The sequence below is a fragment of the Manis javanica genome, chromosome 6 (genome assembly GCF_040802235.1).
Source record: "Manis javanica isolate MJ-LG chromosome 6, MJ_LKY, whole genome shotgun sequence".
Classification (NCBI taxonomy): Eukaryota; Metazoa; Chordata; class Mammalia; order Pholidota; family Manidae; genus Manis; species Manis javanica.
In genome coordinates this window covers 126,910,546-126,982,634 of record NC_133161.1, presented here as the reverse complement: position 1 = coordinate 126,982,634, position 72,089 = coordinate 126,910,546, and the positions used below count along the sequence as shown (strand labels likewise).

At 40.2% G+C, this 72,089-nt stretch overlaps 5 pseudogenes; 2 read left to right on the top strand and 3 right to left on the bottom strand.

The window, feature by feature from the left end:
- Positions 1 to 9,496: 9,496 nt before the first annotated feature.
- LOC140850272 (olfactory receptor 4C11-like) lies at positions 9,497 to 10,425 on the bottom strand (annotated as a pseudogene).
- A 14,914-nt stretch (positions 10,426 to 25,339) lies between these two features.
- LOC140850270 (olfactory receptor 4C11-like) lies at positions 25,340 to 26,268 on the bottom strand (annotated as a pseudogene).
- A 5,962-nt stretch (positions 26,269 to 32,230) lies between these two features.
- Positions 32,231 to 32,992, top strand: LOC108408852 (coiled-coil domain-containing protein 152 pseudogene; annotated as a pseudogene).
- An 8,278-nt stretch (positions 32,993 to 41,270) lies between these two features.
- LOC140850146 (olfactory receptor 4C46-like) lies at positions 41,271 to 42,199 on the bottom strand (annotated as a pseudogene).
- Positions 42,200 to 66,864: 24,665 nt separating this feature from the next.
- Positions 66,865 to 67,776, top strand: LOC108404333 (olfactory receptor 4P4-like; annotated as a pseudogene).
- The last annotated feature ends 4,313 nt before the right edge of the window (positions 67,777 to 72,089 follow it).

Sequence of the window (72,089 nt, the reverse complement as noted above, 5' to 3'; positions counted from 1 at the left end):
ATTCAGGTCTTTGATCCATTTTGAGTTTACCTTTGTATATGGGGTTAGACAATGGTCCAGTTTCATTCTCCTACATGTAGCTGTCCAGTTTTGCCAGCACCATCTGTTGAAGAGACTGTCATTTTGCCATTGTATGTCCATGGCTCCTTTATCAAATATTAATTGACCATATATGTTTGGGTTAATTTCTGGGGTCTCTAATCTGTTCCACTGGTCTGTGGCTCTGTTCTTGTGCCAGTACCAAATTGTCTTGATTACTATGGCTTTGTAGTAGAGCTTGAAGTTGGGGAGTGAGATCCCCCCTACTTTATTCTTCTTTTTCAGGATGGCTCTGGCTGTTCGGGGTCTTTGGTGTTTCCATATGAATTTTTGAATTATTTGTTCCAATTCATTGAAGAATGTTGCTGGTAATTTGAGAGGGATTGCATCAAATCTGTATATTGCTTTGGGCAGGATGGCCATTTTGACGATATTAATTCTTCCTAGCCACGAGCATGGGATGAGTTTCCATCTGTTAGTGTCCCCTTTAATATCTCTTAAGAGTGACTTGTAGTTTTCAGAGTATAAGTCTTTCACTTCTTTGGTTAGGTTTATTCCTAGGTATTTTATTCTTTTTGATGCAATGGTGAATGGAATTGTTTTCCTGATTTCTCTTTCTATTGATTTGTTGTTAGTGTATAGGAAAGCTACAGATTTCTGTGTGTTAATTTTGTATCCTGCAACTTTGCTGTATTCCGATATCAGTTCTAGTAGTTTTGGAGTGGAGTCTTTAGGGTTTTTTATGTACAGTATGATATCATCTGCAAATAGTGACAGTTTAACTTCTTCTTTACCAATCTGGATTCCTTGTATTTCTTTGTTTTGTCTGATTGCCGTGGCTAGGACCTCCAGTACTATGTTAAATAACAGTGGGGAGAGTGGGCATCCCTGTCTGGTTCCCGATCTCAGTGGAAATGCTTTCAGCTTCTCGCTGTTCAGTATAATGCTGGCTGTGGGTTTATCATATATGGCCTTTATTATGTTGAGGTACTTGCCCTCTATTCCCATTTTGCTGAGAGTTTTTATCATGAATGGATGTTGAATTTTGTCAAATGCTTTTTCAGCATCTATGGAGATGATCATGTGGTTTTTGTCTTTCTTTTTGTTGATGTGGTGGATGATGTTGATGGATTTTCGAATGTTGTACCATCCTTGCATCCCTGGGATGAACCCCACTTGGTCATGGTGTATGATCCTTTTGATATACTGTTGAATTCTGTTTGCTAATATTTTATTGAGTATTTTTGCATCTACATTCATCAGGGATATTGGTCTGTAATTTTCTTTTTTGGTGGGGTCTTTGCCTGGTTTTGGTATTAGGGTGATGTTGGCCTCATAGAATGAGTTTGGGAGTATTCCCTCTTCTTCTATTTTGTGGAACACTTTAAGGAGAATGGGTATTATGTCTTCTCTGTGTGTCTGATAAAATTCCGAGGTAAATCCGTCCGGCCCCGGGGTTTTGTTCTTGGGTAGTTTTTTGATTACTGTTTCAATTTCTTTGCTTGTAATTGGTTTGTTTAACTTTTGTGTTTCTTCCTTGGTCAGTCTTGGGAGGTTGTATTTTTCTAGGAAGTTGTCCATTTCTTCTAGGTTTTCCAGCTTGTTGGCATATAGGTTTTCATAGTAGTCTTTAATAATTCTTTGTATTACTGTGGAGTCTGTTGTGATTTTTCCATTCTCAATTCTGATTATGTTGATTTGTGTTGACTCTCTTTTTCTCTTAATAAGTTGGGCTAGAGGCTTATCTATTTTGTTTATTTTCTCAAAGAACCAGCTCTTGGTTTCGTTGATTTTTGCTATTGTTTTATTCTTCTCAATTTTGTTTATTTCTTCTCTGATCTTTATTATGTCCCTCCTTCTGCTAACTTTAGGCCTCCTTTGTTCTTCTTTTTCCAGTTTTAATAATTGTGATGTTAGACTATTCATTTGGGATTGTTCTTCCTTCTTCAAGTGTGCCTGGATTGCTATATACTTTCCTCTTAAGACTGCTTTCGCTGCATCCCACAGAAGTTGGGGCTTAGTGTTGTTGTTGTCATTTGTTTCTATATATTCCTTGATCTCTATTTTGATTTGTTCATTGATCCATTGATTATTTAGTAGCATGTTGTTAAGCCTCCATGTGTTTGTGAGCCTTTTTGTTTTCTTTGTAGAATTTATTTCTACTTTCATACCTTTGTGGTCTGAAAAATTGGTTGGTAGAATTTCAATATTTTGGAATTTACTGAGGCTCTTTCTGTGAGCTAGTATGTGGTCTATTCTGGAGAATGTTCCATGTGCACTTGAGAAGAATGTATATCCTGTTTCTTTTGGATGTAGAGTTCTATAGATGTCTATTAGGTCCATCTGTTCTAGTGTGTTGTTCAGTGCCTGTGTGTCTTTACTTATTTTCTGCCTGGTGGATCTATCCTTTGGGGTGAGTGGTGTGCTGAAGTCTCCTACAATGAATGCATTGCAGTCTATTTCCCTCTTTAGTTCTGTTAGTATTTGCTTCACATATGCTGGTGCTACTGTATTGGGTGCATATATATTTAGAATGGTTATATCCTCTTGTTGGACTGAGCCCTTTATCATTATGTAGTGGCCTTCTTTATCTCTTGTTACTTTCTTTGTTTTGAAGTCTATTTTGTCTGATATTAGTACTGCAACCCCTGCTTTCTTCTCACTGTTGTTTGCCTGAAATATGTTTTTCCATCCCTTGACTTTTAGTCTATGCTTATCTTTGGGTTTAAGGTGAGTTTCTTGTAAGCAGCATATAGATGGGTCTTGCTTTTTTATCCATTCTATTACTCTATGTCTTTTGATTGGTGCATTAAGTCCATTTACATTTAGGGTGACTATTGAGAGATATGTACTTATTGCCATTTCAGGCTTTAGATTCGTGGTTACCAAAGGTTCAAGGTTAGCCTCTTTAGTATCTTACTGCCTAACTTAGCTCGCTTATTGAGCTGTTATATACACTGTCTGGAGATTCTTTTCTTCTCTCCCTTCTTATTCCTCCTCCTCCATTCTTCATATGTTGTGTGTTTTGTTCTGTGCTCTTTTTAGGGGTGCTCCCATCTAGAGCAGTCCCTGTAGGATGCCCTGTAGAGGTGGTTTGTGGGAAGCAAATTCCCTCAGCTTTTGCTTGTCTGGGAATTGTTTAATCCCACCATCATATTTAAATGATAGTCGTGCTGGATACAGTATCCTTGGTTCAAGGCCCTTCTGTTTCATTGCATTAAGTATATCATGCCATTCTCTTCTGGCCTATAGGGTTTCTGTTGAGAAGTCTGATGTTAGCCTGATTGGTTTTCCTTTATATGTGACCTTTTTCTCTCTAGCTGCCTTTAAAACTCTTTCCTTGTCCTTGATCCTTGCCATTTTAATTACTATGTGTCTTGGTGTTGTCCTCCTTGGATCCTTTCTGTTGGGGGTTCTGTATAATTCCATGGTCTGTTCGATTATTTCCTCCCCCAGTTTGGGGAAGTTTTCAGCAATTATTTCTTCAAAGACACTTTCTATCCCTTTTCCTCTTTCTTCCTCTTCTGGTATCCCTATAATACGAATGTTATTCCTTTTGTATTGGTCACATATTTCTCTTAGTGTTGTTTCATTCCTGGAGATCCTTTTATCTCTCTCTATGTCAGCTTCTATACGTTCCTGTTCTCTGGCTTCTATTCCTTCAATGGCCTCTTGCATCTTATCCATTCTGCTTATAAATCCTTCCAGGGATTGTTTCACTTCTGTGATCTCTTTCCTGACATCTGTGATCTCCTTCTGGACTTCATCCCACTGCTCTTGCATTTTTCTCTGCATCTCATCCCACTGCTCTTGCATTTTTCTCTGCATCTCATCCCACTGCTCTTGCATTTTTCTCTGCATCTCATCCCATTGCTCTTGCATTTTTCTCTGCATCTCTGTCAGCATGTTCATGATTTTTATTTTGAATTCTTTTTCAGGAAGACTAGTTAGGTCTGTCTCCTTCTCAGGTGTTGTCTCTGTGATCTTTGTCTGCCTGTAGTTTTGTCTTTTCCTGGTGATAGAGATAGTTTGCAGAGCTGGTACAAATGACCACTGGAAAAGCTTCCCTTCTTGTTGGTTTGTAGCCTTTTCCTGGGAGACTAGCAACCTCCAGTTGCTTGTGCTGGGCAGCTGTGCGCAGACAGGGCTTCTGCTTCCTGCCTAGTTGCTTTGGGGTTTATCTCCGCTGTTGCTGTGGGCTTGGCCTGGCTGGCGCTGTTCCTCCAAAATGGTGGAGCCCCGTTGGATGGGGAGCAGCCAGGAGGCTATTTATCTCCATAAGGGGCCTCTGTGCTCCCTGCTGCCCAGGGGGTTAGAGTGCCCAGAGATCCCCAGATTCCCTTCCTCTGGTCTAAGTGACCTGTCCTGCCCCTTTAAGACTTCCAAAAAGCACTCTCCAAACCAAAGCAACAACAGCAACAATGAGAGAGGGAACAGAAAGAAAGAAAAAAAAAAAAAAAAAGGAAAAAACAAGCGATTTTTTTTTTTTTTTTTGTCTTCAGGTGCCGGTCCCAGGCACCCTCTCACTGGTCCTGCTGCCCTGTCTCCCTAGCACCAGGGTCCCTGTCCTTTCAAGGCTTCCAAAAAGCACCCACCCACCGGTCCCGCAGGGAAGGAACGCTCGATATTCTTTGTCCTCAGGCACTGGTCCCAGGCACCCGCTCACCAGTCCCGCCGCCCTGCCTCCCTAGCACCGGGGTCCCTGTCACTTCAAGGCTTCCAAAAAGCACTCACCAAAAAGAGAGAAAAAAAGGGGAAAAAGGCGTGATTTCTTCCGTCCTCAGGTGCCGGTCTCAGGCACCCACCCACCGGTCCCACAGGGAAAAACGCGCGATATTCTTTGTCCTCAGGTGCCGGTCCCAGGCACCCGCTCACCAGTCCCGCCGCCCTGCCTCCCTAGCACCGTTGTCCCTGTCCCTTTTAGGCTTCCAAAAAGCATTCGCAGAAAAGAGAAAAAAAAAAGGGGAAAAACACGCGATTTCCGCTGTCCTCAAGTGCCGGTCTCAGGCACCCGCCCACTGGTCCCTCAGGGAAAAACGTGGGATATTCTTTGTCCTCAGGCGCCGGTCCCAGGCACCCACTCACCAGTCCCGCCACCCTGCCTCCCTAGCACTGGGGTCCCTGTCCCTTTAAGGCTTCCAAAAAGCGCTCGCCAAAAAGAGAAAAAAAGAAAAAAAAAAGGGGAAAAAAGCGCAATTTCCTCCGTCCTCAGGCACTGGTCTCAGGCACCTTCCCGCCGGTCCCGCAGGGAGAAACGCGGGATATTCTTTGTCCTCCGGCACCTTTCCCAGGCACCTGCTCACCGGTCCCGCCACTCTGCCTCTCTAGCAACGGGGGCCCGTCCCTTTAAGGCTTCCAAAAAGCGCTCGCCAAAAAAAAACCGCTCCGGTTTCTTTCCACCCGCCGGGAGCCGGTGGGAGGGGCGCTCGGGTCCCGCCGGGCTGGGGCTTGTATCTTACCCCCTTCGCAAGGCGCTGGGTTCTTGCAGTTGTGGATGTGGTCTGGATGTTGTCCTGTGTCCTGTGGTCTCTATTTTAGGAAGATTTTTCTTTGTTATAGTTTCATAGCTCTATGTGTTTTTGGGAGGAGGTTTCCACTGCTCTACTCACGCCGCCATCCTGGCTCCGCCCCTATAGGTGACCTTTTTCTCTCTAACTGCCTTTAAAACTCTTTCCTTGTCCTTGATCCTTGCCATTTTAATTATTATGTGTCTTGGTGTTGTCCTCCTTGGATCCTTTCTGTTGGAGGTTCTGTGTATTTCTGTGGTCTGTTCGATTATTTCCTCCCTCAGTTTGGGGAAGTTTTCAGCAATTATTTCTTCCAAGATACTTTTCACATCTTTTCCTCTCTCTTCTTCTTCTGGTACCCCTATAATACAGATATTGTTCCTTTTGGATTGGTCACATAGTTCTCTTAATATTGTTTCATTCCTGGAGATCCTTTTTTCTCTCTCTATGTCAGCTTCTATGCATTCCTGTTCTCTTTTTTCAATTCCATCAATGGTCTCTTATATCTTATCCATTCTGCTTATAAATCCTTCCAGATTTTTTTTCATTTGTGTAATCTCCTTCCTGGCATCTGTGATCTCCCTCTGGACTTCATCCCATTTCTCTTGCGTATTTCTCTGCATCTCTGTCAGCATGTTTATGATTTTTATTTTAAATTCTTTGTCAGGAAGACTGGTTAGGTCTGTCTCCTTCTCTGGTGTCTCTGTGATCTTGGTTTGCCTGTAATTTTTCTTTTCATTGTCATAGGAATAGTTTGCAGAGCTGGGACTAGTGACGGTTGAAAGAACTTCCCTTCTTGTTGGTTTGTGGCCTTCCTCTCCTGGGAGAATAGCGACCTCTAGTGGCTTGTGCTGAGTAGCTGCATGCAGACAGGGCTTCTGCTTCCTGCCTGGCTGCTATGGAGTTTATCTCCACTGTTGCTGTGGGCGTGGCCTGGCTCAGGCTGCTGCTCCAAAGTGGTGGAATTGCGTTGGAGGGAGAGCGGCCGGGAGGCTATTTATCTCCGTAAGGGGCCTCCATGCTCCCTGTAGCCCAGGAGATTAGAGTGCCCAGAGATCCCAGTATTCCCTACCTCTGGACTAAGTGTACCGCCCTGCCCCTTTAAAACTTCCAAAAAGCACCCGCCAAAACAAAGCAACGACCACAAAAAAAAAAAAAAATGGCCTCTCATTTTTCTTTATTCTCCAGTGCCAGCCTCGGGCATCCGCTCACCCACCGGTCTTGCTGCCCTGTTTCCCTAATATTGGGGTCCCTTTCCCTATAAGACTTCCAAAGTTCGCTCACCAAAGCAAAACAACATAAAAAAAAAAAAAGGCGGCTGCTTGCGTTTCTTTTGTTCTCTGGTGCCGGTCTCCGATACCCGATCGCCGGTCTTGCTACCCTGTTTCCCTACTATTGGGGTCCCTGTCCCTTTAAGATTTCCAAAAAACACTCACCACAACAAAACAACAACAACAACAACAAAAATAATATGGCCACTCACTTTTCTTTTGTCCTACGGTGCCGGCCTCCGGTACCCACTCACCGTACTTGCTGCCCTGTTTCCCTAGTATCCAGGGCCCCGCACATGCACTGTGTCTGTGCTCTGGTACAGATGGCTGGGGCTGGGTGTTCAGCAGTCCTGGGCTCCTTCTCCCTCCCGCTCAGACATCTCTCCTCCTGCCCAGAGCTGGGGGGAGGGGTGCTCGGGACCCGCCGGGCCAGGGCTTTTATCTTACCCCCTTTGCAAGGCTCTAGTTTCTCTCAGGTGTGGATGTGGTCTGGATGTTGTCCTGTGTCCTCTGGTCTCTATTTTAGGAAGAGTTGTCTTTGGTATATTTTCATAGATATATGTGGTTTTGGGAGGAGATTTCCCTGCTCTATTCATGTCGGCATCCTGGCTCCACCCCCAGCTCTAAAATAAGTGCAGTTTATGATGACTGCATCAATTTCTTAATGCTTCCTGTGTTTTCAACCAGGCATAATAAGGCATATTATAGGACACAGGTGTTAGTTATTGACTTGGGAAACATAAAACCTCATTGAAAAGCTTACTTCTGGTACTCCTTAGCAGAACACCTTTAAAGAATTTGTTGACTTTCCTCAACTTCAATTTTTCATCTGTAAATTTTCAATAGGAATACATAACTTTGTACTATTTTTGTAAGACACTAATATGATGAAAACAAAAAAGTGTTGAACATATATGAGACACTACAGTTCTTAAAATTAAAGGATCATTTGAATTCACAATTTCTCTTTTAGGTGAATCACTTTTGAGATTGGGTCTTCACTTTCATTGGATGGATATAGTATCACACAAATTTTAAAACTTTTATCTCATTTCCCAGTTATAATTTGACTCTAAGCATTGTTGACCCACATAAAACCTTCTGAAATTCTTTCCCTATATAACTTCTTATTCTATCAACTTAATGTTATTTTAGCCTATGTATTAACTTATTTAATTTCTTTTATATCTCTTACCTTTTTTCATTCATTCCTCTGAAAAGCAAACCACCATGAACACCTCGAGTGTATGTGTATGTGTACACGTACTGGTGTAATAGAGATGTAGATTAGATAATTTTATGATGGGTCATGACATTCCCATTCTGTGTTAATTTCATGTCCCTTCTTATGAATGGCATACTAATTTGGGACACCAGCACACACACCGAGCTTCATAATGTCCCAGAAAGCAAGAAATAAGTCAGAACACAGAAAACATGTTATTTTACTGAAATTATCTTAAAATAATCTTTATCAAGAAAATATTGGTAAAGTTTTCCATTTAAATAGGGGCAACAGTCTTGGAAATGAAATGGAACCTTAACAATTACTAAAGACGTGGTACACTTTAATACACTGAAATAATGAATGTCAAATGGTCATGATACGACCTCCGGCATGCACAGCTGAGGTACAGCAGTTAATCTGTTCTGTTGCTCTGGGCACCAAAATTCAATTGGCAAATCTAACATGTCAGTCTATATGACACCTTTATTAGGAAAGCTCAGAGAAAACAAGAGTCAATAATGGGCTAAAATAGTGGGTTCTCTCTAAGTCCACTGACTGAAGACAAGTGTTAGTGATCACTCCCCGGATGCCTATGGTGCTTTCCTTCATTTCACTTACTTACTCCCACTTCACATGGAATAATATCACCATTTTTTCCAACAAACAAGGTAATTTTCAAGTAACTTTAAGTGCTTCAATATCAAAATGTATGCTCTATTTCTAGTGCATTTTTAATTTTTATTTAGTCTTAAAAATATGCATTTATTTACTTTATTTCATAGAGTTGTAGAATTCCATTGTTGTAGTTCCTATACATCAATCATATAAATAGCTGAATATCCCAAGGCTTTTGTAACACTACATTAAAAAAAACTCCATACATAAGTCTCAGCCATCTGAAGAGCCAAAAAAGCAATCAGGACTATAATAGAATATCATTACATTAAAGAGTCTTTGATACAGTAGTACAGAACATTTCAAGGCCAATGAATGATTAAATGAAATGAACTTGATACACAAAGTGAGTTCCTTTGCTTTGCAAGTGTTCAAGGGAAAGCAGGACACCTTATTTCAAATGTGTTCTGGCGGGAATTATAAGTCACAGCAAACTAGATATACTTTATTTATAGATCCTCACATATTGAAACAACTGTGATTATATTTATGTATATATATATATATCTCAAACCAGAGTGTATACTGTGTTGTGAGGTATATTTCACATTCAGCAATGCCAGTATTGAACTCTCAGGAAAGGAGGGAGTGAGGCTGAGGATGTTAGGAAAGCTTCTAGTTTGAGGACAGAAACACAGAAAAAAGTAAGGAGGTCAGGTGCATTGTATTTCAGTGCATTGAAGAGTCAGGATACACACTATGATATTCATCTGTAGAGATTCAGTCATACCATGACTCAGTAAGTGCTCAACCAAGGCCCGCAGTTCATGTTTTGCTTAAATAGAGGTAATCTGGATATGCCACAGCCTTCTCATGGCATTTTTCACTTCTGCATTCCTCAGTGTGTAGATGAGGGGGTTGAGGAAGGGTGTCCCAATAGTATAAAACACAGACACCATCTTGTCCATGGGGAAAGTGGTTGGGGGACATGTATAGATGAATATACATGGACCAAAGAATAAGATGACTACAGTGATGTGGGAAGTGCAAGTGGAGAGAGCTTTTTTCCTCCCTTCTGCACTGTGGTTGCACAGAGAATGTAAGATGACAATGTATAAGATCATCAGAATCACAAAACTGAATAAGCAAAGGGCCCCGCTATTAGACACGAAGAGCAGGTTGATCACATAAATGTCCATGCATGCAAGCTTCAACAAGGGCTGCATATCACAAAAAAAATGATCAATCAAATTGGGTCCACAGAAAGGCAACTTCAAGGCCAGGATAATCTGAGCCATAGAATGTATAAAAGACCCAATCCACGCAAGAACAATCAGAATGATGCAGACCTGCCGTCTCATGAAGGTTGGGTACCGCAAGGGCTTGCAGATGGCCACATAGCGGTCAACGGCCATGAGGATGAGGACAAAGATCTCCATGCAGCCAAACAAATGTTGTGCAAAGACTTGAGTCATGCACTCATTATAAGATATGATTTTCTTTGCAGAGAGAGAGCATCCACAATTAGTCTAGGGGCTGTGGAAGTTGAAAAGCAGGAATCAGCAAAGGACAAATAAAACAGGAAGAAGTACATGGGGCTCCCAAGTGTTTGGCTGAACTTGATGGTCACAATAATAAGCAAATTCCCCACTATTGTTCCTACATAGAATACGAGGAAGATTACAAAGACCATTTTCTGCTTCATAGGATCCTGTGTCAGTCCTAAGAGTATGAATTCTGTTACGCTGCTATTTTGTTGTGTCATTTTAGTTGATGTGGTGAAAGCACAGCTTAGGAATAATATTCAAAGGAGAAATAAAAAAATTTTATGAAACGAATACATATTTGGTGGTCAAATATATATGCTTGGTCACTTATCAATAGATAATCACTTACCTGCTATGAATTGTTTTTATCTCTGATCTCACATCATACACCACCACAATGATAGTGGAATCAGTAATATTTATTGATCCGTTTACCTAACTGTGCATGAAAACATTGAAATAAAAATAGACAAATATGAAATAGTCAATGATTCTTCACACATAATAATCACTAACTGGGGTGATTTGGCATGAGCAAGTAACTTCTTTAGCTGAGTGCTTTCTGTAGTTTTCATCAAGGACTTGTCAATATCAGAGTGCCATCCTGTAAAAGGAAAGAAAACTTTTGCATGATTTACTCAGTATGATTGTACATTCCTTGAACCAAGTCCAGTTACAAAGTACTGTCTGAAAGTATGTAAATATGAAAGAATGGTTGTCTAAACAATTCAGAGTCTTTCATAATAAACCTAAACCACTTGCACATATAGGAGATGGGGTGTGGGTGGAGAGAGACACAATATCATCGCATTTTATCAATGAACACCCAGCCAACTGCCTATCATGAGACTTCCTTAGATGCATTGCCTAGACTAAGTTTATTTCCTCTCATTTTACCTCTCATACCTCTCCAATTGTTTAGATATTCAGTTCTACTAAACTTTGTACTTTTTTACTATATTATGTTGTCAAAAGTTAAATCCTTCCCCATTTCATTGTTTTTCTTGGTCTTTCAATATGTTTCATTAATGCATAAGCGTCACTGAGAATAAAATGAAGAAAAAATACAAGGAGAAAATTTGCTGAAAGTCATAATATTTATTGAAATTTCTGGTTTACTATTGAGCACCAGGTGTTGAGAAATGAGCTCAGAAAGCTCTGAATCATCACTGAAACTTTTCAGTAGAATTCTTGTGATATATATCTTGAGCTTCCTGTACTCTGATTTCAAGTAAGAAAAGATAGACATAAAAAAGATAATTAATAGCCCTTCTACTATGTGAGGACACAGCAAAAAGATGGCCATCTCTGAAACAAAAAGCAGGTTCTCACCGGACAGCAAATCTACTGACACCTTGATCTTGGACTTCCACTGTCCAGATCTGTGAGAAACAGATTTCTGTTGTGTGTAGGACTCCCCGTCTGTTGTTTGCTACAGCAGCCTGAACTGACTGAGACCTTGAGTCAGATGGCAGTGGCAGGGATAAAGGACTGGACTTTGGTGGCCGGCCTTGCAGAGCAGGGGCAGCGGCTCTATCAGTCAAACTAGCATTGTATCCTTATGGGCCAGGTCATGCACTGGCCGCTCCTGGTGATGAGAAGAGGACACAGGGCTTCCCTTGTGCTCAAGGGTCACTGGAAATGCTTCATGGAAGACAAAGTAGGGACATTTCGACACAGACACACCCAGCAGAAAGACCGTGAAAGGGCCCAGGAAGAAGATTGCTGTCTATGGACCAAGGATGGAGGCCTCGGAAGAGGTCAACCCCACCGGCACCCTCATCGTAGATGCCCAGCCTCCAGAATTGTGAGAGAATTCATTTCTGTTGCTCAAGATACTCAGTCTGAGGAACTTTGTTCTGGCAGCCCTGGAAAGCTGATGTGTATATGGAAAATGACTTCCTTTGATGTCTTATAGCACCGCTAGGAGAAGACACTGAAAGTTGGCTTTTGTAAAGTTAGGGAGACAGAAAAGGGACCCAAACTCCCAAACTAAGGTAAAACTAGCTCATCAAGCTTGTAGGAAACGGCTTATTTTTAAAGGTTTTACTGACCTCTCCCATTCCTAAGAGGATCTTTCCAGGGATAGATGCCTTTGGGCCCTCCTTCTCTTGCGTCCAGAGGGGGAGTCCTACAGCCCTCCAGCTTTGTTCCTTTGTCATGGAGCCATGTCTGGGTAGGACTCAGACCACAAAAGGCCTGTGGCTGGAGTGTGGGGCCAAGAAAAGAGCAACAGTACCTGGTGTCACAACCCCCAGGCTGTTCACAAAGCAGGCCAGACACGCCAGGAATCTGTATGGCTGCGGTGTTCGCATGCATGTGCTGGGAGGGCTGTGCGACGAACCAGGTGCTTATAAGCGTTTGATGAAAATGGTGTGTTCCAGCCCCTCTGGGACCCTGCCTGAGACGGGGGCGGAACAGGCAGTTGCTGGCTCCGCACGTACAGAGAAGGGGAGGTGCTTCCCTCTCACTTGAGAGAAACCTTATAGGAACATTCTCTGGCAAAGACTCACCCTTCCAGAGTGCTCCAGGAAAATAGTTTTGAACACGGGAATTGCCAGGTCTGGATAAACATAGTTCAGTCCCTCAGATGTTTTGAACATGACTGAATGTTCATACTGCTCAGCCTTTCATCAGAGTCCTTCAAATAGCTCACATACAATCCTGATCCTGTTCCAGGCGGCGGCCAGTCAAAGTGTTCAGATCCGCTGTTACAGTGACCAAACACGGGAAAGTGTTTATCCTTTAGAGATAAGGTGATACTGTGAGAAATTTAAAGTTTCAGATCAAGCTCATGGCTCAGCCCATGCAGAAGCATCCAATTCTGACCTTGCTAATGGACATGGGAAGATTGTTTATACCAGAAGGAGGCTCTCGTTCCTTATGTTTAAAATGGGAATAATCAGAATACTGTACTTCATATGCATGGCCACTGAGATTTTAATCAGATTGAAACCCAAAAAGCATTTGACTTTACCGTAGGAAACCTCTAAGTCTCTGCACACAATAAGCTTTCAGGAAGCATCAGAGAAGATGGTGGTGAAGTGATAATGATCTGATGGCCCCTCAAAGAGGGTTTACCAGTGTGCTAGACATTCCTGGGACATCTATGATTCTACTGTACCATATAGATATATATTTTAAACTGGTCTTGAAGTCCCAAATGACAGAATGGATGTGAGGTAAACCATCAGGTTGGAAATTGAAGATGTTTGAAGTAAATAAATGAGTTGTAAAGCAGCTAAAAGCAATGTTTGACAGTCATAGTGTGGTGTACATAAACATGGGGTCACCGTCATGTAGACATTTGAGTAATACGTGGAGTTTTGGAGATCTGTACGTTTTTCTAACTATGATTTTATCCGCTAATTTAACAAACTTTAATACAGTGTCTATCTTATTATAGCAACTGTAATTAGGCATACGAGTCAGAAAGTGATAAGACAAGTCCCAGGCTTCCAAGGACTATAGCCTGAAAGGAGGAATCCAGTAAAGAAGTAAATACAATAAAGTATAATTAGATTTGTGACAGCTGGATTTGGTATTGATGGTGTCAGCAGTCTACATGTAGTCACACAGCTCTGTGAACTGCAATGATTTTTCCTAAGACTTTATATTTTTAGAGACGTTTAAGGTTTACAGCAAAATTGAGAGGAAAGTGAGATTTCCTATTTAGTCCCTGCCTCAATACATGCACAGCTTCCCCATTATCAACATTCACCCAACGTCCATAGTTCACGCTTGAAGTCTACTCAGTGTTGCACCTTCTATGGGTTTGGACAAATGTATGAAGACCTAGTATCTTATAGAGTAATTTCACTAAAAATATTCTGTGCTCCATGTATTCATCCCTCACCCCTCTCCAAACACTTGTGAACCGCTGGTCTTTTTACTGTCTCCATAGTTTTGTCTTTCCTAGAATGTCATAGTTGGAATCATACAGTATGTATCCTTTTTCTTAGTAATATGCATTTAAGTTTCCTTCATTTCAAAAAAAAAGATAATTAATATTTATTAATGTATTAATAATTAATAAGGATAACACATAGCACACATAAACACACAATTATATAAATGAATTGCACATGAATACAAAGCATGTATGTGTACTCCCTGTGCAAAGAAACTGCATTCTTTGCCTTAGAAATGTGAGCAATACCTATTGTTAGGAACTGCCCTTTCATAAAATTTGATAATGCGTCACTATCATGATGATTGTGATTCACTAGAAAGTTCAGCTTTTTGAAACTATATCCTAAGAGATGGTTTATTGTTCACACTGGCATATCACTGATCCATCACAACTTTCTTGTGGTATAAGCAGGAAGGACAGCAATATTTTTTTTCTGTTAACCATTTCTTTTAATAAGCACTGCTATGAAAAATTACCTCAAAAACATAAAACTGAAAACCAGGTCCAGTTAGCAATATTTTTAAAGCAAAAATAAGACCCAAATGTTTAAGGTGGTGAGTCCACTATCGAGGTAATTGTGGAACTCGGTGCTTTTCAGTCATATCATAGGCCACCACAATGACATTAACTGCATGTTTGCTGGCTTTCTTGGGTTTCTTGGTTTTCTAAGCATGCTATTGTCAAAGCTCTTAAACATACAAAAAATTTGGTGATTTATAGCAGTCAAGTATAAAATATTAAATATCTGTATCTGTATAACTATGCATATATATAGATACATAGATAGGTACATATGCATAATTTGCATGGTTTATATGAATCCACTAATAAATATACATAAATTATGTGAATTATATGCATGTGTGTGTATATATATATACTTATATATAGATTCATAGACATACAAATATGCACATATTTTAAAATTATATACCCAAAATGCCATATTTTAAATTGAAGCAACATAAGGATGAGAATTTTGGCCAATAAAATATGAATTCCAGCAACTAAGTGAATGCAGGTGATTAAGAAATATTTGTTGAATGAAGAAAAGAATTAAGAAAATATCCCATAGGTACAATTAGATAGTGTTCCATTCTATTCTACATTCAAATGCCATTGAGAAAAAGGGTAGCCTGCATTCTGCTGTATCCACATCAAAATCATCATCTCCAGGAAGCATTTACAGGAACACCCAAACTTAGATTATTTCAATTTGCTTAACTCCAATAGCCCTTACCTAGTAGTTACCATTTCCATCAGGAGCTTCTGTGCACACCTTTTATACCTCATTGTAGTTTTAATTTGCATTTCTCTGATAATTAGCGATGTGGAGCATCTTTTCATGTGTCTCTTGGCCATCTGTATTTCTTTTTTGGAGAACTGTCTGTTCAGTTCCTCTGCCCATTTTTTAATTGGGTTATTTGTTTTTTGTTTGTTGAGGCATGTGAGCTCTTTATATATTCTGGACGTCAAGCCTTTATTGGATCTGTCATTTTCAAATATATTCTCCCATACTGTAGGGTTCCTTTTTGTTCTATTGATGGTGTCTTTCGCTGTACAGAAGCTTTTCAGCTTAATGTAGTCCCACTTGCTCATTTTTGCTGTTGTTTTCCTTGCCCGGGGAGATATGTTCAAGAAGAGATCACTCATGTTTATGTCTAAGAGGTTTTTGCCTATGTTTTTTTCCAAGAGTTTAATGGTTTCATGACTTACATTCAGGTCTTTGATCCATTTTGAGTTTACCTTTGTATATGGGGTTAGACAATGGTCCAGTTTCATTCTCCTACATGTAGCTGTCCAGTTTTGCCAGCACCATCTGTTGAAGAGACTGTCATTTTGCCATTGTATGTCCATGGCTCCTTTATCAAATATTAATTGACCATATATGTTTGGGTTAATTTCTGGGGTCTCTAATCTGTTCCACTGGTCTGTGGCTCTGTTCTTGTGCCAGTACCAAATTGTCTTGATTACTATGGCTTTGTAGTAGAGCTTGAAGTTGGGGAGTGAGATCCCCCCTACTTTATTCTTCTTTTTCAGGATTGCTCTGGCTGTTCGGGGTCTTTGGTGTTTCCATATGAATTTTTGAATTATTTGTTCCAATTCATTGAAGAATGTTGCTGGTAATTTGAGAGGGATTGCATCAAATCTGTATATTGCTTTGGGCAGGATGGCCATTTTGACGATATTAATTCTTCCTAGCCACGAGCATGGGATGAGTTTCCATCTGTTAGTGTCCCCTTTAATATCTCTTAAGAGTGACTTGTAGTTTTCAGAGTATAAGTCTTTCACTTCTTTGGTTAGGTTTATTCCTAGGTATTTTATTCTTTTTGATGCAATGGTGAATGGAATTGTTTTCCTGATTTCTCTTTCTATTGATTTGTTGTTAGTGTATAGGAAAGCTACAGATTTCTGTGTGTTAATTTTGTATCCTGCAACTTTGCTGTATTCCGATATCAGTTCTAGTAGTTTTGGAGTGGAGTCTTTAGGGTTTTTTATGTACAGTATGATATCATCTGCAAATAGTGACAGTTTAACTTCTTCTTTACCAATCTGGATTCCTTGTATTTCTTTGTTTTGTCTGATTGCCGTGGCTAGGACCTCCAGTACTATGTTAAATAACAGTGGGGAGAGTGGGCATCCCTGTCTGGTTCCCGATCTCAGTGGAAATGCTTTCAGCTTCTCGCTGTTCAGTATAATGCTGGCTGTGGGTTTATCATATATGGCCTTTATTATGTTGAGGTACTTGCCCTCTATTCCCATTTTGCTGAGAGTTTTTATCATGAATGGATGTTGAATTTTGTCAAATGCTTTTTCAGCATCTATGGAGATGATCATGTGGTTTTTGTCTTTCTTTTTGTTGATGTGGTGGATGATGTTGATGGATTTTCGAATGTTGTACCATCCTTGCATCCCTGGGATGAACCCCACTTGGTCATGGTGTATGATCCTTTTGATATACTGTTGAATTCTGTTTGCTAATATTTTATTGAGTATTTTTGCATCTACATTCATCAGGGATATTGGTCTGTAATTTTCTTTTTTGGTGGGGTCTTTGCCTGGTTTTGGTATTAGGGTGATGTTGGCCTCATAGAATGAGTTTGGGAGTATTCCCTCTTCTTCTATTTTGTGGAACACTTTAAGGAGAATGGGTATTATGTCTTCTCTGTGTGTCTGATAAAATTCCGAGGTAAATCCGTCCGGCCCCGGGGTTTTGTTCTTGGGTAGTTTTTTGATTACTGTTTCAATTTCTTTGCTTGTAATTGGTTTGTTTAACTTTTGTGTTTCTTCCTTGGTCAGTCTTGGGAGGTTGTATTTTTCTAGGAAGTTGTCCATTTCTTCTAGGTTTTCCAGCTTGTTGGCATATAGGTTTTCATAGTAGTCTTTAATAATTCTTTGTATTACTGTGGAGTCTGTTGTGATTTTTCCATTCTCAATTCTGATTATGTTGATTTGTGTTGACTCTCTTTTTCTCTTAATAAGTTGGGCTAGAGGCTTATCTATTTTGTTTATTTTCTCAAAGAACCAGCTCTTGGTTTCGTTGATTTTTGCTATTGTTTTATTCTTCTCAATTTTGTTTATTTCTTCTCTGATCTTTATTATGTCCCTCCTTCTGCTAACTTTAGGCCTCCTTTGTTCTTCTTTTTCCAGTTTTAATAATTGTGATGTTAGACTATTCATTTGGGATTGTTCTTCCTTCTTCAAGTGTGCCTGGATTGCTATATACTTTCCTCTTAAGACTGCTTTCGCTGCATCCCACAGAAGTTGGGGCTTAGTGTTGTTGTTGTCATTTGTTTCTATATATTCCTTGATCTCTATTTTGATTTGTTCATTGATCCATTGATTATTTAGTAGCATGTTGTTAAGCCTCCATGTGTTTGTGAGCCTTTTTGTTTTCTTTGTAGAATTTATTTCTACTTTCATACCTTTGTGGTCTGAAAAATTGGTTGGTAGAATTTCAATATTTTGGAATTTACTGAGGCTCTTTCTGTGAGCTAGTATGTGGTCTATTCTGGAGAATGTTCCATGTGCACTTGAGAAGAATGTATATCCTGTTTCTTTTGGATGTAGAGTTCTATAGATGTCTATTAGGTCCATCTGTTCTAGTGTGTTGTTCAGTGCCTGTGTGTCTTTACTTATTTTCTGCCTGGTGGATCTATCCTTTGGGGTGAGTGGTGTGCTGAAGTCTCCTACAATGAATGCATTGCAGTCTATTTCCCTCTTTAGTTCTGTTAGTATTTGCTTCACATATGCTGGTGCTACTGTATTGGGTGCATATATATTTAGAATGGTTATATCCTCTTGTTGGACTGAGCCCTTTATCATTATGTAGTGGCCTTCTTTATCTCTTGTTACTTTCTTTGTTTTGAAGTCTATTTTGTCTGATATTAGTACTGCAACCCCTGCTTTCTTCTCACTGTTGTTTGCCTGAAATATGTTTTTCCATCCCTTGACTTTTAGTCTATGCTTATCTTTGGGTTTAAGGTGAGTTTCTTGTAAGCAGCATATAGATGGGTCTTGCTTTTTTATCCATTCTATTACTCTATGTCTTTTGATTGGTGCATTAAGTCCATTTACATTTAGGGTGACTATTGAGAGATATGTACTTATTGCCATTTCAGGCTTTAGATTCGTGGTTACCAAAGGTTCAAGGTTAGCCTCTTTAGTATCTTACTGCCTAACTTAGCTCGCTTATTGAGCTGTTATATACACTGTCTGGAGATTCTTTTCTTCTCTCCCTTCTTATTCCTCCTCCTCCATTCTTCATATGTTGTGTGTTTTGTTCTGTGCTCTTTTTAGGGGTGCTCCCATCTAGAGCAGTCCCTGTAGGATGCCCTGTAGAGGTGGTTTGTGGGAAGCAAATTCCCTCAGCTTTTGCTTGTCTGGGAATTGTTTAATCCCACCATCATATTTAAATGATAGTCGTGCTGGATACAGTATCCTTGGTTCAAGGCCCTTCTGTTTCATTGCATTAAGTATATCATGCCATTCTCTTCTGGCCTATAGGGTTTCTGTTGAGAAGTCTGATGTTAGCCTGATTGGTTTTCCTTTATATGTGACCTTTTTCTCTCTAGCTGCCTTTAAAACTCTTTCCTTGTCCTTGATCCTTGCCATTTTAATTACTATGTGTCTTGGTGTTGTCCTCCTTGGATCCTTTCTGTTGGGGGTTCTGTATAATTCCATGGTCTGTTCGATTATTTCCTCCCCCAGTTTGGGGAAGTTTTCAGCAATTATTTCTTCAAAGACACTTTCTATCCCTTTTCCTCTTTCTTCCTCTTCTGGTATCCCTATAATACGAATGTTATTCCTTTTGTATTGGTCACATATTTCTCTTAGTGTTGTTTCATTCCTGGAGATCCTTTTATCTCTCTCTATGTCAGCTTCTATACGTTCCTGTTCTCTGGCTTCTATTCCTTCAATGGCCTCTTGCATCTTATCCATTCTGCTTATAAATCCTTCCAGGGATTGTTTCACTTCTGTGATCTCTTTCCTGACATCTGTGATCTCCTTCTGGACTTCATCCCACTGCTCTTGCATTTTTCTCTGCATCTCATCCCACTGCTCTTGCATTTTTCTCTGCATCTCATCCCACTGCTCTTGCATTTTTCTCTGCATCTCATCCCATTGCTCTTGCATTTTTCTCTGCATCTCTGTCAGCATGTTCATGATTTTTATTTTGAATTCTTTTTCAGGAAGACTAGTTAGGTCTGTCTCCTTCTCAGGTGTTGTCTCTGTGATCTTTGTCTGCCTGTAGTTTTGTCTTTTCCTGGTGATAGAGATAGTTTGCAGAGCTGGTACAAGTGACCGCTGGAAAAGCTTCCCTTCTTGTTGGTTTGTAGCCTTTTCCTGGGAGACTAGCAACCTCCAGTTGCTTGTGCTGGGCAGCTGTGCGCAGACAGGGCTTCTGCTTCCTGCCTAGTTGCTTTGGGGTTTATCTCTGCTGTTGCTGTGGGCTTGGCCTGGCTGGCGCTGTTCCTCCAAAATGGTGGAGCCCCGTTGGATGGGGAGCGGCCAGGAGGCTATTTATCTCCATAAGGTGCCTCTGTGCTCCCTGCTGCCCAGGGGGTTAGAGTGCCCAGAGATCCCCAGATTCCCTTCCTCTGGTCTAAGTGACCTGTCCTGCCCCTTTAAGACTTCCAAAAAGCACTCTCCAAACCAAAACAACAACAGCAACAATGAGAGAGGGAACAGAAAGAAAGAAAAAAAAAAAAAAAAAAAAAAGGAAAAAACAAGCGATTTTTTTTTTTTTTTTTTGTCTTCAGGTGCCGGTCCCAGGCACCCGCTCACTGGTCCTGCTGCCCTGTCTCCCTAGCACCAGGGTCCCTGTCCTTTCAAGGCTTCCAAAAAGCACCCACCCACCGGTCCCGCAGGGAAGGAACGCTCGATATTCTTTGTCCTCAGGCACTGGTCCCAGGCACCCGCTCACCAGTCCCGCCGCCCTGCCTCCCTAGCACCGGGGTCCCTGTCACTTCAAGGCTTCCAAAAAGCACTCGCCAAAAAGAGAGAAAAAAAGGGGAAAAACGCGTGATTTCTTCCGTCCTCAGGTGCCGGTCTCAGGCACCCACCCACCGGTCCCACAGGGAAAAACGCGCGATATTCTTTGTCCTCAGGTGCCGGTCCCAGGCACCCGCTCACCAGTCCCGCCGCCCTGCCTCCCTAGCACCGTTGTCCCTGTCCCTTTTAGGCTTCCAAAAAGCACTCGCAGAAAAGAGGGAAAAAAAAAGGGGAAAAACACGCGATTTCCGCTGTCCTCAAGTGCCGGTCTCAGGCACCCGCCCACTGGTCCCACAGGGAAAAACGTGGGATATTCTTTGTCCTCAGGCGCCGGTCCCAGGCACCCGCTCACCAGTCCCGCCACCCTGCCTCCCTAGCACTGGGGTCCCTGTCCCTTTAAGGCTTCCAAAAAGCGCTCGCCAAAAAGAGAAAAAACGAAAAAAAAAAGGGGAAAAACGCGCGATTTCCTCCGTCCTCAGGCACTGGTCTCAGGCACCTTCCCGCCGGTCCCGCAGGGAGAAACGCGGGATATTCTTTGTCCTCCGGCACCTTTCCCAGGCACCTGCTCACCGGTCCCGCCACTCTGCCTCTCTAGCAACGGGGGCCCGTCCCTTTAAGGCTTCCAAAAAGCGCTCGCCAAAAAAAAACCGCTCCGGTTTCTTTCCACCCGCCAGGAGCCGGTGGGAGGGGCGCTCGGGTCCCGCCGGGCCGGGGCTTGTATCTTACCCCCTTCGCAAGGCGCTGGGTTCTTGCAGTTGTGGATGTGGTCTGGATGTTGTCCTGTGTCCTGTGGTCTCTATTTTAGGAAGATTTTTCTTTGTTATAGTTTCATAGCTCTATGTGTTTTTGGGAGGAGGTTTCCACTGCTCTACTCACGCCGCCATCCTGGCTCCGCCCCTATAGGTGACCTTTTTCTCTCTAACTGCCTTTAAAACTCTTTCCTTGTCCTTGATCCTTGCCATTTTAATTATTATGTGTCTTGGTGTTGTCCTCCTTGGATCCTTTCTGTTGGAGGTTCTGTGTATTTCTGTGGTCTGTTCGATTATTTCCTCCCTCAGTTTGGGGAAGTTTTCAGCAATTATTTCTTCCAAGATACTTTTCACATCTTTTCCTCTCTCTTCTTCTTCTGGTACCCCTATAATACAGATATTGTTCCTTTTGGATTGGTCACATAGTTCTCTTAATATTGTTTCATTCCTGGAGATCCTTTTTTCTCTCTCTATGTCAGCTTCTATGCATTCCTGTTCTCTTTTTTCAATTCCATCAATGGTCTCTTATATCTTATCCATTCTGCTTATAAATCCTTCCAGATTTTTTTTCATTTGTGTAATCTCCTTCCTGGCATCTGTGATCTCCCTCTGGACTTCATCCCATTTCTCTTGCGTATTTCTCTGCATCTCTGTCAGCATGTTTATGATTTTTATTTTAAATTCTTTGTCAGGAAGACTGGTTAGGTCTGTCTCCTTCTCTGGTGTCTCTGTGATCTTGGTTTGCCTGTAATTTTTCTTTTCATTGTCATAGGAATAGTTTGCAGAGCTGGGACTAGTGACGGTTGAAAGAACTTCCCTTCTTGTTGGTTTGTGGCCTTCCTCTCCTGGGAGAATAGCGACCTCTAGTGGCTTGTGCTGAGTAGCTGCATGCAGACAGGGCTTCTGCTTCCTGCCTGGCTGCTATGGAGTTTATCTCCACTGTTGCTGTGGGCGTGGCCTGGCTCAGGCTGCTGCTCCAAAGTGGTGGAATTGCGTTGGAGGGAGAGCGGCCGGGAGGCTATTTATCTCCGTAAGGGGCCTCCATGCTCCCTGTAGCCCAGGAGATTAGAGTGCCCAGAGATCCCAGTATTCCCTACCTCTGGACTAAGTGTACCGCCCTGCCCCTTTAAAACTTCCAAAAAGCACCCGCCAAAACAAAGCAACGACCACACACACAAAAAAAATGGCCTCTCATTTTTCTTTATTCTCCAGTGCCAGCCTCGGGCATCCACTCACCCACCGGTCTTGCTGCCCTGTTTCCCTAATATTGGGGTCCCTTTCCCTATAAGACTTCCAAAGTTCGCTCACCAAAGCAAAACAACATAAAAAAAATAAAAAGGCGGCTGCTTGCGTTTCTTTTGTTCTCTGGTGCTGGTCTCTGATACCCGATCGCCGGTCTTGCTACCCTGTTTCCCTACTATTGAGGTCCCTGTCCCTTTAAGATTTCCAAAAAACACTCACCACAACAAAACAACAACAACAACAACAAAAATAATATGGCCACTCACTTTTCTTTTGTCCTACGGTGCCGGCCTTCGGTACCCACTCACCGTACTTGCTGCCCTGTTTCCCTAGTATCCAGGGCCCCGCACATGCACTGTGTCTGTGCTCTGGTACAGATGGCTGGGGCTGGGTGTTCAGCAGTCCTGGGCTCCTTCTCCCTCCCGCTCAGACATCTCTCCTCCTGCCCAGAGCTGGGGGGAGGGGTGCTCGGGACCCGCCGGGCCAGGGCTTTTATCTTACCCCCTTTGCAAGGCTCTAGTTTCTCTCAGGTGTGGATGTGGTCTGGATGTTGTCCTGTGTCCTCTGGTCTCTATTTTAGGAAGAGTTGTCTTTGGTATATTTTCATAGATATATGTGGTTTTGGGAGGAGATTTCCCTGCTCTATTCATGTCGGCATCCTGGCTCCACCCCCAGCTCTAAAATAAGTGCAGTTTATGATGACTGCATCAATTTCTTAATGCTTCCTGTGTTTTCAACCAGGCATAATAAGGCATATTATAGGACACAGGTGTTAGTTATTGACTTGGGAAACATAAAACCTCATTGAAAAGCTTACTTCTGGTACTCCTTAGCAGAACACCTTTAAAGAATTTGTTGACTTTCCTCAACTTCAATTTTTCATCTGTAAATTTTCAATAGGAATACATAACTTTGTACTATTTTTGTAAGACACTAATATGATGAAAACAAAAAAGTGTTGAACATATATGAGACACTACAGTTCTTAAAATTAAAGGATCATTTGAATTCACAATTTCTCTTTTAGGTGAATCACTTTTGAGATTGGGTCTTCACTTTCATTGGATGGATATAGTATCACACAAATTTTAAAACTTTTATCTCATTTCCCAGTTATAATTTGACTCTAAGCATTGTTGACCCACATAAAACCTTCTGAAATTCTTTCCCTATATAACTTCTTATTCTATCAACTTAATGTTATTTTAGCCTATGTATTAACTTATTTAATTTCTTTTATATCTCTTACCTTTTTTCATTCATTCCTCTGAAAAGCAAACCACCATGAACACCTCGAGTGTATGTGTATGTGTACACGTACTGGTGTAATAGAGATGTAGATTAGATAATTTTATGATGGGTCATGACATTCCCATTCTGTGTTAATTTCATGTCCCTTCTTATGAATGGCATACTAATTTGGGACACCAGCACACACACCGAGCTTCATAATGTCCCAGAAAGCAAGAAATAAGTCAGAACACAGAAAACATGTTATTTTACTGAAATTATCTTAAAATAATCTTTATCAAGAAAATATTGGTAAAGTTTTCCATTTAAATAGGGGCAACAGTCTTGGAAATGAAATGGAACCTTAACAATTACTAAAGACGTGGTACACTTTAATACACTGAAATAATGAATGTCAAATGGTCATGATACGACCTCCGGCATGCACAGCTGAGGTACAGCAGTTAATCTGTTCTGTTGCTCTGGGCACCAAAATTCAATTGGCAAATCTAACATGTCAGTCTATATGACACCTTTATTAGGAAAGCTCAGAGAAAACAAGAGTCAATAATGGGCTAAAATAGTGGGTTCTCTCTAAGTCCACTGACTGAAGACAAGTGTTAGTGATCACTCCCCGGATGCCTATGGTGCTTTCCTTCATTTCACTTACTTACTCCCACTTCACATGGAATAATATCACCATTTTTTCCAACAAACAAGGTAATTTTCAAGTAACTTTAAGTGCTTCAATATCAAAATGTATGCTCTATTTCTAGTGCATTTTTAATTTTTATTTAGTCTTAAAAATATGCATTTATTTACTTTATTTCATAGAGTTGTAGAATTCCATTGTTGTAGTTCCTATACATCAATCATATAAATAGCTGAATATCCCAAGGCTTTTGTAACACTACATTAAAAAAAACTCCATACATAAGTCTCAGCCATCTGAAGAGCCAAAAAAGCAATCAGGACTATAATAGAATATCATTACATTAAAGAGTCTTTGATACAGTAGTACAGAACATTTCAAGGCCAATGAATGATTAAATGAAATGAACTTGATACACAAAGTGAGTTCCTTTGCTTTGCAAGTGTTCAAGGGAAAGCAGGACACCTTATTTCAAATGTGTTCTGGCGGGAATTATAAGTCACAGCAAACTAGATATACTTTATTTATAGATCCTCACATATTGAAACAACTGTGATTATATTTATGTATATATATATATATCTCAAACCAGAGTGTATACTGTGTTGTGAGGTATATTTCACATTCAGCAATGCCAGTATTGAACTCTCAGGAAAGGAGGGAGTCAGGCTGAGGATGTTAGGAAAGCTTCTAGTTTGAGGACAGAAACACAGAAAAAAGTAAGGAGGTCAGGTGCATTGTATTTCAGTGCATTGAAGAGTCAGGATACACACTATGATATTCATCTGTAGAGATTCAGTCATACCATGACTCAGTAAGTGCTCAACCAAGGCCCGCAGTTCATGTTTTGCTTAAATAGAGGTAATCTGGATATGCCACAGCCTTCTCATGGCATTTTTCACTTCTGCATTCCTCAGTGTGTAGATGAGGGGGTTGAGGAAGGGTGTCCCAATAGTATAAAACACAGACACCATCTTGTCCATGGGGAAAGTGGTTGGGGGACATGTATAGATGAATATACATGGACCAAAGAATAAGATGACTACAGTGATGTGGGAAGTGCAAGTGGAGAGAGCTTTTTTCCTCCCTTCTGCACTGTGGTTGCACAGAGAATGTAAGATGACAATGTATAAGATCATCAGAATCACAAAACTGAATAAGCAAAGGGCCCCGCTATTAGACACGAAGAGCAGGTTGATCACATAAATGTCCATGCATGCAAGCTTCAACAAGGGCTGCATATCACAAAAAAAATGATCAATCAAATTGGGTCCACAGAAAGGCAACTTCAAGGCCAGGATAATCTGAGCCATAGAATGTATAAAAGATCCAATCCATGCAAGAACAATCAGAATGATGCAGACCTGCCGTCTCATGATGGTTGGGTACCGCAAGGGCTTGCAGATGGCCACATAGCGGTCAACAGCCATGAGGATGAGGACAAAGATCTCCATGCAGCCAAACAAATGTTGTGCAAAGACTTGAGTCATGCACTCATTATAAGATATGATTTTCTTTGCAGAGAGAGAGCATCCACAATTAGTCTAGGGGCTGTGGAAGTTGAAAAGCAGGAATCAGCAAAGGACAAATAAAACAGGAAGAAGTACATGGGGCTCCCAAGTGTTTGGCTGAACTTGATGGTCACAATAATAAGCAAATTCCCCACTATTGTTCCTACATAGAATACGAGGAAGATTACAAAGACCATTTTCTGCTTCATAGGATCCTGTGTCAGTCCTAAGAGTATGAATTCTGTTACGCTGCTATTTTGTTGTGTCATTTTAGTTGATGTGGTGAAAGCACAGCTTAGGAATAATATTCAAAGGAGAAATAAAAAAATTTTATGAAACGAATACATATTTGGTGGTCAAATATATATGCTTGGTCACTTATCAATAGATAATCACTTACCTGCTATGAATTGTTTTTATCTCTGATCTCACATCATACACCACCACAATGATAGTGGAATCAGTAATATTTATTGATCCGTTTACCTAACTGTGCATGAAAACATTGAAATAAAAATAGACAAATATGAAATAGTCAATGATTCTTCACACATAATAATCACTAACTGGGGTGATTTCGCATGAGCAAGTAACTTCCTCAGCTGAGTGCTTTCTGTAGTTTTCATCAAGGACTTGTCAATATCAGAGTGCCATCCTGTAAAAGGAAAGAAAACTTTTGCATGATTTACTCAGTATGATTGTACATTCCTTGAACCAAGTCCAGTTACAAAATACTGTCTGAAAGTATGTAAATATGAAAGAATGATTGTCTAAACAATTCAGAGTCTTTCATAATAAACCTAAACCACTTGCACATATAGAAGATGGGGTGTGGGTGGAGAGAGACACAATATCATCGCATTTTATCAATGAGCACCCAGCCAGCTGCCTATCATGAGACTTCCTTAGATGCATTGCCTAGACTAAGTTTATTTCCTCTCATTTTACCTCTCATACCTCTCCAATTGTTTAGATATTCAGTTCTACTAAACTTTGTACTTTTTTACTATATTATGTTGTCAAAAGTTAAATCCTTCCCCATTTCATTGTTTTTCTTGGTCTTTCAATATGTTTCATTAATGCATAAGCGTCACTGAGAATAAAATGAAGAAAAAATACAAGGAGAAAATTTGCTGAAAGTCATAATATTTATTGAAATTTCTGGTTTACTATTGAGCACCAGGTGTTGAGAAATGAGCTCAGAAAGCTCTGAATCATCACTGAAACTTTTCAGTAGAATTCTTGTGATATATATCTTGAGCTTCCTGTACTCTGATTTCAAGTAAGAAAAGATAGACATAAAAAAGATAATTAATAGCCCTTCTACTATGTGAGGACACAGCAAAAAGATGGCCATCTCTGAAACAAAAAGCAGGTTCTCACCAGACAGCAAATCTACTGACACCTTGATCTTGGACTTCCACTGTCCAGATCTGTGAGAAACAGATTTCTGTTGTGTGTAGGACTCCCCGTCTGTTGTTTGCTACAGCAGCCTGAACTGACTGAGACCTTGAGTCAGATGGCAGTGGCAGGGATAAAGGACTGGACTTTGGTGGCCGGCCTTGCAGAGCAGGGGCAGCGGCTCTATCAGTCAAACTAGCATTGTATCCTTATGGGCCAGGTCATGCACTGGCCGCTCCTGGTGATGAGAAGAGGACACAGGGCTTCCCTTGTGCTCAAGGGTCACTGGAAATGCTTCATGGAAGACAAAGTAGGGACATTTCGACACAGACACACCCAGCAGAAAGACCGTGAAAGGGCCCAGGAAGAAGATTGCTGTCTATGGACCAAGGATGGAGGCCTCGGAAGAGGTCAACCCCACCGGCACCCTCATCGTAGATGCCCAGCCTCCAGAATTGTGAGAGAATTCATTTCTGTTGCTCAAGATACTCAGTCTGAGGAACTTTGTTCTGGCAGCCCTGGAAAGCTGATGTGTATATGGAAAATGACTTCCTTTGATGTCTTATAGCACCGCTAGGAGAAGACACTGAAAGTTGGCTTTTGTAAAGTTAGGGAGACAGAAAAGGGACCCAAACTCCCAAACTAAGGTAAAACTAGCTCATCAAGCTTGTAGGAAACGGCTTATTTTTAAAGGTTTTACTGACCTCTCCCATTCCTAAGAGGATCTTTCCAGGGATAGATGCCTTTGGGCCCTCCTTCTCTTGCGTCCAGAGGGGGAGTCCTACAGCCCTCCAGCTTTGTTCCTTTGTCATGGAGCCATGTCTGGGTAGGACTCAGACCACAAAAGGCCTGTGGCTGGAGTGTGGGGCCAAGAAAAGAGCAACAGTACCTGGTGTCACAACCCCCAGGCTGTTCACAAAGCAGGCCAGACACGCCAGGAATCTGTACGGCTGCGGTGTTCGCATGCATGTGCTGGGAGGGCTGTGCGACGAACCAGGTGCTTATAAGCGTTTGATGAAAATGGTGTGTTCCAGCCCCTCTGGGACCCTGCCTGAGACGGGGGCGGAACAGGCAGTTGCTGGCTCCGCACGTACAGAGAAGGGGAGGTGCTTCCCTCTCACTTGAGAGAAACCTTATAGGAACATTCTCTGGCAAAGACTCACCCTTCCAGAGTGCTCCAGGAAAATAGTTTTGAACACGGGAATTGCCAGGTCTGGATAAACATAGTTCAGTCCCTCAGATGTTTTGAACATGACTGAATGTTCATACTGCTCAGCCTTTCATCAGAGTCCTTCAAATAGCTCACATACAATCCTGATCCTGTTCCAGGCGGCGGCCAGTCAAAGTGTTCAGATCCGCTGTTACAGTGACCAAACACGGGAAAGTGTTTATCCTTTAGAGATAAGGTGAAACTGTGAGAAATTTAAAGTTTCAGATCAAGCTCATGGCTCAGCCCATGCAGAAGCATCCAATTCTGACCTTGCTAATGGACATGGGAAGATTGTTTATACCAGAAGGAGGCTCTCGTTCCTTATGTTTAAAATGGGAATAATCAGAATACTGTACTTCATATGCATGGCCACTGAGATTTTAATCAGATTGAAACCCAAAAAGCATTTGACTTTACCGTAGGAAACCTCTAAGTCTCTGCACACAATAAGCTTTCAGGAAGCATCAGAGAAGATGGTGGTGAAGTGATAATGATCTGATGGCCCCTCAAAGAGGGTTTACCAGTGTGCTAGACATTCCTGGGACATCTATGATTCTACTGTACCATATAGATATATATTTTAAACTGGTCTTGAAGTCCCAAATGACAGAATGGATGTGAGGTAAACCATCAGGTTGGAAATTTAAGATGTTTGAAGTAAATAAATGAGTTGTAAAGCAGCTAAAAGCAATGTTTGACAGTCATAGTGTGGTGTACATAAACATGGGGTCACCGTCATGTAGACATTTGAGTAATACGTGGAGTTTTGGAGATCTGTACGTTTTTCTAACTATGATTTTATCCGCTAATTTAACAAACTTTAATACAGTGTCTATCTTATTATAGCAACTGTAATTAGGCATACGAGTCAGAAAGTGATAAGACAAGTCCCAGGCTTCCAAGGACTATAGCCTGAAAGGAGGAATCCAGTAAAGAAGTAAATACAATAAAGTATAATTAGATTTGTGACAGCTGGATTTGGTATTGATGGTGTCAGCAGTCTACATGTAGTCACACAGCTCTGTGAACTGCAATGATTTTTCCTAAGACTTTATATTTTTAGAGACGTTTAAGGTTTACAGCAAAATTGAGAGGAAAGTGAGATTTCCTATTTAGTCCCTGCCTCAATACATGCACAGCTTCCCCATTATCAACATTCACCCAACGTCCATAGTTCACGCTTGAAGTCTACTCAGTGTTGCACCTTCTATGGGTTTGGACAAATGTATGAAGACCTAGTATCTTATAGAGTAATTTCACTAAAAATATTCTGTGCTCCATGTATTCATCCCTCACCCCTCTCCAAACACTTGTGAACCGCTGGTCTTTTTACTGTCTCCATAGTTTTGTCTTTCCTAGAATGTCATAGTTGGAATCATACAGTATGTATCCTTTTTCTTAGTAATATGCATTTAAGTTTCCTTCATTTCAAAAAAAAAAGATAATTAATATTTATTAATGTATTAATAATTAATAAGGATAACACATAGCACACATAAACACACAATTATATAAATGAATTGCACATGAATACAAAGCATGTATGTGTACTCCCTGTGCAAAGAAACTGCATTCTTTGCCTTAGAAATGTGAGCAATACCTATTGTTAGGAACTGCCCTTTCATAAAATTTGATAATGCGTCACTATCATGATGATTGTGATTCACTAGAAAGTTCAGCTTTTTGAAACTATATCCTAAGAGATGGTTTATTGTTCACACTGGCATATCACTGATCCATCACAACTTTCTTGTGGTATAAGCAGGAAGGACAGCAATATTTTTTTTCTGTTAACCATTTCTTTTAATAAGCACTGCTATGAAAAATTACCTCAAAAACATAAAACTGAAAACCAGGTCCAGTTAGCAATATTTTTAAAGCAAAAATAAGACCCAAATGTTTAAGGTGGTGAGTCCACTATCGAGGTAATTGTGGAACTCGGTGCTTTTCAGTCATATCATAGGCCACCACAATGACATTAACTGCATGTTTGCTGGCTTTCTTGGGTTTCTTGGTTTTCTAAGCATGCTATTGTCAAAGCTCTTAAACATACAAAAAATTTGGTGATTTATAGCAGTCAAGTATAAAATATTAAATATCTGTATCTGTATAACTATGCATATATATAGATACATAGATAGGTACATATGCATAATTTGCATGGTTTATATGAATCCACTAATAAATATACATAAATTATGTGAATTATATGCATGTGTGTGTATATATATATACTTATATATAGATTCATAGACATACAAATATGCACATATTTTAAAATTATATACCCAAAATGCCATATTTTAAATTGAAGCAACATAAGGATGAGAATTTTGGCCAATAAAATATGAATTCCAGCAACTAAGTGAATGCAGGTGATTAAGAAATATTTGTTGAATGAAGAAAAGAATTAAGAAAATATCCCATAGGTACAATTAGATAGTGTTCCATTCTATTCTACATTCAAATGCCATTGAGAAAAAGGGTAGCCTGCATTCTGCTGTATCCACATCAAAATCATCATCTCCAGGAAGCATTTACAGGAACACCCAAACTTAGATTATTTCAATTTGCTTAACTCCAATAGCCCTTACCTAGTAGTTACCATTTCCATCAGGAGCTTCTGTGCACACCTTTTATTTCCATCATCTCATAGAAATGTTCTAAGCATTCTATCCTTCCATCAATACGCTGTGTGTATTAGATACGTACAGTGGCATTGATCAGATTCACATGTTCCAAGTAAGAACTACAACTAGCTTAATACCCAATTCAAATTTACCAGCATCATAAGAGCTTAGGCAGAGATGGGGATGTTCAGTTTCCCTCTTTTCTTCCCAAGACACTGTAGACACCCTCTTCTCAAATTACATAAAGAAGTGCTTCTAAAATTCCATCTGATTATCTGGAACCAGGGTATTTTTTATCTCACTAAGAGAATAGGTTCTCCCCTACATGCCAGATTTCAAACTATTAAGATTTTCAGGCTATTAAGACTGTTCCAGATTCAGCCCACACTTTCTGAATCCACTCTCACACAGGATTCTAACTGGGAAATGCTTCACGTCTGCCTTCCCTGGAGGAGTACTTAAACATGAATGATGCAAAATATCGGAGTCTGGGGAAGGTCAGTCCGTGAAGTGTCCCTCCCCTTCCTAGTTAAGAAACATGGGCCTGATGTGATAAACAATTTAATCTCCAATATGTATTACTACATCATGGAAAAAAGATGGTCTATTCTTGCAATCAGATGGATATTTTGCCCTAAATGACATCTTTTGGCTAGAAGAAACTAATGATCACCTAGTGCACAAGACTGGGTTCTTTATGCCTGCTCCAATAAAATGAAATAGGGTTTCTTGAAGAAATGACTGATTCTAGATTTGGGGCAGGGAATGTATACGAGGACCTAAGGCATATTGTAATGTTAGAAAGTAAGGAAGTGCTAACACACAGACACACACACACACAAACACATACTCACACCATGTTGAAGATATGCCAAAGGGAACACAGGGACCTATGAAAAATGGCCCAGTGCCCAAAGCTGGAAAATATTTCAGCATCAAAATCAATAACACAAGAGACTGTGGAGAACCAGGAGCGACAGCAGTTTAGACATGAATCAAAGCAGCCAAGGGTGTATGAAAAAAATGAGCAGTGTGAATCTTGACAAACTTATGAATGACTTCTCACATATAGAAAAGAAAATGATAGAAACCAGTGGAAATAACAGTATATTGGATATGCATTTGGAAAAAAACTGTTTATTAAAAGTAATGCAAACAAAGGAGACCTCTTTTATAAAAGAATGTGCTACTCTTTATAATATGATAAAAGGGCTACAACAGACCATTGAATATCAACGTAATTTGAAAGGTGAAAAAGAAACAGTTAAAGAGAAATGCTGATCTTATGAAAGAAAAGTTAAAATCTTATGAACAGGAATATAAGAATAATATTGCCAAACTCATGAGGAAATGAAAATCAAAGAGGAGGGATATAAGAAAGAAATAAGGAAACTTTATCAAGATATGCAGAAAAAAGTTGTATTATATGAAGAAAAGCATAAAGAACTGATAGAGACAAAAGAGGTGGAAATTTCCGAGTGAAATGCAAAGTTAAGAACTCAAGAAAAGGAAAAACAAAATGAAATAATCAGACTACAGCTAGAATTTGATGCCAAACTAGCAAGAGTTCAAACTAAATCATAATCATATCCAAATTCTACTGTTTCGCTGCAGAGTATCTACAGAAGGAAGCTTCAATATCTTCAAGAAGAAAAGGACAAGGAAATTGCAGTTCTTAGTAATACCATTTGTGACTTAGAGCAACGCACCTCTATTGGCAATGATCCTCACCTTAAGTGTAGAGGGTTTTGAACAGAGCTGTATATTCACTCACTGCTGTTTAATTTCTTTAAAAGCAGAATTTTCTTTAAAAGTGAGTTTCTAAAGAATTTACTTCTATTGTCAATAAAATATACTGCCTAAATAACAATGGGAAAAAGAAACAGCTTTAAACATTTTTAATTGAGTTTATTTAAAGAAATCCACACTTTGGCCTACTGTGTACTGCATTCCTCCTTAACAGTATTTACCATAAAAGAATTCAAGTTTCTAGGACTTAGTTTACCTATTGAACCATCATTGACTATGGAAATACTTACTAAGCAATCAAGAGATAGCATTCTTTTATCTTTTCTCTTACTGCTTTCAAGACAGGCAATCTCAAATTTTAAAGATTCAATACAATACTAGTAATGAAAACAAGATATAAAGGCTCCATTCATATGTGATAGCAAAAATCAAGATATGGATCTTAAAGTATAAATGGATATTTAAAATGTAGTCATGGCAAAATACTCATGTGTATGTATTTCTGGATCTTAAAAAGCAGAATTGTTTCTTTAAAAGTTTAATCGGTTAAACATGTAAGATTAAAAAGACAAAAATAATATTGTTTTGAGAAATAAAGAAAAAAATGGGAAAAAATGAATAACACAAAATTTAAACATAACCCAAAGTATAAAATAAGTATTTATGAGCTAAAATGATAAAAAATATTTGAAAAAATAAATAAATTGATAGAGGAGAATAGACCAAATAATTCCTAAGGATTTATGTAGATATTCTGCCCTCAAACTCTCCACGTCTTAAGTGTGGGCTGTACATGGTGACTTCCTTCTGAAAGGCACATGTGGAGTGGGGGAAGGTGTGACAACACAAAGGGGACATGTGACAAACACTACTTCAGCCAGGTGACCAAGTTTAATAGCAACAGTGATAAGTCACATTGAAATTATGTTCCCACTGATATGATGCGATGAAAATGATTTTTCACCTCTGTGGTCTTTCTCCCAATAATCCACAACCCTGAACCTTAAGAATCAGATTCTCAGAATAGCAGACAAACCTCAGCTCAGGGTTTTCATACAAAACGTCCATCTAGTTTTCTTCAAAACTTCCAAGGTCATCTCTAATAAGGAATGTCAGAGAAACTGTCACTGCCCACAAGTGCCAAACCACACGTGACAGCTTCATGTAATGTGGTATCCTAGATGAGGTTCTGGAGAAAAAAATAAAATTAGTAAAGATTAATTCATTAGGAGTCTGGTTAAAGTATGGATTTTAGTCACTAATAATTAATTTAAAAAATAATTTAATAACATCAATTGATTTATTTTGACAAATGCATCATACTAATATAAGATGGTAATAAGGGAAACTGAGTGTGGAGTTTATCAAAACTCTGTATTAATATTAAAATTCCGTGTAAATATAAACCTGTTATCTAACATAAACTTTATTAAAAATGAATGGCATGTTTCATTTAACACATCGTCAAAGTTTATCTGTTTTGTAACATATCAGAGACTCCTTTCTTTTTAATGTTCAATAATATTCCATTATATGCAGACCACATTCTCTTTATCTGTTTATGTGTTGATGGGCACTAGGGTTGCTTATACATTTTGGCAATTGTGATTGTGCCATAAACACAAATGTACAAGTATCCCTTCTATTCCCTGCTTAAAATTCTTCTGGTATATATCCAGAAGGAGAATTGCTGGATCTAATGGACATTCTATTTTTAACTTTCTGAGGAATGTCAGACTATCTTTCAAACAGGCTGCTACTTTTTACATTCTCATGAACAGGGCACAAATGTGGGTAGTGATGTTGGGCATCTTTTCATATGCTCGTTGCCCATTTGTATATATTCTTTACTCATTTTTTAATCAGGTTGTCATGGAGTTGTAGGAATTCCTTGTATATTCTGGATAATGACTCCTTATCAGATGTATATTTGAAAGTGTTTCTTTCTATTCTGTTAGTTGTTTTTTCCATCTGTTGATTGTGGTCTTTGATGCACAGAAATTTTTAATTTCAATGTAGTCCAATTTGTCTACTTTTTCTTCAGTAACCTGTGTGTTTGATGCCATATTCAAGAAATTATTGCATCATCTAATGTCCTGAAGCTTTTCCTCTATATTTTCTTCTAAGTGTTTTACAGTTTTAGCTCTTATGTTTAGTTCTTTCATCTATTTTGAGCTGTTTTGTATATGGAGTAAGTTAAGGGTCAACCTTTATTCTTCGGCATGGGAATATCAAGTTTTCATCACCATTTGTTGAAAAAACTACCCTTTCCCCATTGGATGCTCTTGGTTCCCCTGTAGAAATTCATATGACCAAAAGAGATGGTATATTTCTGGGCATTCTAAACTATTCAATTAGTCTAGATGCCTGTCTTTATACAAGTATCACACTGTTCTGATAACTATAGTTTTACAATAAGTTCTGAAATCAGGAAGTGTGTGACCCCCATCTTAGTTGTTCTCAAGTCTTTTATGACAACTGGGTCCCTTGAGATTTCTCATGAAATTTTCAGATTTTTCTATATCTGCAAAATTATCATGAAGATTTGATAGTGATTTTATTGAATCTGCTTTATGTATTATTGATGCTAAGCAATATTAAGTCTTCCAATCCATGAAAATGTGATATATTTCAGAACACACACATACATATATAAGAAGAGATTTATACTAGGAATCGTCTCTTGTGTATATGTAGGTTGGCAAGTACAAAATCTGTACAGCCAATGCCTCATTTTGAGTCAAAAGACCAGAAACTATTGCAAACCAGTAATATCTGCGGTCCCAATTCAGGTCCATAGGCAGGAAGCTGCTGTAGAATCAGAAAGAGTTAATGTGTCAGTGTGCAGACCGTCAGACAGGAAGAGCTGATGTTTCAGTTTGAAAGGTCTCAGGCAGCAGAATTCCCTTAGAGGATGTCAGCCTTTTGTAATTGTCAAGCATTTAGTTGGATGAGGACCACCTACATTAGTGAGGGCAATCTGCCTTACAGTCTACCAGTTCAAATGTTGATTATCATCTAGGCAGACCTCACACTCACAACACCAAATAATATTCAAGTAAATATTTGTGCACACTGTAGCCCAGCACAATTGAAACATAAAATTAACCATAACAACTCAATTGCTTCAACTTAGTACCTAGATACATCTCCTTAAAGCATACTTAATATCCAAATAAAATCATTACTAAGGTCATAATTCCATATAACATCATACAACTGTCCTGTGTACAACTGAAAATGAATAACTGCTACCCTAGAAGGGAAGGTAAATTCTTGGGGTTATTGTAACTCCAGGGCAAATGTGTCTCCCAGCTCAGGGCAAATTACCTTTGAAACCCAAATCAGTGAAAGGGAGAAATTAAGTGGGAGAAACCCATTTATTGCTTACAAGCACTTGTCCACTTCTGCTCTCCCATGTCTTTCATGACCTGGCTGCAAAAATGGACCCCACCCAACCTCTCCAGTCCAGATATGCCATCGCTCCCACGTGTAATCATGTATTGACATGGAGATGGACTACTACTCTCCACCCCTTGGAAACACCTATTGATATGGAGATGAATTAAGCCAGGCAAGAGATTCTGGAAATATTGGAATTTTATCCACAGTTACCTTTGTTCTTCTCCTTAATATCTTATAAATGAAATACTGTGATAGAAAATTGGAAATACTAAAATATTATGACGGAAACTCAAGATATCTTATGGTACATGGCAAGGTAAGAGAGGAAAGGAAACAAAGATGTTAGCTTAATGTATGTACTCACATACACAAACATATTCATAATATAAGGAGGACAAAGAACAATTACAGCCTTTTTTTCTGAAACTGGTCACTTTGTTAGGAATGTTAGGTAGAAAGATACACATAAATGGCTGGGGAAGGGGAAGATAAGGTTCAAGGAAAATAACTGCCTAAATTGCCCGTGTAGGGGTGCCCACGTGAAAACCACAGAGGTTTTGCAGGGAGATAACTTCTTGCCTATTGGGCACAGGACAAACCATTCAAACAAGGTCCCAACGCCGGTGCAAACAAAACTAAGAACCACCAAACCACACCTCCACATAATCTAATTAAAGTAGAATTGCTGTTTTGCTGCCATCCCTCATCATGAGCTTTTCTGTGTGCATTTTGGGGAAAGACATTTTGACCAAGAGGAATGGGTATAAAACTAGAGCTGTCAATCAAATGACCTCACCCTGTCAATCAAATAAGTGTCTTCCAGCTAAGTAAGGACAAAGAGACCCTCCCCTAAAAGTTTGGGGCATCTATCTACCTTGACTCTGGCCCACTCCTCCCTTGGAATGTATTAAAATAAAACTTCCACTCTGCTTCACTATTGCATCTCTGCCTTTCAATTCTTTGCTGCAGTGGGAGGAGAACTGAGGCGAACAAACTCAGCCATAGCAACATGGTCATAGCTGGTTTTTCTAATTTCTTTTTCTGTTTTTTGTTTGTACTCATTGTGCCCTCAGCAAGCTCCAAAGCTGGTCAGGTTTCTTCACCTGGTGGGGTGACACAGAGCTCCACTGTTGAAGAGTCTGGGCCATTAGTAGCTCTGCTTGGATTGGATTGTCATAGTTTTTGATTGACCTTAATCATTGGTAAGACTGAATAGGTTTCCTGTCTGTTTCACTTCTAGGAACACCATAATAAACTAGCAATACTGTTAATCTGCTTGTGTTGATTATTCTGATGGCTGCTTTCACTCTGCTGTACCTTGGGGTAGCCATGCCCCACCTTGCCTTTGAGGGTTGAGTGGCACCATGGTAACTTGGGGTCAAATGACTCACACTTCTTTTAAATTTCCCAGTCCAGTGACCATAGTTCCCACCAGAGGTCTGGCCTACAGAAAACAATGAGCACAGAGCTTTTCAAGTACACTGTGGCTCTGCCTACAAATTCATTTCTTATGGTAATGATGAAAGGGATGCTTTCTGGACCTTCCCAGGGTGGTTAAGTAGATCTTACAGGACAAATCCACTCTAACATTCCGCTCTCCCTAGGCCTTTGAACCTCTTTCTGTACATTGAACCAAGGGAGGTCCAGCATTGGTAATTTACTCACTATGGGCCAAGTTTTGTTCATGTTTTGGCACCAACCAGACAAACTGTTAGACTTTTCCGACTTCCACAACTGCAACATTAAATGAAGCATTTCTTCTTAGTGAGCCCATGGTACTAAATGTGGCATGATCAAAATTATGGCTCTTCTCTAATTGTCCCACATCTTTAAAGTCCACTGCTACATATATTCCACAAACTGTTCCTGTATAAATTAGAGCACTCAAGTAGCATTTGGAATATAGTGCATCTCCTGTGGTGTCACACTTTGTACCTCACCTTTAGGGACCTCTGGGGACTTGAGTGTAGTTCCAAGTCTGGAAGCAAGGAAGGTAGTGGAGGGGTGTCCTGAGGAGAATCAGCTTTCTTTCATGGCCACTGCCTCAAGGGAGGCTATTAGAGGTTCCTCAAAGGATGTGGGAAGATCCTTCACACTGAGGGGAGAAGCTTTTCCTGCCCACAAGGAAGACTCATCTAACTGTTTCATCTTCTCAGTTTCCTCAATCTTCCTGGAATCTAAGTCAGAGTCTAGTTTTTATCCATGACTCTTCCTTCTGAAATCATCATCATTTATCAAGTCTTTTCTTTATAGTGCCTAAATAATTTTTGATGCCTTCTCTAATTCTCCATTAGGATTCCCTAAATGCAGACCTTGTATTGGTATTTTTATAACAGTGCTTTATAAAGAGTAAGGTTGAAAGGAGCTGAGTAGGGAGAAGAAAGGATGCAGTCCTGACTGGAGCCTGGAGTCTGGCTTCAGCTTGGACGATGGAAGTTCTGGGTGATACACTGTGCTGCACAACTATCTCCACCTTGAGTAAAGGGAGCAGCCAATTTTTACCCCAATTCCAGTTGTTCATTGGTTCCGGTCCTGAGATAGTGGTCATAACCCCCCTAGGTGAGGCAGTTCCAATTTTCTCTAATGCAGGTGGACAGAGAAGGATGGGGCTCCGGCTCTCAGCAGCCAGCACAGCAGCTGGAGCGCAGGTGCACTGGCCTGTGGCGGGGCCCGGGGCTGCGAGCAGCAGGGCCCACCCAACGCTGCCTCTTTACGGGCACCACCAGAGTCCAGGCCTCCCTCCTTTCGCACCCATAGCATTGCAGTAACCTCCTAACTGCTCTCCATCTCCCAGTCTTGGCCCCTTCAGCCCATTTTCCACTCTGATAACTCACACAGTTATCATCTAAAACTCAAAATCAAACTACACCACTCACTTGTTTAAAAGACCTTCCAATGTTTTCCCCATGATACTTAGCATTGGCCTTAACACAATTATGAGAACTTTCTTGATCTTCCTTGTTCCTATGTCTCCAGCTTCAGATCTTACTATTTTCCCTTTATAAGCTTAGTGTCCAGCATGGTGCCCGGCACACAGTAGGTATTCAACAAGCAATGAATGAAAAGATGGATTAACAACCACAGCTATGTTGAACTCATTAGGTTTCTTCCTAGCTACTATCACCTTCTGGACTGTATCACGCATTCTCTCTCCTGGAATGGTCTCGGTCCAACTGATGCCTCTGTGCTCTGCTGACTACTTGCATACTTTGCGTCCCATTATTATGTGTTTTCATCTTGGAACACTTCCTGACTCCTTAGGTCTTTGTTGTGTGTCTCACAAATCTGCTTTCATAGCACGTGGGCCTCCACTGTCTTACCATTTATAACATAATATTGGAATTTCAAGCTTCCTTTTGAATTTCTCTCAGTGGATTGTAAGTTCTCTGATGGCATGACTAGCAGTTTTATTTATATACCACTAAAGCACCATCCCTATCAAGGGGCCTAATACTTTTTTTGAGCTCAAAAATATTTGTTGATTATGGAATTCAGGAGGGAAGCAATGAACAGGATATAGTTATCCTGGAATTGCTTTGCTTATAGATAGAGATACATATTTATAAAAGCATCTTTTCATAATGAAATGTTACCAAAATTAGACCCATTAACAGAGAAAAATAAACAGCCCACATTCAAGAGATGAAAATGCTGAAAGGAGGGAGAATTATCAAGACAAACTATTTGCTCTTTCACCGAGCATCTCAGTTTCCATTTCTTTCTCATTTCACAGTTAAACAGGAGTTAAAATAAATTGTGGTTCCCAAAAGAAGTCTAGCTAGAATCTTCCTTAGAGTCTGAATCAATGTAGGAGAAAAAATCTCCAGCATCATTTTTTGCTCCATATTTTATTTATTGACTTTATTCATCTTACTTTATACTTACATTTATTCATTCAATATTTATCATGCACCAGACATTGTCCTACTTGTAGACGCTATCATTAGGCAGCAGACAAGTACTTTATAGGCTATGAATATATATTTAATAAATAGAAATTCCTTCTGACTTTGAAATATTCTTTTAATATAAAATATAAAAATTAATTCATCATACTTTCTCAATGGTCATCAGCATAACAGTCATTAGCAAAACAATATGATTCTTAAGCCTACAAGGAAATTTGGAAATATGGCATAATATTCATCACATACCCCTTAAAGGTTAAATGACCCATTGCTTTTATATTTCCAAAATAATCACATATCACATTATTACAGTCAACCAATTATCATCAAATATGATACCATATGAAAATAAGGAGTTATTAATGAAATGTTATAATTTAGTTATGTACAATGAACTAATATGTATTATAACTAATATATATTATAGATAGTCTGCAGCACAGTCCCTAGCTGAATGAATTGTAATAACACAATTACCCTGCCTTGCTATCATCATTGCCTGGCAGGGCGTCACAGAGGCTCAGAACGTGGTCTGAGGGAGCAGGTAGGTTCTCCTTACTAGCTCTTCACTGCACCTCTGGACACTCTCCTCAGTACAATGGGGGACAATAGAAGTGTTTGCCAGTTTGAATTGCTATAGAGATTACTGCTCAGTACCCATATATTTTTATTTATTTTATTTCATTTTTTGTATTAAAATGAAAGTTTATTAATCCATATCATGAATGAAGTTAGTAGAATTAATTTGGCAGAATTTGCCAACTATGGTCTTAGGTTAAGATTTTATTCCTGTGCTTTCACCCATTTCTGTTCCTTTGAATGCAAAATCAATGATTTATAGAAATTTATCTTTTTTTCATCTCATGTGCATTTCCTACAGAGATCTTCCAAAATATTCTTTTGTCTTTTGCCTCAGTTGAATCAATATAGGGACTCCAAAAACATTTATTTATCAGTTGAATAAACAATTATTTATCAGCTTTCCTACTACACAATTTTCCAATGGCATTTTTCATCTGGGCATTTCTCAAGGTATAGACTAAGGGGTTTAGCATAGGGGTTATCATAGTGTAGAATACAGAAACTGCTTTATCAATTGATAAAGTAGCTGCAGGTCTCAGGTACACAAATATGCAGGGAACAAGAAATAAGACCACAGCTGTGATGTGGGAGACACAGGTGGAGAGGGCTTTTCTCCTCGCATCCAAGCTTTTGGTTCTCAGAGAGCGCAGAATGACCACATAAGAGCCCATCAAGAGGAGAAAGTTTAACAGACAGATGAAACCACTGTTGGCAGCAACGAAGAGCCCTAGAGTGTGGGTATCAGTGCAGGCAAGATTGAGCAAAGGAATCAGGTCACACATGAAGTGATCTATGATGTTAGGGCCACAGAAGGGTAATCGGAAGATGAACAGGATCTGTATGGTTGCATGAAGAAAGGCTCCCACCCACACCACTCCCACTAGCAGGCCACACACCCGCCGATTCATGATGGTTGTATAGTGCAAGGGCTTGCAGATGGCCACATAGCGGTCATAGGCCATCACGGTCAGCAGGGTGACATCAGCACCTCCAAAGAAATGTTCCCCAAATATCTGGGTTATGCATCCATTGAATAAGATGGTTTTCTTCTCATGGAGTGAATCCACAATCAGTTTAGGGGCACTTGCAGAGGAATAGCAGGCATCAATAAAGGAGAGATAGGCCAGGAAGAAGTACATGGGGGTTTCCAGTAATGGGCTGGCGGTGATGGTGACCAAGATGAGCACATTTCCTACCATAGAAAAGATGTAGATGAGAAAAAAGACAAAAATATGATTGTCTGCATCTTTGGATTCTCTGTGAGCCCCAGTAGAACAAATTTTGTCACATTGTTTCTATTCTCCATGTATTTCATATTATCTTAATTACATTACCTGAAAAAAATTAATTTTTATTAACACAACCTTCAATTTATTAAGTATCTCCATTTAAAATATAATAACTACCTAGTTTCTACTGAATGTGAATTCTTGTGAGAGTTTTTGAGAGGGTAAATAGCTCTGAGTTCTTGGATATTACCTAAATTATCTCCTGGGTAAAGATTCTGTGAAGAGTGTGGACATGGGGAACTTTTGCGGACACAGAGTAAGTGATCATTTGTGAACACTTAGTCGTCTGAGGCCTCTTAGAGCCTAACATGAAGTTGTAGCTCATGCATATCCTGGCAGGTAAGTAAGAAAAGGGAGGTAGAACATGGATTTAAAGGCCATAAATGCAAAGCTAAGGATTCTTCCCTGTATTCTTTGGAAATGGGGGACCTTAAAGAGGAATTGAGAATATGAATGGACAGATGAAGAGGAATTTGAGGAAAGGGAATTCTTGGATAAAACTCCACTAATGATCTTGGGGTGTCTTGGATGAAGTGGTTTGAGGTTCAGTAAGAGGACGGAAGCCAGAGACAGAAACTCCAGTGTCAGACTATTTATAATATATTCATATAGTATAATATAATGAAGGGTAGCAGGGTATTGGTGATGGGAATTAAATGAAAGGATCCCGGAGTTGGTGTGAAGAATGTATAATGCATGCAGTCTAATTCTCATACCATTATAATAGCTAATAAACATACTTTTAGTAACTGATTGCTACTTGGAAAGCATGGTAGCAACTTTTATAGTTGGTGTATTTTCAACCATTCCGTAAATGAGGAAACAATCTCAGAGGCTATGTTAATAGTAATAATAATAATGGTAATATTAACTAAAACTTACTGATTACTTACTAGGCTCCAAGTATTTTGCAGACATTGGGTTATGGAATTCTCACTACAAACCTAAGAAATGATTATCATTTTCATTCTTATTTTACAGAGTAGGAAATAAGAGGATAGAAAAGTTAAGTGTCCTACTCAAGATAAAGCAAATAATAAAGGGCAGAACTAAGCTTAGGTCAGATTATACTTGGTAACTTTTTCTTCCTCCAAATTCTTAATCCAAGCCATACATTGTTATAATAAACAAAGTTGAAATAGTAATCTCTTTAGTGTGTATGAAATAATTTCATCAACGGATGTATACACACACATACACACACACACAAACATACACGAAGCATATTGGAATCTCCAGATATTAATAAAAATGTGGCAGTGCTTTCACTGAAAGTCACTTTTGTCTTGGCCTCTCCCTCAGCCCCATTTCCTACCTCCTGGGCCCCTGACTGCTCTGCCGAATGTTGACAATGACAGCCACAGTGGTTGTGTATTGGTTTGAGAATCGGAAAGACCAGACTGGAATCTGCCTCTTCCACTTGCAACTTCTTTCTCCTGGAGGTACTTCTTGGCATCTTTAGTCCATCTTTCCTCATCTATAAAGTGAGAATAAAATATCCACTTGACAAGTTGTTCATGAGAATTGATAGAGGAAAGATACATGAACCTATTCTCCACAGTGTTGTGGACACACAAAGGACTCATCTATTATGATTGTGTATGTATGCCCCAAGACAGGAAGAATTACATTTTGACTGATGATACAGATAAACATTTAACCATGCTGAAGGTCAGGATTCCTCTCTGATTTTACTTTTAAAAAATCCAGAGAGACTCATGTTACACATCCTAGGAAGGGTGCTCCATGTTCATGCTTGGACTAAACAACTGATGATTTGTGTCATTTGATATTCATATTTAGGCCTTTTCTGCATGTGAAATGTACTTAAATTTGTTTTCAGTCTCATGATTAGTCTTGATTATTAAAGGAGATATCTCATCTGGGCAAAGGAAAGTGTTTAATATTAGTGAACAGAGTCCCACCATTTACTTAATATCTGTGAGTCTCCAATTCTTCATCTCTCAGGATAGGCTAACATTATTTGCAAACTATCTTTTGAAGAATCAGCATGAGGATAAATGCCCTGTTAATATATTTGAAAAGTGTTGAAACATAATGACTACATATACACATCAAGTAAAAATCTTTGAGGTGCATCTGTCCTGTTAAAAAACTTACCATACAGAGTTAGATGAACTTAATTATGTTTGGAGGTGTTCAGAAACAATCCGTCTTCAAACTGACCACTTCTTGAAATAAATAAGTTTCATTATGAAAGATGTGACATACTCAGAAAGAAACTACTCAGACTATTCAACATCAAAGCTGTTAAGAAAGTGTTTTTATAAATCTAAATCTTTTCTTCTAGCCAATAGCCTCAGAAATTTTCACAGAAAACCTGTATTTGAATTTAGAATGGATGCATTTGAAACACTATAGATAAATGATCTTCTATAGATCATTCTGATCCTGTAGGCAAGAGTGAGAACGAGTGGAGGAGACACATTCAGATGGGTCATTTCCCCCGTGATGAATCTTGCTCTGCAGATGTGGTCAACAAAAAAAATCATTTCACCTTGCACTGCATGGATATTTAAAGAGGTTTTCATAAAGGTTAAGGACCTTGTAGCGGCTACTTTCCCTCCCAGGAATTAATTATCTCTTCTGTTGGAAAGGCTTTGTCTTAGAAACATATTCTAGAGACACATGTTTGAGAAACACCCTTTTTTGAATTTTAATGGGGAATTGTATTCCCTGAACTTGGAACCGAAAGAAGTGTGTCTCCTTCCTCTGTCTGAACTTGAGTTTCTAAAAAGTTGAATGTCATGTGAATAGCAAGGTGGCCCAAGTCCAGTGTGGGAACCAGTACTGCAGTTACGCTGTGGTCTCCAGTCTCGGGCAGAGCTTCTCTCCCTGCATCACCATTAAACCCTCTGGAAGCCCCCTGTTGATAGCTTGAGAGGTAAAGGAGGGAGGGTGCAGCTGCAATTTGGAAGTTTCTGAAGCCAAAAACTGTTTTTCACAGTCATCAGAGGGTTATGCAAGTAAACAGAAACTCCAAGTTATCTTTGGGACCCGTGGTATGGTGGGTATGGAATAGCAGACAGCACTGAGAATGCAGACAGATGTCAAAACAGAAGAAGAGAGTTCCAATTTCAAACACAAGAAGTGTTCCACATTCTTGTCACTTGGTATTTAGTTATTTTTAGTTATTTTCCTTTTAGTCTTTCTATATGGTATGTAGTGATAAATTATTGTGACTTTAGTTTGTTTTTCCTGATGACGAATGATGTTAAGCATTTTCTTCATGTTCTAATTGCCCAGTTGCATATCTTATTTTTTTAGTAAGTTTAAAAAGTTTCTTTTCATGTCCTTTGCACAATTTAAAAACAGCAATTCCAGGTTTCTTATTACTAAGTTGTAAATATTCTTTATGTATTCTAGATATATGTCTTTTGTCACATATATGTTTTATCTGTATAACAATATAATTTTTATATATAATTTGTCAAGTTAAAACTATATGCATATTTATAAAAGTATAGTTATATGTAAATATAGTTTTTTATATATAAATTTTTATTAAAATAAATTTATATTTAATCTAATTTTAATTTCAATAAACAAAAATAAATAACCATATTAATTTTATAAAACTTTATATTTGATATAGAGAGTTTTCTTCTAGGCTGTGGATTGTCTTCTCTTTTTTAAAAGGATGACATGTGATAAGCATTTTAAAATAATTGACGAGTAAATTTTTAACTTTTTCTTATGTGTATGGTATACACTTATTGTGTGAAACTAATAAACATTGATCTGCCTTACAGTCTATTATGGTCTTTTGCCCAATTTTAATTGGGATATTTGGGTTTTTTTTTCTATTAGGTTGTTTGAGTTTATTATATATTTTGGAAATTAACTCTTTACCCGATACATGATTTGCAAATATTTTTCCCATTCTGTAGGCTGCCTTTCAATTTATTAATTGTTCCCTTTGCTGTGCAGAACTCTTCAGTTTAATGTAGTCCTACATATTGATTTTAGATTTTCTTACCTGCACTTTTGGTGTCTAACCCAGGAAATCATATCCAAGACTAGAGTCAAAGATCTTTTTCCTTATGTTTTCTTCTGGGAGTTTTATGGTATCACCTGCCCTTTTTGTCTTTGATGTATTTCAACTTAAAACAGGGGTCCTATTTCATTGTTTTTCATGTGGATATCTAGTTTTTCCAAAACTGCTTATTGGAGGGACTGCTCTTTCCCCATCGTGTGTTCTTGGTGCCCTTGTCAGCACTCAGTTGACGGTATATGTGTGAGTTTATGTCTGGGCTCTCTCTTCACTTCCAGTGTCTGTTTTAATGCCAACACCATACTGCTTTGATGGTAAAGCTTGGTTATATAGCTTAAAATAAGGTAGTGTGAAAAAAGTCTCTGTATGGCAAAGGACACCATTAACAGTACAAAAAGGCATCCTACAGAATATATTTGTAAATGACATATCTGAAAAGGGGTTAACATCCAAAATAAATAAAGAACTTACACACCTCAACACCCAAAAAGCAAATAACCTGATTAAAAAATGGGCAGAGGATATGAAGAGACAGTTCTCCAAGAAGAAATTCAGATGGTCAACAGCACTTGAAAAGATGCTCATCATCACTAATCATCAGGGAAATGCAAATTATAACCACAATGAAATATTACCTCACACCAGTAAGGATGGCCAGCATCGAAAAGACTAAGAACAACAAATGCTGGCAAGGATGCAGAGAAAGGGGAACCCTCCTACACTGCTGGTGGGAATGTAAGCTAGTTCAACCATTGTGGAAAACACTATGGAGGTTCCTCAAAAAATTAAAAATAGAAATATCATTTGACCTAGGAATCCCACTCCTTGGAATTTACTGAAAGAATACAACTTCTCACATTCAAAAAGACATATGCACCCCTATGTTTATGGCAGCACTTTTTACAATAGCCAAGATATGGTGGCAACATAAGTGTCCATCAGTAGATGAATGGGTAAAGAAGATGTGGTACATATACACAATGGAATACTATTTGGCCATAAGAAAGAAACAAATCCTACCATTTGCAACAACATGGATGGAGATGGAGGACATTATGCTCAGTGAAATAAGCCTAGTGGAGAAGGACAAATGCCAAATGATTTCCCTTGTTTGTGGATTATAACAATGAAGCAAAACTGAAGGAACAAAATAGCATCAGACTCATTAACTCCCAGAAGGAACTAGTGGTTACCATAGGGGAGGAGTGTGGGAGGGCGGGTGGGGAGGGAGGGAGAAGGGTTTGAGGGGTATTATGTTTAGTACACATGGTGTGAGGGATCGTGGGGAGAACAGTGTAGCACAGAGAAAAGGCACATAGTGGATCTGTAGCATCTTGCTGCTTTCTTGGACAGTGACTGCATTGGGGTATGGTGGGGACTTGATAATATGGGTAAATGCAGTAACCACAGTGTTTTTTCATGTGAAACCTTCATAAGAGTATATATCAATCATACCTTAATAAAAAAAATCAGGTAGTGTGAGGCCTCCAGCTTTGCTCTTCTTTCTGAAGATTGCTTTGGCTATTTGGGGTATTTTTGGTTCCAAATAAATGGTAGGATAGGTTTTCTGTGTCTGTGAAAAATGTTATTTGAATTATAATAGGGATTTCTTGAATGTGTAGATGGCTTTGGGTTGTATGTACATTTTCACAATATTAATTTTTCCAGTCCATGGGCATAAAATATCTTTCTTTTTATTTGTGTCTTCTTTAATCTTTTCATCTATGTCTTGGAGTTTTCAGTGTACAAATATTTTACCTCCTTGGTTAAATTATTCCTCAGTGTTTCATAGTTTATGAAGCAATTGAAAATGAATTGCTTTCTTAATTTCTCTGTCAAATAACTTGTTAGTATATAGAAATGCACCTGATTTCAGTGTGTTGATTTTATACCCTTCAACTTCAGTGAGTTCATTTAGTCATAACAGTTTTTTGGTCAAATTAGGATTTCCAATATTTCAGATCCCATCGTCTGTAGACAGAGATAATTTAACTTCTTCCTTTCCCATACATATGTTATGTATTTATTTATTCACTGCCCAAATGCTCTGATTTGGACTTGCAGGACTATGTTAAATAGAACTGGTGAGAGTGATCATCCCTGTGCTGTTTTTGATCTTAGAGGAAAGGCTTTTCACATTTGAACACTGAGTGTGACATTGGTACAGATGCTCTGTGTGGCTGTGACATTGGCGTGTAAGGTGCAGGTAAGTGCAGAACTGCCATACAACCAGGAACTTGGTTTCGCTGCAGTGACTGGTGCGGGGGTGCAGTGGATGTAGCAGAGACGGTTGCTCTGGGAGGGCAAGGGCAGCAGTGGCTTGGGCACAGCAGGAAGGAAGCAGTAGTAACACAGCCTGGTCATGGGGGGTCGAATTTCCAGAATCTCCCAACTAGTCTTTGTTCATTTACATACAATAGTTGTTTTGCAGAGCCTGCCTTCAATCTGGAGCTATGGACAGAGAGAAAACGGCCTCCTGGTACTTAAATTATATGGCATCTGCCCATCACCAATGGAGCTCCTCCCGGAAGAGGCAGGCAGGAAGCAGACAGCACCCTGTGGCTGTGGATGGTGAGCTGCAGCCAGAGGAGATGTCAGAGCCAAGCCTGGCCAGCAAATGTGAGCACTCTGTGAGCAATAAAAAGGTTTTCTCCAAAACTACTCTTACCTTGACTTATTTCAGTTTCCCGTGTTTCATAGGAGATTCACCCCGAGTCTTCCCCCTAAAACTGCCTCCAGCATGAGTCGGCAGGATCTGTTACCCAGAATCTGTCTTCATGGGCACAATGTGAGGGTGGGATGCCCCTATGGATGGTAGGGAAATACCCTTGGACCCCCTTCAGGTGGTGGGGAGACAGCTGGGAAGCCCCGCTGTTGATGGTGGGGCCTCACTCAGGGATCCCCATAGTGGTTGGTGGGGATTCACCTGGGGACTCCCCAGGGGGTATCTGGTCCGGGGTAAAGTGCCTCATGGGCCCTCCCCAGACCTGGGAAGAGGTGGGGACACCAGAGGCAGCGGAGTTGGCCCTCCGCAACATAGGGGGGCTCAGGGGAACTGAGCGGTCACGGGGCTGCAGGAGTATGTGGGGGGTGCTGTTTCTTGTGGCCTTGAAAAGGGTTACCGACCAGAGGGACTCAGCTCAGAACTGACTGGAAGAACAGGAAGACGAGTTGTGGGATGCTCTGAAAAGGGAAGGAAAGGTGTGGAAAACTGAGGCTGTGCTGCTGAGAGACACGCTAGAGACACGGGAGGCGGCGGCAGAAAAACATTAGCTGCAAAGGGAAGGAAAGAGTGGTGGCTTCACCCTGGAGATAGTAGAGAGCTGGGGCTGGGTAGTGGGCTGCTGTGAGGCCACCGCCGGAGACAGCAACCCCTCCTGTACTGAAAGCCCACCTTGTCGTAGCTAAGAAAATAAAGACGCAACAACTGTGGTTTCCTCGGGGGGAGGAGCCGCCCCCTCCCCAGCCTGTAGAGCCTCCGTGTCCCACACCCACACCCAGGCGAGCTCGTGGATTCCAGCACTTGGTTTGGGCAGAAGCACTCAGAGCCTCTGCATACATGGCTTTTGTGCCTTTGAGATTTAGGAGCAGGGGACTTTGTTTTGCATGGGTAGGAAATGGGGAAAATGGCTTCCTTGATGATCCTCTGGCAGAGGACACAAAATGCCCATCAGACCCTAGGGAATCATGCACTTTTTGATTGGCTGACTGCAACCCTTAGGGCAGTCTGGCCTAATCAGGGTGATTTACCCAACTTCCCTGTTAGCTAGAAAACGTATGCAGAGCTCCAGTGGGTTCTATGGAATGGGACATGAGAAACATCATCTATAATATGGACCCCCAGGACCCCTATTTGTTCACCATGGGGATGAAATATCTGGTGCTCCATACATCTTCCCCACCCCTCTTTGGGTCCCTGGTGACTATTCTTGCCTCCAACATACGGCAACCCATAAGTGAGGTGACTCTTATTATAGCAGATCTTCAAGAGGATGAAATAATAAGAGCACAGATGGAAATACAGTCTGTGACTGAAAGAAGAGTTTCAAAGGGCCCCGTGAAGGTCTCCAGGATGCAGATGTGGGTTGATTTGATAATGGGGTCAGTGAAAGACAAACTTAATGGACAGCCCAATAGAATCTTGCTAGAGCTGTGGAAGCAATTAAAGCCAGAGCAGTGGTTCCAGCTGCTGAGTCCAGAACATGGAAGCCAGAGACAAAGCCCCGTGTCCAGCCTGCATGTGTTCAGGACTTCCTGGGGTAGAATACTAAGACCCCACCTGGGCCTCTGCCCTGACAGGAAGGCAATTGGACCTAGTGATTTAACTGAGGGGGAGACAAGCCCGCCCACCTTGGAGGATGTGGTGGGGACCAGAGGCCACATGTAGAATTAGCATTTCACTGGTCCCCAGTGAATGTACCACATGTCCTGGCACTGGCAGACACAGGAGCTGCATGTTCCCTGATTTATGGCAACCCCAGGTGGTTTCCTGTGACCCCTGCTGTGATAGATGGATACGGGAGTAAGGCAATTACAGTGAGGAAAGCTCAAATCCCTTTGGGAATAAGATATTTACTCCCATTGGAGTTACATCAGTGTTTGTTGCACACGGGACAAAAGACCATGTGGGCTGTAGCCCATGGGTGGGGCTTGCATTTGACCTTCAGGGAAGTCAGCAGCAGAGCCCAGAAAGAGTGCCTTGTGTGTGTGTACTCTAAGAGGGACTTACACTGAGTCCCACAGCAACATGGGACAATAGTAAAGAGGCTGGTACCCCTTGTCAGGTGGCAGATAGACTATATTGGGCTTCTGCCCATATCAGAAGGATATCGGTATGCCATGACTTGTGTGGACAGCAACTGGACTATTGGTTGCTTTTCCTGCACATCATGCAGATCAGCAAACCACTAAAAGTGGCCTAGAGCATCTTTTTGCAGCCTTTGGCTGGCTTCAGGTGATTGAGAGCAATCAAAGCACCCACTTTACTAGACATGCATTAGAAGATTGGGTACAGCAATTAGGAATAAAGTGAAAATTTCATGTACCATATAAGCCTACCGGGGCAGGCATGACTGAGAGGAACATGGTTTGTTAAAATCTGAAATGAAGTCAGATACTAATAGTATGGGGCTGCTCAGTCCTACAGTGTTTGAATGAGAAGCCCTGGAAGGGGGTGCTGAGCCCTGTGGACATGCTAACACACACTGCTGCCTCCCCTATGCAACTACATATGCAAACCAAGGAGGAGTTATTGAAGCCAGGATATGGTTAGCAGAGCAACATCCTGCTGTCAGCACCAACCATGCTAAACCCTGGAGACTCTGTTGAGTGTATGTGGCCCTAGACATTTTGACACAGGGACCAATGATAGTTGGTCCTTCTGGCACGTTGAGAGCAATGCCTAGATGCTGACCTCCTGCGTGTTCCTGTAGTAACAGCAGAGTGGCCCCCAAAAATCATGGTAGTGTACCCCTAATGGCCAAGAGGTAAGAACATCTCATGGGGAACTTTATGGCCAGTGCATGTGCCTCCCATAGCCCTACATACTGACCCATCCATAACACCCACAGGGAGGGGGGTGAAGGTCTGGCATGCTAACCAGGAGGAGACCCCATTCCTTCCCCTGTGCTATCACAGGACCACTCTCTTGCATGCATCCTACCTAATGGACAGGATTTGCCTGTGCTGCTGTCATTACAGCATGTATCTTATCACCCTTATCCTGGCAGATTGGGCCTCGTCCTAGCTGCAGCTGCTGCTCCACAGCATGGAGCTTCCTGTTAGTTCAGCGTCTGGCCTCTTATGGAATGGGTGAGCTATAGACTCAATCTGAGTAGGACTTTGAACCCAGTTGGATCTTCAGGCTTGAGGACTATCGTGATTTTACTGCTACCTGTATTTCTGTTGTTATTGTATGTTATCAGTCTGGCTACAGCACTCTGGCTTTCTCACACAGAGACCACTGCAGAGGACTGGGAGCATGCAGATTGTGAGGGGACAATTCTGGAGGGTTGGATTGTGGGGTAAATGACTAAATGTTCAGAATCTTCAATGTAGCCTTAGTGCATTTACATATCAGTAGGTGTTTACCACTGCAGAGCCTCCTGTCAGTCTTGGGCAAGGGGTGGAGAGAAAGCAGCCATTCTCTCTTCCCTTCCATTCCTGGTATGTAATTGGTCTGGCATCTGCCAGTCACCAAGGGGATGCCAATGGAGTTGGAACAGAAGAGGTGAAGAGAAAGCAGAGAGAGTACTGTGTCTGCAGTGTGTGAGCTACAGCTGGAGGAGGCAGACAGTGCCAAGCCTGGTCAGTGAATTCAAGCAAGCGGTGAGCAACAAAAATGGTTTCTTTCAACCTACGCTTTACCTTGACTTATATCAGTTTCATCGGATTCATAAAGGATTTGTCCCAGGCTAGGAACATCCTTCCCCCGATTGCTATACCCAGGAAGCAGTCATAGGAGATAGCAGCACCAGCCAGGTGGTGTTCAGTTAAAGCCACGTTTCAGAACCCAGGGAGCTGGGCTAAAAAAATGGCAGTGACCATTCAGAGCCCAGACCTGGGGCTGTGGTAGGGGCTGAGTACAGCAGCAGTGCAGACTGGTAATGGTGGGAGGAAGCTGCAATGTGGGGCTGGAGCTGGGGAGCAGAGCAGGCGCAGCTCCAGTACCAGAGGCTGAAGTGCTGTGGTGTCCCTGCACACCAGCATCTGACACACTTGAGAGCAGGTCTCACTTCACCGACAGCTCCAGTCCCAGGAACTAAATGCAGTGGTGGTGGCAGAACTCCAGGGCAGCTCCGCCAGAGGGGACCAGCATTGGTGCAGCTGTGGGAGCCCTCTGTAGCAGCGGTCCCCAGCGGGATGTCTTGCTGGGGTTCTCCTGCTCCATTTTCCCACAGGGTGAACTTCCTCTGAGGAACAGTTTCCTGGTTCCCAGGAACTGGGGGAAGGGGCGACGTGGGTGAAACATTTGATGTTTGAGCTCCACAGCCTTTGCTGCTGTTGCTTTGTAGTCCTAATTATTTTCTTTGGTGTGTAGTCTTTTCTATTTTCTTTGGTTTATTTTTCATTTTTGTTGAGGTGCGGATAGGAGCACTGGGGCCTCCTAGCCTTCCATCTTGCTGATGTCCTAGACTTGTTTACTACCTCTCACTGATACACTGTATGAGTGCATTCTTTAGGGTATTCTATATATAAGATCATGTCATTTGTTAATAGAGTTTTACTTCTTCCTTTCTAAATGGAATGTCTTCTATTATTTTTTAACCTCACTTCTCTAGCAAGAATCTCTAATAAAACATTAAATATAAGTAGTGAGAGTGGACATCCTAGTTTTGTTCTGACTCTCTGAGGGAAGTTTATGTGGGGGGAAATTGTTTGTTTGCTTAGTGATTTTTCTGAAGACTATTCTGTGCCACCATGTGTGGTTGTTGAAGTGTCTCTTCTATTAGCTTACTGGTTAACCAGTTATGTGACAGAGATATACTTAATGTGATAAAAGTATATAGATCTTTATCTTTTGTTGTGCTCAGACTTTTGTATAATCTCATTTCTTTAATATGTGTTGTCTTCTTATATGATCAAATATTTAATTTTATAGATATTCTAGCTATACATACAAAGAATATATATTTTTGTTACTTGTATAGTTTCATGTATACCTTTTTACTTTTAAACCATGTTTTTCAGGTCTTTTATATCCTCCTGAGTTATTGCTCACTTTACTAATCAATAACTGAAAAAGGAGCATAGAAATCTTCTGTGAAGGTGGATAGATATTTCCAAGTGCATTCATCTAACTTTGTTTTTTTTTTTTAAGAAATGTTCTGGCAGGTTTATTTTATTTTATTTATTTTATTTTGGTATCATTAATATACAATTACATGAGCAACACTGTGGTTACTAGATTCCCCCCATTATCAAGTTCCCCCCACACACCCCATTACAGTCACTGTCCATCAGCATGGTAAGATGCTGTAGAATCACTGCTTGTCTTCTTGGGGGGCTTTTTTTTTTTTTTTTTTGAGAGGGCCTCTCTCATATTTATTGATCAAATGGTTGTTAACAACAATAAAATTCAGTATAGGGGGGTCAACGCTCAATGTACAATCATTAATCCATCTCAAGTATAATTCTCTTCAGTCTCCAATCTTCTGAAGCATAACGAACAAGTTCTTACATGGTGAACGAATTCTTACATAGTGAATAAATTCTTACATGGTGAACAGTACAAGGGCATTCATCACAGAAACTTTCGGTTTTGATCATGCATTATGACCTATAAACAATCAGGTCAAATATGAATATTCGTTTGATTTTTGTACTTGATTTATATGTTGATCCCACATTTCTCCTATTATTATTATTATTTTTATTTTTAATAAAATGCTGAAGTGGTAGGTAGTTGCAAGATAAAGGTAGAAAACATAGTTTAGTGCTGTAAGAGGGCAAATGTAGATGATCAGATGATCAGGTGTGTGCCTATGGACTAAGTATTAATCCAGGCTAGACAAGGGCAGCAAGACATCCACGGATGCAGAAGATTTCTCTCAAAGCAGGGGAGGTGAGGTTCTGAGCCTCACCTCTGTTGATCCACAAATTCTCACCTGATGGCCCCCCTGCGACTGTGCTTGTCTTAGGTTGTTCCTCCCTTGAGGAATCTTACCCGTCTCTGGCTAACCAGTCATCTTCTGGGGCCATACAGGGAAATGTAAAGTTGGTAAGTGAGAGAGAAGCCATATTGTTTGCAAAGGTTAGCTTTTAACTTCTTTGCAGATTTATGCTCTGTGGCTTCTATGCCCAGCATTGTCTCGACATATCTTTACCACCTGGAGGAATTATGATACTCGGTAAATTCGATATGAGGCACGAATTCTATTTAAGGGTTGTAATTAGGAAGGAAGAAGAAAAGCTATAGAGGTAGCATATGGAAGAAAACATGGGAGGATTGATTATTTCTTTGACATATCTTCTTGTAGAGTACCTTAAGTATGTATAGGTTTTAAACTACTAACTAATTTGCACACACATATTAACATAATAGGAATACGGTGACATAAACAAAGCAAATCTATAATTACCATTCATCTCCAGTGAAGCCAAGAAAACCATTTAGGCACCCTAGGCATTTGTGAAAATTTATCTATGATATGATGGATATTGTCCAACTGTACTTGAACCATCAGACAAATTAAAGCAGCCCATTTCTGGGATCTGTTCACATCCCATATGTTCTTTTAACCATAGATAGTCTATAGTCATGAGATTTTGGAGTGCTACAACTTGCACCCCTCCCAACTCCTGGTTGAGTTCCAACAGTACAGATCCGGTCAAATTCGTTGTCTCACTGTATGCACATGCCAGCCTAGACATCTCCCTCCTCATTCCTATGGCAAGTCCTGGAGATGGTGGGCTGGATGCAGCACAACCGCAGCATCGTCCGGATCCCTGTGGAGGCTTTTTGATGATCATCCCCTGGGAACGAGTCCTCCAGAGAGTGCTGGTGCCGGAAGCTCCTCCTCATATCGTATCTTAGTTCATTTTCTGGGTATCCAAGCTAGGCCTTGATCTTCTGCATAGAAACAAACAGACCCTTTGCCCACACTTTGACATGCCCTCTATACCACTGTGCAGAACTCATTGGAGGTCAGCACACAGTAACTGCTTTTTTTTTAATTAAGAGAAAGGAATATTATCAGAAAAGAGTACCTCCATAGCTGATCATCTGACACCCTTTAAGTGATCAATATTAAGGATATTTAAAGCATGCGTTGATCTTTGATTTACCAATAGATTTATCCTGTCAAGGAGTAATCCCCCTTTTCTTTCTTTCTTTCTATTTTTTTTTAATTTTAAATCTACACTTACATGAAGAATACTATGTTTACTATGCCCTCCCTTATATCAGGTCCCCCCTAACAACCACAACCACATTACGGTTACTGTCCATCAGCTTAGCAAAATGTTGTAGAGTCACTACTTGTCCTGTCTGTGTTGTGTAGCCCACCCTCCCCTTTCTCCCTCCCCCCATGCATGCTAATCTTAATACCCCCCTTCTTCTTCCGCCCCCTTATCCCTCCCTGCCCACCCATCCTCCCCAGTTCCTTTCCCTTTGGTACCTGTTAGTCCATTTTTGGGTTCTGTTATTCCGCTGCTGTTTTGTTCCTTCAGTTTTTCCTTTGTTCCTATTCTCCTCAGATGAGTGAAATCATTTGGTATTTCTCTTTCTCCACTTGGCTTATTTCACTGAGAATAATACTCTCCAGCTACATCCATGTTGCTGCAAATGGTTGGATTTTTCCACTTCTCATGGCTGAGTAGTATTCCATTGTGTATATGTACCACATCTTCTTTATCCATTCATCCACTGATGGACATTTAGGTTGCTTCCAATTCTTGGCTATTGTAAATAGTGCTGTGATAAACATAGGGGTGCATTTGTCTTTCTCAAACTTGATTGCTGCATTCTTAGGGTAAATTCCTGGGAGTGGAATTCCTGGGTCAAATGGTAGGTCTGTTTTGAGCATTTTGATGAACCTCCATACTGCTTTCCACAATGGTTGAACTAATTTACATTCCCACCAGCAGTGTAGGAGGGTTCCCCTTTCTCCACAGCCTCGCCAACATTTGTTGTTGTTTGTCTTTTGTTTTTGGTTTGTTGAGGCATGTGAGCTCTTTATATATTCTGGACGTCAAGCCTTTATCAGATCTGTCATTTTCAAATATATTCTCCCATACTGTAGGGTTCCTTTTTGTTCTATTGATGGTGTCTTTTGCTGTACAGAAGCTTTTCCGCTTAATGTAGTCCCACTTGTTCATTTTTGCTGTTGTTTTCCTTGCCCAGGGAGATATGTTCAAGAAGAGGTCACTCATGTTTATGTCTAAGAGGTTTTTGCCTATGTTTTTTTCCAAGAGTTTAATGGTTTCATGACTTACATTCAGGACTTTGATCCATTTTGAGTTTACCTTTGTATATGGGGTTAGACAATGGTACAGTTTCATTCTCCTACATGTAGCTGTCCACTTTTGCCAGCACCATCTGTTGAAGAGACTGTCATTTCGCCATTGTATGTCCATGGCTCCTTTATCAAATATTAATTGACCATATATGTTTGGGTTAATTTCTGGGGTCTCTAATCTGTTCCACTGGTCTGTGGCTCTGTTCTTGTGCCAGTACCAAATTGTCTTGATTACTATGGCTTTGTAGTAGAGCTTGAAGTTGGGGAGTGAGATCCCCCCTACTTTATTCTTCTTTTTCAGGATTTCGTTGGCTCTTCGGGGTCTTTGGTGTTTCCATATGAATTTTTGAATTATTTGTTCCAATTCATTGAAGAATGTTGCTGGTAATTTGAGAGGGATTGCATCAAATCTGTATATTGCTTTGGGCAGGATGGCCATTTTGACGATATTAATTCTTCCTAGCCATGAGCATGGGATGAGTTTCCATTTATTAGTGTCCCCTTTAATTTCTCTTAAGAGTGACTTGTAGTTTTCAGAGTATAAGTCTTTCACTTCTTTGCTTAGGTTTATTCCTAGGTATTTTATTCTTTTTGATGCAATGGTGAATGGAATTGTTTTCCTGATTTCTCTTTCTATTGATTCGTTGTTAGTGTATAGGAAAGCTACAGATTTGTGTGTGTTAATTTTGTATCCTGCAACTTTGCTGTATTCCAATATCAGTTCTAGTAGTTTTGGAGTGGAGTCTTTAGGGTTTTTTATGTACAGTATCATATCATCTGCAAATAGTGACAGTTTCACTTCTTCTTTACCAATCTGGATTCCTTGTATTTCTTTGATTTGTCTGATTGCTGTGGCTAGGACCTCCAGTACTATGTTAAATAACAGTGGGGAGAGTGGGCATCCCTGTCTGGTTCCCGATCTCAGAGGAAATGCTTTCAGCTTCTTGCTGTTCAGTATAATGCTGGCTGTGGTTTTATCATATATGGCCTTTATTATGTTGAGGTACTTGCCCTCTATTCCCATTTTGCTCAGAGTTTTTATCATGAATGGATGTTGAATTTTGTCAAATGCTTTTTCAGCATCTATGGAGATGATCATGTGGTTTTTGTCTTTCTTTTTGTTGATGTGGTGGATGATGTTGATGGATTTTCGAATGTTGTACCATCCTTGCATCCCTGGGATGAACCCCTCTTGGTCATGGTGGATGATCCTTTTGATATACTGTTGAATTCTGTTTGCTAATATTTTACTGAGTATTTTTGCATCTACATTCATCAGGGATATTGGTCTGTAATTTTCTTTTTTGGTGGGGTCTTTGCCTGGTTTTGGTATTAGGGTGATGTTGGCCTCATAGAATGAGTTTGGGAGTATTCCCTCTTCTTCTATTTTGTGGAACACTTTAAGGAGAATGGGTATTATGTCTTCTCTGTGTGTCTGATAAAATTCCGAGGTAAATCCATCTGGCCCCGAGGTTTTGGCCTGGCTGGGGCTGTTCCTCCAAATGGTGGAGCCCCGTTGGAGGGGGAGTGGCCAGGAGGCTATTTATCTCTGTAAGGGGTCTCTGTGCTCCCTGCTGCCCAGGGGGTTAGAGTGCCCAGAGATCCCCAGATTCCCTGCCTCTGTTCTAAGTGACCTGTCCTGCCCCTTTAAGACTTCCAAAAAGCACTCTCCAAACCAAAACAACAGCAACAATGAGGGAGGGAACAGAAAGAAAAAAATGGGTAAAAACACGCGATTTTTTTTTTTTTTTTTGTCCTCAGGTGCCGGTCCCAGGCACCCCCTCACTGGTCCTGCTGCCCTGTCTCCCTAGCACCAGGGTCCCTGTCCCTTCAAGGCTTCCAAAAAGCACCCATCCACCGGTCCCATAGGGAAAAAACGCTCGATATTCTTTGTCCTCAGGCACTGGTCCCAGGCACCCACTCACCAGTCCCGCCGCCCTGCCTCCCTAGCACCGGGGCCCCTGTCCCTTTAAGGCTTCCAAAAAGCACTCGCCAAAAGGAGAGAAAAAAAGGGGAAAAACGCGCGATTTCCTCCGTCCTCAGTTGCGGGTCTCAGGCACCCGCCCACCGGTCCCACAGGGAAAAACGCGGGATATTCTTTGTCCTCTGGCTCCGGTCCCAGGCACCTGCTCACCAGTCCTGCCAACCTGCCTCCCTAGCACCGGGGTCCCTGTCCCTTTTAGGCTTCCAAAAAGCACTTGCAAAAAAGAGGGAAAAAAAAAGGGGAAAAACACGCGATTTCCTCCTTCCTCAGGTGCCAGTCTCACGCACCCGCCCACCGGTCCCACAAGAAAAAACGTGGGATATTCTTTGTCCTCTGGCTCCGGTCCCAGGCACCTGCTCACCAGTCCTGCCACCCTGCCTCCCTAGCACCGGGGTCCCTGTCCCTTTAAGGCTTCCAAAAAGCGCTCGCCAAAAAGAGGAAAAAAAAGGGGGAAAACGCGCGATTTCCTCAGTCCTCAGGCGCCGGTCTCAGTCACCTGCCCGCCAGTCCCACAGGGAGAAATGCGGGATATTCTTTGTCCTCAGGCGCTGGTCCCAGGAACCTGCTCACCGGTCCCGCCACCCTGCCTCCCTAGCAACGGGGGCCCGTCCCTTTAAGGCTTCCAAAAAGCGCTCGCCAAAAAAAAAACCGCTCCGGTTTCTTTCCACCCGCCAGGAGCCGGGAGGAGGGGCGCTCGGGTCCTGTCGGGCCGGGGCTTGTATCTTACCCCCTTCGCAAGGCGCTGGGTTCTTGCAGGTGTGGATGTGGTCTGGATGTTGTCCTGTGTCCTGTGGTCTCTATTTTAGGAAGATTTTTCTTTGTTGTATTTTCATAGCTCTATGTGTTTCTGGGAAGAGATTTCCACTGCTCTACTCATGCAGCCATCCTCCATCTAACTTTGTTTTATGCATTTTGTGGCTTTAGTACTCAGTAATGTTATGAGTTCAGAGTTTTGCAGCTAAAAGAAGACATTTACAAATGTATGTTTGGATGACAAAGAAATCAACATTTATTAAACATATAGATTATGTAACATGATAAACAACAGAGACTTGAGTCTGAGGAAATTATTATAGGGGAGGAGAAAGAAAAAAGGAAATATCCATAACATTACATCAGTCATGACACATTACAGATGTATTGACTCATTCATGTGATGGGTCTCAAGAGATAAATGAACCCCAATCCCACCTATACCCCTGCTGTGACTGTACTGATTTTATTTCTACAGTTAGAAACAAACACACATTAGGTGCCATAAAATACCTGTGGGAGTTTTTCCCACTGGTCCTTGTACTTTTCAATGCAAGATATTCCCAGCAATAGTTTCCTAAAGGGTTCTTTTGGATGGGATATTCATGGTAGAGTCAGAAGTGTTCCCCTTCTATTCGCTGTTTCAAAGCACAAGCAGAGAAAATAAAAGGAACCAGTCTGAGAGATCACCTTGACATTCCAAAGAAATGTAAACTCTTGCGGAGGTAAGCACTATATATATATATGTGTGTGTGTATATCTATCTATATATTTACATATACATACACACAGATATTTAAATTGGGAGGAAATGAGGATTTTATAGCATTTTATTTTATGTACAAGTTTGAACTTAGTAAATATAAATTTTTAAAAGAATCTTCTAGAATGATTTTCTCAGTGGTTATTTTCAAGAGACAGGGTTCATGAAAATCTGGATAATTTGAGGATTTTAACTCTCCATTTGTATTTGTGAAAGACATTTAAGCATAATGGCAATAGGGTGAGATTCCAAGTCATACAGAAATGGTTTAGGTACAGACCTTCTGTTTAGTGCTTGTGTAACCTTCAGTTCTAGTTTTCTTATTTGAAAAATAGGGAAAATAACAAAATACATATATCTCATTAGTGAAGATGAAATGGATGATCAATCAGAAGTACATAGTAAAGTGTCTAGTGCATATTATTGCTTAGTATGTAGAACCTAAAGATTTTACTCTAATTACATCAAATCATTAAGCCCATAATATTCATAACATTCAGCCAAAAAATACATTTTTTCTTTACCAGAGAGGTAATAAACAGAAAAGTCATATCATTTGCCTCTGATGGATTTTTACACTTTCCATGTACTCTCATGACCAAAGTCACAAATCCCACTTCCCAAAAATCTTATTTAGTTTTTTTTTCCTTTCAAACAGTCATTGACATGTTTTGACCAACAATTCCTCACAGAGATCTTTTTTTTTGTCTTAAGGAATTTAAAATTTAAAGGAGAGATCTGTGGGGGAAACCCCTTAACTGAAATGTAAGTTAAAAAGATGAACTCAAAATTTCTTACTCTGTAAACCCTGTGTATCTAAGCATATATATGTATATGTGCGTATGCATGTGTATGTGTGTGTGTGTGTGTGTGTGTGTGTGTGTGTGTGTGTTTGTAAGAGATATAGAGACAAATAAAGAGAGGAACAGGACAGGGAGAGGAAAAGAACATAAAGAGGCTCAGGGGTTTTTATAAATTTAAGACCAGGAGGAAAATGATTTGCAGATGGGACCAGGGGATATTTCTGCATGAGGTAGTTTTTCAGTGGAGTCTATGGGCACTGCTTTGAAGGATGTTTTTCTATCTGGTATCATATTTCCCCCACCGATGTTCAATTGTTGTACGCTGGGCAGCCCTGGTCCAAATGTTGACATGCAGAGGCTTCTACAGATGTCTACGAATCATTCTAAACCAAGAATTTCACATCCTACAGTTTTGAAGCACTAGTTTGTCTACAACTTTTGTAATCCAGTTTTAGTGAAAAGCTATCATCAGGTTCCTTTGTGTCCTTGAACTGATCAGATTCTTCCACGTATGTATTCTCAATTCACACATAAGCATCTTCCTTGTCAATCCCTATTTTGAACTCAGAACACTCACGTTTTTTTCTTTATTCTTCAGTATGTCTAATGTGAGTTCTTCAACCCATCTTCTTTTGGCAGAGCATAAAATCCACAGATTAAAACAATTTGCTAATGAAAATGCTGGTATCCATCTTCTTAAAGAACAGCTAAATTCTCTCCAAAAGTTCTTGGGAATACTGTTCTGTGGACTTGGCAAGATGAACCCTTTATATTATATTTCTTTGCATGAACTTCACTCATTTTGATCTTCACATTAGGCAAATAGATCCAGCATTTTCAGTTCCACTCACCTTGAAGAAGGAGGTGCAGAGAGAATGAACTGCTGAATGACCACAATAAATGAACAGGACAAGTGAGACTGGATGCTCATCTTTATAATTATTAGACAAGGGATCTGTCCACTATGTCATATTTTTCTCTCCCAGGTGCATTAAAACAATTTATTGAAATTAACAGTGTTTTAGGCAAACGACGATCTTACAGTATAGGTCATTTGGTTATGGGTAGAAGGTTGGCATATTCACTCTGCCCCTAGGGATAATACATCAGAGCGGCTGCAATGTTATGAATGGATTTCAGATAAACAAGTCATTCTTTCATCACATTGGGATCTTCAATATGTTGCTGACAATAGCTCTCTAAAGTGTTTCTAATGTCTCAACAGTGACATTTAAAATGTGTCTGTAGAATAATTAGGAAAAAGTTGAGGCTTTTATATAACTATAACCTGTGCTCTTACATTAAGATCCAAGAATTGTGCCTCTTCTTTCGTATTTGCTGCCTCTCTGTGTCTGAATCTCAACCAAACCTGTCAAGGAGGTAACTGGATCTATAATCATCTAATCAAGGTTATTTATCTGCTAGGATTAGGAGCCTTAATTTTGTTTTTATTTCAAGAATAAATATTGATTTCTACTGAATGAGTGGAATGTCCACATGTGATTGAGACTTTATATAGAAATTATATACAGCATAGAGCAGGAAAGGTAGTACCATTTGTTTAGTCTTTTTTTGTTTGCCTTTTCCAGGGATATATGTCCAGAAAAAAATTGCTCCTGCTATGTTCAAAAGACTTTTGCCTATGTTTTCTTCTAAGAGTTTTATGGTTTCATGTCTTTTATTTAGAGCTTTAACCCATTTTGAGTTACTTTTGTGCATGGAGTTATACAATAATCCACACAGCTCTCCAGTTTTCCCAGCACCATTTACTGAAGACACTCTCTTTTCCCCATTGTATATTCTTGCCTACTTTGTATTACATTAATTGACCATCTATGTGTGGATTTATTTCCAGGCTCTCTATTCTGTTCCATTGATCTTTGAGTCTGTTCTTGTGCCAATACCATACTGTTTTGTTTATTGTGCCTTTGTAGTATAGCTTGAATTCAGGGAACATACTATCTCCAGCTTTGTTCTTCTTTCTGAAGACTATTTTGGCTATTTGGGGTGTTTTGTGGTTTCATATGAATTTTAGCATTATTTACTCTAGTTCGTTGAAAAGATGCTATTGGTATTTTGATAGGGATTGCATTGAATCTGTGAATTGCTTTGGGCAGGATGGCCATTTTGACAATATTAATTCTTTGTATGCATGAGCATGGGATATATTTCCATTTGTGTCTTCTTTAATTTCTCTCATCAGTATCTTATAGATCTGAGTCAAGGTTCTTCATCTCCTTGGTTTATTCCTAAGTTTTTTATTCTTTCTAATGCAATTCTAAATAGAATTGTTCTTCTGATTTCTCCTTTTCCTAGTTTGTTGTTAGTTTATAGGAATACAGCATTTTTCTGTATATAGATTTTTGTATCCTGCAACTTCATTGAATTCAGTGATTAGTTCTAATAGATTTTTTTGGTTGAGTCTTTAGGATTCTCTATGTATAAAATCATGTCATCTGCAAGTAGTGACGGTTTTGCTGATTCCTTACCAATTTGGATGCCTCTTATCTCTTATTAGTGTCTATTTTCTGTGTCTAGGACTTCCAGTACTATATTAAATAAAAGTAGTGAGAGTGGGCATCCTTGATTTCTTCTTGATCTTAGAGGAAAAATGTTCAGCTGTTCACCATTGAGTATGATGTTAGCTGTGGATTTGTCACATATGGCCTATATTATGTTGAGATATGTTCCCTATGCACACGTTTTGTTCATGACTTTTTTATCATGAATGGATTTGGATGTTTTCAAAAGATGTGTAAAATTCTATTGAGATAATCATATGGTTTTTATGCTTTTGTTCATTTGGTATATTACATTGATTAATATTGATTAATGTACAAATATTATACTATCCCTGAAAGAAAACCCACTGGATCATCATGGATGATCCTTTTGATGTATTTTTCTATTCAGTTTGCTGATATTTTGTTGAGGATTTTTGAACCTGTGTTCATCAGGGATATTGGTCTATGATTTTGTTATTTATATTGTCTTTATACGGTTTTGGTATTAGAGTGATGCTAGCCTCATAAAATGAATTTGTAATTATTTGCTCCTCATATTTTTTTGAATAATTTAAGAAGGATATATATATTAGCTCTTCTTTAAATGTTTGGTAGAATTCACCTGTGAAGCCATCTTGTCTGGGCTTTAGTTTGTTGGGAATATTTTGATTACCAATTCAATTTCCTCACTGATAATTGATCTCTTAAGGATTTCTGTTTCTTACTGGGTCAGTTTGAGATGATTGTTCTTTTCTAGGAGTTTGTCCATTCCTTCCAGTTTGTCTAATTCATCAACATATAGTTTTTCATAGTATTAGTATTTCTTTATAATTTTTAAATTTCTGTGGTGTCAGTTGTAATTTTCTTTTGTTTCTGATTTTGTTTAGTTGTGTCCTTTCTATTCTTTTCTTGATAAATCTGGCTGGGTTTTGTCTATTTTCTTTATTTTCTCAAAGAACCAGCTCTTCATTTAATTGATTTTTCTATGTTTTTATTCTTCATTTTATTTATTTCTTCTCTAATCTTTATTATGTCCTCCTTCTACAAACTTTGAGCTTTGTTTGTTCTTCTTTTTCTAGTTTCTTTACTTGTGGGGTTAGATTGTTTATTCAGAATTGTTCTTCTTTCATGAGGTAAGCCTGTATTGCTGTGTATTTCCTTCTAAGAACTGCTTTTGTTGCATCCCACATATTTTGAACCACTGTGTTTCTGTTTTAATTTGTTTCCATGTATTGTTTTATTTTCTCAAACTAAAAAGCTTCTGTACAACAAAGGAAACCATCAACCAAACAAAAAGGGAACCTACAGTATGGAAGGATATATCCATAGATGATATATTTGATAAGGTGTTGGCATCCAAAATATATAAAGAATTCATATGCCGCAACACCAAAAAAGCAAATAATCCAACCATTATCTGGGCAGAGGACCCAAACAGACATTTTCCAAAGAAGGCATATAGATAGCCAACAGGCGTGTGAAAAGATGCCCCACTTTGCTGATCATCAGGGAAATGCAAATCAAAACCACAAGAAGATATCACCTCCCACAGTCAGAATGGCCACTATACAAAAGACAAGAACTAGCAAGTGTTGGCAAGGATGCAGAGAAAGGGGAAGATTCTTAAACTGTCGGTGGAAATGTAGATTGGTAAACCACTGTGGAAGTCAGTGTTGTGGTTCTATAAAAAAATTAAAAAGAGAGATAACATATGACCCAGTAACTCCACTTCTGGGAATTTGCCTTAAAGAAAACAGAAATCTCTGATTCAAAAAAGTATATACATCGTATATTTGTTACAACATTATTTACAATAACCAAGATATGGAATTGACCAAAGTTTCCATCAATAGACACATGGATACAGGAGATATGGTGCATGTATACAGTGGAATGTTATTCAGCCATAAGATAGAGAGATAGTCTGCCATTTTCAAGAATATACATGGACTTAGAGGGTCCATGTTGGTTGAAATAAGCCAGGCATAGAAAGTCAAATACCATATGATTTCACTTTTATGAGTAATCTAAAAGCAGAAGAAAACAAAATGGACAAAACAGCAGTAGACTCATAGACACTGAGAAGGGTCAGGTGGTTCCCATTGGGGAGGGGTTAGGGAGGGTGGTTTAAATAAATGAAGGGGATAAAAGGCACAAAATCTCAATCATAATGTAAATTAGTCATGGGGAGGAAAGTACACCATAGAGAATACAGTTAATAGTTCTGTAATATCTTTCTATGTTGACAGTTACTATCCATAGTAGTTGAGGTAAGCATTTAATATTGTATATAATTACATTGTATACATGAAATCAACATAATATCAAATATTAACTATACTTCAATAAGAAATATATCAAAAAATATTCCTAAAACAAGAAAAAAGAGAGATGGGGAGTGACTTGTTTAACAGGCAGTTAATGACAGTGACAGTGTAAGACCCCATATATTTTATAGAGGTGGAAAATAGCTGAAAGTCCATGTAGTCAGTGTATATTGTGACATAGTTGTTAAAAAAATGGCAAGTGTCATCTTATCTTGAGGAACTACTTAAGAATCTTAATGACTTGGCAGAATGAATTGAACTGTCCCATTTGTCTTTTCTCCCCTTATAAGATGAGTATCAGAATTGTAACTATTAGGCTGTGAGTTAAATACATTCATGCCAAAGGTTGATAAAAGTTCCAGGCATAAAATGTGCTCTCATTAAGTATCATTTGATATACAATAAAGCTCTTAACATAAAAAGTATTTAAAAGAAGGTCTGTAATAAATCCTTAATGACCTTTTGTGTCAGTGTATAAATACTTGCAGTGTAAAAATACTAAAAAGTGCAACTGAATGTATTATGTTCTGTATTATTGCAGATGAGTAAGTTTCTGAAATGTACACAGGACTGACCTCAGCCTCATGGAAAATCAGAACAATGTCACTGAATTTGTTTTCATGGGACTGTGGGGAAATAACTGAATAGAGCTACTGTTCTTTTTCTTTTTCCTGCTCTGCTTCCTGGCTATCTTAACGGGAAACTTCACCATCTTTGTCACGGTCACCTGCAGCTATCTAATCCAACAGCCAATGTACTACTATCTCTGACACCTTTCCCTCATGGACTGCTGCTACACCTCCACTGTGATCCCCTGGCTGATCAGAGACTTAGGGTCAACAGGAAAAGATATTTCCTATAACAACTGTATGACCCAGCTCTTTTCAGCCCATTCACTGGCTGCTGTAGAGATGTTCATCTTGGTGTCCATGGCTTCTGACCTCTATGTCGCCATTGTCAGGCCCCTGCACTACATGGTCATCATGAGCCAGGTCAGGTGTCACATGCTGATTACCATGGCCTGGGGCATAGGGGTTTGGCACTCTGTTGCTCTGCTGCTTGTGGTACTCAGGTTACCTTTCTGTGGTCCTAATCAGATAGGCCACTATCTATGCAATGTGAAGCCTCTTTTGAAGTTAGTGTGCAAAGATAACTGTGTTGTTAATACCTTAATGATTGCAAATTCAGGGATGGTGGTGGTTGTCATTTTTCTTGTCCTAGTGGCTTCTTACATATCATATTATATAATCTCAGGATACGCTCCTCTGCAGGATGATGCAAAGCTCTCCCAACCAACCTGTAGCTCTCACGTAGTGGTTGTAGTCTTATTCTTTGTGCCCTGTATCTATAATTATGCACTACCTGCAGGGAGTGAGAACAGGATAAGGAACTCTCAGTGTTCTTTCTACACTGTGACTGCCCCCACGCTGAATCCCCTCATCTACGCTCTCAGAAATGTGGAGATGAATATTACTATGATGAACATATGGTCATAAATGGCACACTCAGAATTCAAGTAAAGGTGACGTTCATTGTGCTTTTGATCCTGTGTCCCTAGGACATGTATCATTTCATATGTTTAGAAAAGACAGAAGGTTTCTCTAGGGAGTTCGACTGAATGACCTCTGACAATATATGAGCCAAAAAACAAGTCACTGTGATTCACGTTGCAGTATACACTTTAAAGGGTCAAACTAGGTCCAGGTGTGACCACATAGATTTGAGGAATTCAAGAAGTGCCCTTCTAAAGAACAGCTCTGATCATACCACTGCTCACTACAAAATTTAATTGGGAACCCTATTTTCCTTGGAATAAAATTTAACTTTCTCAGTTGTTTATCAGATATTTCCCCAAATTTATCCTTGTTGAACTTGCTAATCTCAGAAGTCACTATCTTGGAAGAAGGCATTGTGTTACAATGATAGGCTTTCGGGTTATGGAGACCTGGCTGGCATACTGTCTCTAAGATTTTATCGGTGTATCTTGGCAATTTGCTTTTAATATATGCTTTCTCACTTTTCAAATATCTATGAAATGAGTAACACTGTAATCATAAAGATGTTTGGCTAACACTTGTGAATTTTTAGCACAGGCACATGATGTATCAGAAATTCATGTTAAGTATTTTTTTCTCTTTCCCCGCCTTTATTTCTATGTGTTCATTTGCTTGGATGTTTTCATCCAGCTACCCAGGTCCTTTCTACATTCTCCAGAAATGCTCTAAAATCTCTCTTCTGTGACTTCATTTCTCCTGTCTCCTTTGCTTATCATGCCCCTTCCTGATGCTTTAGGGACTGCTTACATTTAGCTCTCATCCTGATATTTTCTTATTCAAAAAGACTTGGAAGATCCATCAACAAACCAGGAGGACTTGATTTCTTCACTGTTTTGTTGCTATTCATCTGTACATTTCCTCCATTTCAAGTGATCTTATGTCTTATACTTGTGTTTAAGAGCTGTTTTTCCAGTTTGACACAGAATATGTGCTATATTTTTACTTTATTGTATCTTCCTATTTTCCATCTAAAATATGGCACAAACTAAGATGTAAAAAAAAGTTACTAAATTAAGTTCAAAGACACTATCTTCTGTTTTCATTTGAGTGTACACATTGTTCTCACATATCTGAAACGTCCCCTTCTGTGTTGAACAATCATACATTAATAATAAAATAAGTAATGTCAGGAAGGCTGAAAGTTTAACATAAACCCCATGTAACTATCTGGGAGGGAATGAAATCCAGTAGACAGTCCTCAGAATGTCTTTTTGCTTGTGTATTTTCTGCATTAAGGAAGTACTACCATTTTAATTATTGAGTATCCTGTTGTCTTTTGAACCCTATAATCCAGCCTCAGCTCTGTGTCTTGGTTTCCATTAAGCTAGACATTTCTCTCTGTTTAGACTTTTCTCTTCTCAGAATGACTGCATTGCTTCTATACACTTTACTTGCCTGAGTTACTCCTGCCTTACAGCCAACGCAAAATCCCACAGAAACAAGTGAAGACAAGTGAACCCTCTTCTGAGGGTTAGGACCTTCCATAGACCTAACTAATAACTTTTTTTCTTCCTGGAACCATGGAAACCTTTGGAATATCATTGGAAAACATTCTGTTACACAGTAAATTAGTCTGTTAATAGTCCTATTTGATCTAGTTTAACATAATAATTTTTTGTGGGTAAAATTGCAACATTTCCAGAATCTCTCACCTGGTTTAGTGCATCTCCATATCAATAGGTAATTACAAGGGAGAGCAAGGGAATATCTGGTCAAAAGAGGTTGGATGGGGCCCTTTTTTTCTACAGCCAGGTCATGAGTGACATGGGAGAGCAGAACTAGACAACTTCTTGTAGGCAGTAAACAGGTTTCTCCCACTTCTTTCTCCCTTTGACTGATTCTAGTTTCAAGGCTATTTTGCCCCAGTATTTTGCCCCTGGAGTTACATCTGGCAGTAGTTGGCAAGACACCTGACTGCAAAATCTGTCTTCATGGGTGGGACCCTTGGGCAGGCTGCCCCTAGAGATAGTGGGGAGATACCCAGAATTCCCCCTGTGGATGGTGGGGAGGTCCCAGTGGCTGCAGTAGTGGAGGGTGCAGCTGCACCTAGGAGCCCCCTAACCATGGGGCTTCCAACTGGGAAGCCCCTAGTGGGCAATTGGTCTAGGGTAAAGCACCTACTAGAAATGTGGGGCCTTCCCCAGAATTGAGGAATGGTGGAGACACCAGAAGCTGTTGAATAAGTCCCCTGTGACATAGAGTACTGCTTAGAGGCCCTGAGTGGCCATGTAGCAGCTAGGATTGTGGGATGTCTGTTACCCGAGATTATGGAAAGGGTTATCAAGGAGAAAGACACACTTCAGCATCACCTTGAAGAGCTGAGATGGCCTATGGGATGCCCTTAAGTGAGAGAGACTGTTACTGAGAAGCAGGTTGTGCTCCTAGAAGATATGTTAGCAGTGAAGGAGGAGGCAGCAGGAGAATACACTTTACAGAAAGTTGTGAGGGAGGGGAAGGAAAGAGTGGTGCCTTCAGCCCGAGAGATGGCAGAGGAGATGTTGGGAGAGGATCATGGGGTGGGGCTGGGGGCCAATCTGTTTTCCTGACACCACTGCCCAAGGCCCGAGCCTCTCCTGTATTAAAGGTATGCCTGGTTGTAATTAAGAAAGTAAAATGCAACAACTGTGGGCCCCTCAGGCGGAAGAGCTTCCCCCTCCCCACATTGTGGAGCACTCCATGCTCCATCCATATACCCAGGATGAGCTGGTGCACATGAGCATCCAGTTTCAGCAGAAGCCATCAGAACCTCTGCTACATGGCTTTTGGATCTCTGGGATATGGGGGTGGAAAGCTGTTACGATAGGTTCCAAAATGGGTAGATTGGCTTCCCTGACAATTCACCCTCCCCTCTGGCAGCAGTTGTAAAGTGCCTGTCACACCCCAGGGTACCAGGTGCTTCTGGATTAGCTGACAGTAGCCATCAGGGCAGTTTGGCCTAATCAGGTGATTTGTCATTATTTACCTACTAGCTGGAAAACGTATGTAGAGCTCCAGCAGGGGTTACAGAAGTTGGGCATGAAAAAATAGCATCTATAATATGGGCCCCTAGAACCCCAATAAGGAGTTGTTCAGTGTGGGAATGAGAAATCTGATACTCTATCCAGCTCCTCCATGTCTCTTTGGGTCCCTAGTGTCTATTCTTGCTCCCCACATGGGGCAACCCACAAATGAGGTTCCTCATACTTTAGCAGATCTTGGGGAGGTTGGCATATTAAGAGCACAGAAGGAAATACAGGCTGAGACAGATAGGAGAGATGCAAAGGGCCCCATGAAGGTCTCGAGGTCCCAGATGTGGGTTGATTTGATAAAGATGGGGACAGTGAAAGAAAAAAAATTAATGCAAAGCCCAATAGGACCTTGTTAGAACTGTGGCACCAATTAAAGCCAGAGCAGCAGTTCAAGCCACTGAGGTCCAGGACACGGATGCCAGAGGCAAAGCCCCATGTGTGTCCTGTGTCCCTGCAAGACATCCTGTGGTACAGGACTCAGGATGTGCATGGGCTCTCACCCCCACAGGAGGACAATTGAGAGTTGGAGTTAGACTGAGGTGGGGGTCAAGGCCTCCACCTTGGGGAATGTGGTGGTGACTGGAGGACACATGTAGAATGAGCAATTCATTGGTCCCCTATAAAAGTACAATGTTTCCTGGTGCTGGTGGACACAGGAGCTGAATGATCTCTGATTTATGGCAACCCTGAGTGGTTTCCTGGGCCCTCTGCTATGATAGATGGCTATGGGGGTAAGGCAATTAGAGTGAGGAAAGCCCAAATCCCACTGGGGACAGTGCATTTACCCACAAAGGAGTATACTGTGTATATTTACAATATCTATGAATATATTTTGGGGGTAGATATCCTGCAGGGCCTGTGGTTACAGACCATGGCAGGTGAGTTCAGACTGAGGGTACATGTAGTAAAGGCAGTTCTGAGGGGACATGCCTAGCACCCACCTGTAACTCTGTACCTCAGCTGGTGATAAATACTAAGCAGTATAAATTGCCTGGGGATATAAAGAAATTGAAGAAACTCTACAGGAGTTGGAGAAGGCATCATAAAGCCCACTTATAGTCCTTTTATTCTCTGGTGTGGCCAGTGAAAAATCCAGACAGCTCTTGACATATGGTGAATTGAATAAAGTCACACCCCCTTTGCATGCTGCTGTCTGAGCCCTTAAAGACGCCCTCAGTCATGAACTAGGAATGTATCATTATGTTGTGGACCTTGTTAATGTTTTCTTTTTATTGACATAGAAAA